Source organism: Benincasa hispida, chromosome 9, assembly GCF_027475165.1.
Source record: "Benincasa hispida cultivar pf3 chromosome 9, pf3_genome.v1.1, whole genome shotgun sequence".
Classification (NCBI taxonomy): Eukaryota; Viridiplantae; Streptophyta; class Magnoliopsida; order Cucurbitales; family Cucurbitaceae; genus Benincasa; species Benincasa hispida.
In genome coordinates this window covers 99,049,903-99,121,991 of record NC_143486.1, presented here as the reverse complement: position 1 = coordinate 99,121,991, position 72,089 = coordinate 99,049,903, and the positions used below count along the sequence as shown (strand labels likewise).

Genomic DNA, 72,089 nt, shown 5'->3' with positions numbered 1-72,089 from the left:
TGCAAATTTGTCATCCCGTGACGGTCCTTTGTAGTATCAGTTCGTTATTTGCATTAGGGACTACCATCATCCCTTCTTTCTTCGGCATACATTGCACGGGGCTAACCCATGTGCTGTCAGCTATTGGATAGATGATGCCCGTGTCTAATGATAACGGGCAGAAATGCACATTATTACAGTGCTAAGTTATTAAACAATGAAGATTTACATTGATAAAATATGTTAAATTGCATCCAAAAAGCATTAAGTTCATAACATTGTGGTCGCATGCGTCCATCCCATAAGTTAACTTGTGTATTTTTGTGCAAAATATGCGTCGACGCAAGGCGAAAAGTGCGATCACTAGAAATCAATGGTCCAGCGCAGCGTTACCGCAAGACTTTGCGGTGATTTATGCTCGCAAACATCTGCTCAAAAAGGATTGTCGCATAGAGCTGACGCAACTTGGTAGGCACATCTGGGTGAAAAGTATAATTTATCACGATGGGTCAGAAAGCTGATGACGATCGAATCCAAATTAAGTTGACAAGCCGCTAATGATAACAAGTACACTCAGCTTTTCGGTGACAAATATTCGACACATCAGTCAGAGAATTAAAGTCATCCCATCTATGCAATCATAAGAGAGAAGCCACCTTTCACCCCGAAGCTCTATAAATACCGAAGGCAACCTTCAGAAAAGGGGTTCAGCGAGTTCAGATAGTTCAGATTCTTAGATAATTTTCTCTATAGTTAGAATAGCTTTGTTCTTAGATTTTCTTTTATTATAAGGCGGAAGCGGAAGAAGCGAGATTTTGCCGATATATCGTTCTAGTGAATTTGGGAGAGTGTCGGAAGCGTCAAGATCGGAGAGAGGGCCAACTTCTGCGGAAGCAGGAATATCTTTTGAACAGAATAGAGTTGGCAGTGTAAAGGTCTTGAGAAGCAAGAGATTGCTAATAGGCTCTCTATCCTTATCTTTCATTGTCATTTTGTACTCAAACTTATCTATAGAAATGGAATTTACTTCTTTATATCTGTTCACTCTCTGTTTATTACGTATGAGTAGCTAAATCTGTTGAATGGGTTGAGAAGCACTTAGCTAGCATAACTGAGGATCTTTATTCTATGCGATTGTCTTGTATTATGTATGCTTCATTCGTCTATTAAAGATACTCGGGAGAGTAGTCTAAGGACAGGATCTAGGCTTGGAAAAGTCAGGTTAAATTCTAGGTTCAGGAGAGTTAGGTTAGAACGCATAATCAAGAGATAGGAGCTTAGGAATAAGCACTATTTGCTATTAACGCATCACATACATCCTAGAGATAGGATATGATTGTGTGTAGTCACCTTGTCTTTGTGTGCTTCTTGCATCATCGCATAGGAAAATAGTAGAGACTTAGGAATAAGCTCTATGGACATTGTTGCATTCAACACATGCGTCATAGAACTAGGAACACTGCATTTGCATTGGAAAATGATATGCTGTCGCATGAGTGTAGCATGATCGCATAGTTTGATGCATTATCGGGAAACGCTAGTGAAAGACCTTCTCAACCCGTTCCCTCACATACTCAGTGTATATATCGCATAATCGAACCTTTCTCAAATCCGCCGCCTACATTTACTTTTACACCGCAACCAACAACACAAACAACTATTTGATTTAGTTGGTCACCGCAAGGTCTTCTTAGAAATTATCACCGCATACTGTTTTTCCTAGTCTCTGAGTTCGACCTTGGACTTACCAGGAAACTCAGTGGGATTTATACTTGGATTCCACAGAGAAAACTTGTTGCTCAATGCATTTCCATCACCGCATCTCATTCCATAATTTCACTTCATAAAATAATGATCATCTAACCACATTATTATCTCCTTTTTTACAACCTCCTTCATCACAGGGTTGAGTCTGTGTTGATATTCGATCGATCCTTTGTGATTCTCTTCGAGACGAATCCTATGCATGCAATATGCAGGGCTGATTCCTCTAATATATGTGAGCGTCTAGCCAATTGCTTTTACAAACTTTCTTAGAATGCTCAGCAGTGCATTTTCTTGGTCTTCATTAAGTGTAGAGGAAATGATTACAGGTAGCTTTTCATTCTGCTCCAGGAACACATACTTCAGGTGGTTAGGAAGGGTCTTCAGCCCTATTGTTGATGGTTGTTCCAAGGATGGTTTTGTTGTTTTTCTTTCTTCATTCACTACCGGCTTATCATCTTGGGATGTGATCATCTCATCTTCTTTAATTGTTTTTTCTGTGATCGCATTGTACAATGGATGCGATCGCATCCTCATCTTCATTTTCATCTTCAGGCTTCTCTTCTTCATTCAAACTTTGTTCATCGTCGGATTCATTGAGGTCTTCTTCATTAAGATATTTCATGGCTTGGATAATCTCAAACCTGAGCTTCTGTCTATTCACGCTCAGTGTGATCTCTCCTTTGTACACATTAATCTGGGCGCGACCGGTAGATAAAAATGGTCGTCCCAGGATGATGGGCACATCCTTGTCTGCTTCGTAGTCCAGGATGATGAAGTCTGCTGGTAATATAAATTTGTTGATTGTAACAAGAACATCCTTCACCTTTCCCTCTGGATGCACAAGAGATATATCTGCTAATTGAAAAGTCACTATCGTAGGCGCAAGCTACCTCACATTCAACTGCTTGAAAATTGACAAGGGCATCAAGTTGATGTTGGCCCTAAGGTCGCATAACGCTTGACCGATGTATAATCCTCCAATAAAGCAAGGTATAGTGAAACTTCCAGGGTCGCGTATTTTCGGTGGGATTATAGATTTTGAACTCTGCGTCAAAGCCACCGTTGCGAACTTTCCAGTACCTCTCTTTTTTGTCACCATATCCTTTAGAAACTTCGCATATGCGAGCATCTTCTCAATTGCTTCAGTGAACATAATATTAATATGCAACTGTTTAACATATTCATGAAGCGTTGATACTGTACCTCATCATTTTTCTTCTATTTGAGTCTTTGAGGGAATGGTAGCAGCTATATTCTCACGGTCTCTTGTTTTTTGGCTCTGAGGTGGACGCAATCTTTGGTTCCATTGCCTCTTTTTCTTCTGTTTCTCCTGAGTTAATCCAATCTCTGGTTTCAATGCAATTGGAGCAGTCCGGCTAAGCTCTTTCTTCTCCCCTACCATAGTCTTTCCGCTCCGCAACGTCACAAGTTGACATTGCTCTTTTTTCGTACCCTCTGGGTTGCGTGGGAGTTTTGTTGAACTCGGCAGGACCCCTTGCGGTCTATTCTTGAGTTCGCCCACAATCTAGCCTATCTGAATTTCTAGGTTACGGATAGACATCGCTTGGTTTTGAAGCACTATTTCATTCTTTTCAATGTATTGCTTTAACTAACTATCCAAAGTGGAAGATTGCGGCGCCTGCGAACTGCTAACTTGATTATGCGTTTGACCGTTGGTTCGCGGGAAAAATCCGAGTGGCCCTTTTTTTTACGCCACTGATTGAAAATTTTGCTATTGATTTTTCTACGCGAAGTTGGGGTTGTTTCTCCACCCAGGGTTGTACGTGTTAGAGAATGGATTATTCTTCACAAAATAGACTAACTGTGGGTTTCTCGGGCATTCCTCTATTTGATGTCCTTCACCGCAAGTAGCACAACTTGTGATCACCTGGTTGATTGCGTTCACTTGCCTACTATGCATTGTTGGGCTATTGATTGTGATTTCTTGTATCAAGTTCATCATCACAGTCATCTGACTCTGAAGGGATGCGATGGCCCCATTATTCACGTCACTGTCCTTGATTCTCAATCTTTGATCGTTTTCTCTCCAATCTTCATGACTTTTAGAAATATGATCAAGGATATTCTTGGCCTCATCATAAGTTTTATCCAGCAGACCTCTAGTTGCTGTCGCATCGGCAGTCGTCTGTGATGCAGGGTTTAATCCATGGTAGAAAATCTCCATCTGTAAGCAGTCTGGTAAGCCGTTATGCGGGCAATCTCTTACCAGTCTTTTAAACCTCGCCCAACCATCGTTGAGCAATTCGTCAGTATCTTGTTCAAAATTTGTGATCAACTTCCTGCTTCTGGCGTTCTCCATTGGAGGGAAGTACTTCTTCATAAACTTCTCAATTACTTGCTCCTATGATATAATCTCCCTTGATTCGAGAGAATAAGCCCATTTTCGTGCCTGGTCACACAACGAAAATGGAAACAAAGTTAGTCGAACCTCCTCAGTGGAGATGTTAGGGAACACAAACGTGTTATAGATCTCAATGAAACTCCGGAGGTGGGTGTGCGGATCCTCGCCACGCCTACCACCAATCTGTCCGAAAATTTAGATCATCTGCAGTATCACCGGTTTCATTTTGAATCTTGATCCGTCAAGAGCGGGTCTCATGATTCCTAGGGAGAAAGCATAAAGGTTGGGCGATGCATAGTCCCGGATGGGCATATTGCGGTTGTTCGCCAATAGGATGGGATTCGCCATGACATTATTTTCGTTTGGTGCTCCATTTCCAGGTTGTTCTGCCATGTTATCTTTCTCTTATTGTTGTTGTTGGAAATTGTGTCTCAATCTTCGTCGGAACATTCTTTCAATCTTTGGGTTGTAATTTTCCAGAGATTGAAAGCTGTAAAGAAAATCAAAAAATTACCGTTAGCACAATGTATTGCTGAAGTCCTTAGTAACGGTGCCAAAAACTTGATGCGTGGAGTTATGTGATGAAATAATGGAGTCGAATGCAATGGTGGAGAATGCATTGTACATGCAAGTTTTCTTAGTAAAACCCAAGTATAAATCCTACTGAGTTGCCTGGTAAGCAGGGACTAAGGAAAACAGTATGCGATGGAAAATTTTAGATCACTTTGCGATAATAATTAAATCAATGGTTTGGTTGGTTTGTTGTTTAAGGTATAAAAAATATGCAGTGGATTTGAGAAAAGAGTAATTATGCGACAAATACACTGAGTATGTGGAGGAACGGGTTGAGAAGGTCTTTAGCTAGCGTTTCCCGAGAATTCATTCAAGCTATGAGATCATATTACACTCATGCGACAGCAAATAATTTTCCAATGCAAATGCGATAACTCCTAATTTTAGGACGCATGCGATGAATGCGATAATGTCTATAGAACTTATTCCTAAGTCTCTACTTCTTGCCTATGCGATGACGATGCATACAAGGACAAGGTGACTGCATACAATCACATCCTATCTCTAGGGTGCATGTGATGCGTTAATAGAAAACAGAGCTTATTTCTAAGCTTCTATCTATTGATTATGCGGTTCTAATCTGACTCACCCGAGCCTAGATTCTAATTTAACTTTTCCAAGCCTAGATTCTATCCTTGGACTACCCTCCCGAGTATCTCTAATGGAGGAATGACGCATACATAATACAAGCATAGAATGAAGATCTCGGGTTATGTTAGCTAAGTGCTTCTCAACCCATTTGACAAATTTAGCTACTCATGCGTAATGTACAGAGAGTGGACAGATATAAAGATGCAATTTCCATTTTTATAAATAAGTTCAGAGTACAAAATGACAATAGAAAATAAGGGTAGAGAGCCTGGTAGCAATATCTTGCTTCCCAAGGCTTTTACACTGTTATCTCTATTCTGTCCAAAAGATGTTCTTGCTTCCGCAAGAGTTGGCCCTCTCTCTGATTTCGACGCTCCGACACTCTTCCGAGTTCATCGAGACGATCTCTCGGTGTAATCTCCCTTCACTCGCTTCCGTCTTCTAAGTAAAAGAAAAACTATGAACAAGGCTAACTTGTAGCTATATGGTGAATTTTGTAAATTGAGCGAACTTCTTCACTGAAGATGGCCTTCGGTATTTATAAAGCTTCAAGGTGAAGAGCTTTTTCTCTCTTATGATTGCACTGATGGCATGACATTAATTCTCTATCTGATGCGCTGAATATTTGTCACCGAAAAGTTGAGTGTACTTGCTACAGTAGGTCGTTAATGGCTTGTCAACTTAATTTGAAATCGACCGTCATCAGCTTTCTGGCCCATCATGATTTATTAAGCTTTCACCCAGATGTGCCCACCTTGATGCGTCGGCTTTATGTGGCCACCTCTTTGAGCAGATTTTTGCGAGCGCAAACGATCGCATAGCCTTGCGGTCGCAATCTCTTAATGCGCTCGGACGTTAATTTCTTTGGATCGCATTTCAACCTTGCGTCAACGCATTTTCCTGCATAAAATACATAAGTTAGCTGTTTTAATGCAATGGACGCATGTGTTCGCAATGTTGTGAACTTCATGCTTTTGGATGCAATGTTGTCTATTTTTACCATCACAATCCTGCATTGTTTTATAACTTTAAGCTATAATAATGTGCATTTCTGCCCGTTATCAATCATTCATATGGAAATATGCGAGTGGAGCCATTCTATGCAATGAGTTTGTATAAGACTAGACCAAGAAATAAGTCATTCTTACTTTATAACGTTGTTTAGTATTTAAGACCGACTGTTTCAAAATGATGACTTAGGTAACTCGATCTTAATCTTGAGTTAATTATGAGCTTCTGTTTATTCGAGATCATCCTTAGATTTTCATAGGTGAGGATTGGCTCAACAGTGCTGGCTCAATCAGCCTTCCATTTCAGGGGTAAGATCGGGTAGATAGTTGTGGACATAGGGTGCAAGAAGGAATTTACTCCTACCCACTTTTAGGGATAGTAAAGAAGTTGTTCTCTTAAAGTATTGATTCTAGGTCTTGAACAAAGGGTTCCACCCTCTCACTGGCCCAAGAGGGATTCAGTTTGGTCATTGGATTAGAAACCAATTGTTCATTAAAGGATCAGTGAAACTTAAGGAGCAAGATGTAATCTCAACGGTGAAACGACATTTTGATCCAGCTATTATTACGAACAACCTGTGAAGGGTCGACTTACTGATTACGGTTAAATCAAGTGGACAAAAATATCAAATATATCTACAGTGAGGGAAGTGCAATTGCTGGGCTTTAGTTGAGTGACCCAGTAGTTAACGAATGGTGATTAATTCGGTTTAAAGGTTTAGCCAATTAATCTTGGATCATTGGAGCCCATGATCTGTAGGTCCATTAGGTCCCCTACTAGCTCATAAATGGACTAAACCTTAGAATAGAGTGATGAGTAAATTTGAAACGTTCAAATTTGAATTAAAGGAATCAGTAATTATATACGATATAATTACATGTTTAATTGATGAATTAAACGAAATTTGAGAATTGGATAATGTTTAAATTTGATTTAAATTTCAATTACATGAATAGAGATTCATGTTTATAGAACTGGTGTTTTAATAATTTAATATTGGATATTAAATTATTTTAATTAATTAAATTATTTAATTAGATAAATAAACTTTAATTACAATTTGAAATTTTGATTTTTATGAAAAATTAAATAATAAAATCAATTTTTTTTTTAATTTAAGATTTAGAAAATTAAATTAAAATGTGAAATTTGATTTTTAATGAGAAATTAGTTTTGAATTAAATTGGTTTTTAATTGATTTCACTTAGGGGGTTTGTTTCACTTTCAATACCAAAAATTCCACTCAAAATTGCAAGGAGGTGGTGTCAATCTATAATGTAATCTAATTGCATGAGAAAAGTGAACAAAAACAACTCATTTCAGCTGAGATTGAGGGCCATGCATCTGGAATTTCGAAGCTGAAGTGGTGGAAGAAAAGTTCTTCATCCTTTAGCTGTTATACCAGAAAAATTCTCCAAAATTCCCAAAGATCCAACTCATTTTGAATTCCATAATTCAATCTAAGGTTCAAGAGAATAGTAGGGAATATCAACCGGTGGTCTACAACTATTTGGAGTGGAGATTAAAGCTAATATTGTGCATTGAAGAGGTTCTTCAAAGGTATGTTTAGAAACCCTCTTTTTACCTTATAAGCATGCTTACTTAGATGCTAAAAAATTGATGAATTAGAGTGCTTAATGATCCTGATTTCTTTCGCTAATTGCATGCTAATTCTAACACTTATTGTCACACCCCGCCCCGAGCCTGCACTTCTGAGCTCGAGGAGAGGCGTGAGGGACCGCAGATACCACCCTTTTGTGATACCTACTGTCCATCTGAACCTCTTTACTCTTAGTAAACTTTAAGTCAAGGAGATAACAACAACTGATTAAGTAGGCCCACGCCCATTTTTTTTTACAATAATGTAGTATTTAACAACTCTAAGACTTAACTACAAAGTTTACATCAATAACTTTTAAAACCCTCCGGAAGTATGACTGTGGCTTATGGCAGACCTTGACCTTAACAGCACCCTGGAACTCCTCAACTTTCGCTACCTAGGAAGAAAAACATTTGAAAACGAGGTGAGCTTGCTACCCTGGTGAGTGACAAGAAAACCGATTCTTATGTAAAAGAAGTATCGTCATGCCTTAGGTACTTTTACTCAGATACCTTCTCAAAATGTCCTTCAGTATCAAGCTGCTCGGATACATTCTCAAATGTCCTTCGGTATCAAGTTTCAAGTAAAACTAGTCATACAATGACTTTCTTTAAAAAAAACATAGAAAACATGTAAAGTTGTTTTTATCATAAAACATTAAAACTGTTCCTTAGTTGAGAATAACCCTACTGTGGTTAAATCCCAATGTCAACTGCTAGTCAAGAGAGAACCCTTTTGCTCAATCTTTGACTTTAACTACCTATGTGCACGTAGCCATAACTAAGTACCGTCATACCTGAAAAAAAATGAATAACCTTTTATAAGACTTTGCAAAACCCACATTTTAATTAGCCAATTAATTTTTAGCAAAACAGATTCCAAGTACCCTAAGTGAAAAGACTTCTATTTTGCAATGATGCCCCAGTAAGGCAGGACAAACATCACCGGTGGGGTGATCGGATGACCTTTCACTGGGATGAGACATTCTCAACCATTAGGCAGAACCAACTCTTGGAACTAAACCTAATAGCCACCATTTGTTCGGTCCAGAATAGTTAACCCTTAACAATTCTACGTTAGTAACCCCTCGTTTCCGGCCCTAGAGTCCCGCCCTAATACACTCACCGTAGGGAAAAAGACAGATTAGGACAAGAGACTAAGTAACCTTATCCTCTTACAGGAGATCAAATAAAGAAACGAACAAAACAACCATCCTACAGGAGGACACACCCAGGGTGCCATGAGGCGATGCGCAGAAACTTTATTCAATCTAACGAGGGAGACCGAGGGATATGTTGTCGCACTTCCCACTCCCACTTACTATGAACACTCTTTCCATCCCCCTTAATATTGACCTACCCAAACACCATCCATTGGGGGGACACGCCAAAGTTGCCTCTAGGCCGAGGGTAGATCTCACGGTGTGGACTATGAGGGAGAAACACAAAAGGTAAAAATGAGGCATCAAATGCCCTAAGAACCTCCCACTGAATGTTCTACCTAGGGGTTTATTAACCTAGACAATCCGGCTACTGATTATGATCTAAGTCATTTATAAAGTTTGTTAAAAAACAACTTTTGTCTTTGAAATAAATTAAAAAAAAACAAAAACAAAAAAAAAAACAAATACAAGTAGTCACATTAAACTCTTTAATGGACTGGCCTTAGTTTGCATGCATGCATCAAATCTATCTAAATTACCTTTCCAGGTAGGTTTCCAAATAGGTTTCCAAATAGGGGTGTTCCGTTGCCATCATCTTAAATACCCCAGCCTAGACAGAACCCGCCTTCAACAAAAGGTCTACTATAGATAGACTTGCTACATATTAATCTTTTACTAATTATTTTAGTTCTAATTTCATTTTATAACCATTTATAAAATAAACAACTAAAACACTCATCTCACATAACGAAGTATTTATAACGCTTATAAATATAACATTAAAAAAAAATAAAGCATACATAAATATAACCCTTATATTATATGATGCATAAGCATGCATTTATGTAAATTAAAACATGCTTCTCTCAATTATAACACTTATAATAAAGAGAATATGCATGACCTAAGGTGGGATTTATCTATATATGCATACCATATGACATATTAAAAACATACATTGCATATAATAAATAAAAGAGTAATGGATCGGGATGAGCCTTTACAAAACCGGAATGAAATAACTCTATCTATTACATTTTTCATCGAGCAAATGGGTTCACAAGCGAACCGGGTCTTGAACCGCTAGGAGGACTCCATCGTGTAGTAAATGTCGTAGGTAGACAGTCGTCCAGCGCAAACTAGACGATAGAAGAAAAATTAAACGATCGCCTAGACGACAACGAGGCAACGAAGCCTGATCGTCTAGTCAGTTACTAAGCGATGAAGCTTGCTAATCAAAACGATCGTCTATGTGATCACTTAACGCGGCAACAGGCAAACGATTTACCTTGCGTTACTAAGCGATCGTTTAGTCAGTTACTAAGCGATGAAGCTTGCTGACCAAAACGATCGTCTATGCGATCATTTAACGCGGCATCAGGTAAACGATTTACCTTACATTACTAAGCGATCGTTTAGTCAGTTACTAAGCGATGAAGCTTGCTGCCCTAAACGATCGTCCAGTGCATGCGCGCGTTAAGCGATACGCGAGCATCACATCGTCTACACGACCCGATACTCAGTGATCGCGTAACCGATCTTCAACACGATGCGATCAACCGTTGATCACTTACCTGATTGTCTACACAATGCGATCATCAGCGATTGCGTTCCCTTTCGACTGCACGATGTGTTGGGTTCTATGTCCTAAAACTCGTCGTATGTAAACAATGGAGCTTATTTTGAAAATTCAATAAAGGTGTTATTGAATAGATCTATTGCTTGAATAGAAATCCAATAAACTAAAAGTCCCTTGACTATTGGATTAGTACTTGAACTTTATGTGGAGACATAAAGGTGGATCAGGTTCGAGTAAATAGTCAAAATGATCTATAGTACATGGATAAGGTTGGTTACCTTATTCTGGTAACACTATTGGATAGGCCTGCTCTGTAGTTGTTACAAGGAGCCGTAAAGTGCTACAAACAAAGTGATCCTAATTCGTTCATGTTAGACATGAGAAGTGGGGGTGTCCTTGTGCAAAAGAGTTTATACAAGATTGGACCACAAAATGAGTCACTCTTACTTTATAATATGGTTTACTGTTTAAGACTGACTATTTCAAAGCGATGACCTAGGTAACTTGACCTTAATCTTAAGCTAACTATGAACTTCTATTTATCTTGGATTGCTCTTAGATTTGCATAGGTAAGGGTTGGCTCAACAGCGCCGGCTCAATATGACTGCCATTTCAGGGGTAAGACCGTATAGATAGCTGGGGACATAGGGTGCAAGAGGGAATTCACTCCTACCCGCTTTAGGGATAGTAGAGAGGTTGTTCCCTTAAGTGTTGATTCTGAGGCTTGAACAAGGGATCCCGCCCTCTCATTTGGTATGAGAGGAACTCGGTTTTGTGATTGAATCACAAAACAATTGTTCATTAGGGAATCAATGGGGACTTAAGAATAAGAGGTAATTTCGGGGGCAAAACAGAGATTTGACCCAGTCATTATTGCGAACAACCTGTGAAGGGTTAACTTGCTAATCATGGTTATATCGAGTGGACATAATATATCTACAGGGGAGTTTAACTATGGGCTTTAATGGAGTGACCCATTAGTTAACGAATGAGGGTTAGATCAGTCTAATGAGTTTAGCTGATTGATCTCGGATCGTTGGAGTCCATGATCTGTAGGTCTATGAGGTCCCCCTACTAGCTTGAAAATGGATTAGCTCTAGATTAGTGTGATAAGTTAATTTGAAACGTTCAAATTATAATCAAACAGAATTGGAGAATATATATTTAAATCATATTTAAATATATGAAGATGAATTTGTGTAAAAATTAATTTAATATTGGATATTAAATTAATTAGAATTATTTAAATTGTTTAAATAATTATTTATTAATTTTATTAGAAAATTAATTTATGAAATTATTTTGTAAAATTAAATTTTGAATTTAGAAATAAAACATGAATTTAAAATCAAAAATAGATTTTGGAAATTGAAAAATTACACAAAATTGAAAATGGGTTTTTCATGTTCATCTTCAACTAGCTTACAAGGAACCCACCACCTCTTCCTTTGGTTTACTCCAAGCATGAGCTGCAACCCATGCAGCACATCTCTTTGCATGATAGTTTGCAATATATTGAAGAGATTGGAGTGAAGAAATGAAGGATGAACCGATTGAATTTTTGCTAAAAAATTCGGATGAAGAAAATGTTCTTCAATGGGTTGGTTCAGTCATTTTTCCTTTGATTTCAGCTTATTTTGAGTCCCACAACTCAATCTAGAACACCAAGAGGATAGTAGGGAAGATCTTGTGGTGGTCTACACAAGGATTTGGAGGATTTAGCAGCTAGAAATGGAGATTTCAATGGTTCGGCCATGGTATGTTCATGAAACCCATTATACTCTGTTTTAGCATGTTTCTTTTCAACAAAAATTAATGAATTAGAATGCTTATGGATCCCGTTCCCTTCTATTGCGTGCTGGTCTTGATCCAACACGATGCGATCAACACTTGATCACATACCCCATCATTTAACCGGCGCTATCAATAGCGATTGCGTACTCCATCGATTGCACGATGCGATCAACCCTTAATCGTCTCCTTCCTAGAAGAGCCACAATGCTTACTCCGATCTTTTTCACGAACAACTCAAAACTCAAACAGACTTTGAATACAGACTCGATAACAATTATTAATGCCCAAAAAATGCAGGGTCCTTTACAAACAACCGCAAATGTAAAAGCATTAAATTAAACTGAGGCTAACATCCATAAATCCACACATCCACAACAATTTAATGATTAAACAATGTAGAAATGCACCCACCAGGAACGTATTTGTAATTCTTATGCAACAATGAATTGGAATATCAGAAAACTGAGTGCTCTGATACCAATTGAATGAACTCTTATTCAAGAGTACTTACAAGCAGAAGCTAATCTTTCCAATTCATTGTGACAGAATTACCGCATATACATTCAAACATACTTTCATAATGCTAAAGGGATCAAGAAATCATACCAAATGAAGATTTCTTCTTCACAACGAGTCTGAAGCCCAACCGTCTACCTCAAACAATCACCACTCGGACAGAAGGAAACGGAGAAGACAATACCACTCAGAGCCCTCAGTATTCTTGGAGGGAGAATATAAAGTGTGGGCTTTGTTCGAATTTGGTAGAGGGAAGGAGGAAGAGAGATCGTACACAACGATCAAGCAAGTGGGAGATGTGGTTGTCTATCGCATAGACAGTATGCTTGATCATTTAGGTAAAGTATACAATCATGTAGTAAAAGTAAGTGATCATCTAAACGATCGTCTAAACGATCATGTAGGAAAAGGGTGAGCAATCGTCCAAACGATCGCGTAGGAAAAACTAAGTGATCGTCTATACGATCGTTTATTAAATATCATGAGCTAAATGATCGCTTAGGAAAAAGGTAAACGATCATTTAGATAATAGCGCGTGACGGTGTAAACGGTATGCGATCGCTTAGCAATATCGTATATGTAAGCGATCGTGCAGTCACTATCGTATGGCACTGATTTTCTAAACGATGACACTATCTTTTTCACAATATTCACGCACTCCGAGATCAACATACCGTCTGCTATTTATAATGCACTAATCTGTAATTTAGAATGAAGAGGCGCATTCCCATTTCCTTTTTAACCGTCCATTGAATGTGATCTTATCACATTCATAACTTATAAATTAATATCATATATTAATTCTAATATTTTTTCTCTACTAGATATAAATCAAATTTATATCTAATTTCCTCTAAATAATGTATCTCATACATAAAGTTAACTATATAATATTTAATTAACTCGTTCAATTATATCATATATAATCGAACTCCCTCTTCTCAATTTGAACATTTCAAATTGACCAAAAAACTGACTCTCAACTTGTATCCAAGCTACCAAGGGGACCTTATGGACCTATGGTTCGAAGCTCCAATGGTACATGAATAGCTGACTAAACTCTTTAGGAATGATATCCATCATCCGTTAACTGCCAGGCCTTCCACTAAAGACCGACAGTCAAACTCTTCTTGCCATAGATATATTTCTATGTCCATTGGATATAACCAATCATCAGTACGATGACCCTTCACAGATGCTCGTAATTATAGCGGGCCAATTTACCATTTTGTCCCTGTAATTACATCTTCCTCTTTAAGTACCACTGATCCCTCTAATGAACAATACAACATAGTCCTACTATGTGTGAACACTTCTTGGGCCATGAGAAGGTGCGTGGCGCCACATCGTTCAAGCCTTGGAATCAGCCCTTAAGGGAGCTATCTATCTACTTACCCCTACCTCAAAGAAGGAGTGAATTTCATCTTATGTAGCTGAATTCCCAGCTCTCAAATAAGACGAATCCCCAAAATGGTAGGTTTGAATCGGTGTTCTGGCCACTCGCACCCGTGCAAATCAAAGGACCGCCCTCAATGGCAGGAGTTCTCAACTCACTCGGGATTGAGGTCATGTTACCTATGGTCATCCTAGTGAAGTGAAGTCTTAGTCATGAACGGTGTTATATGACAAGACATTAACACTTCGAGGTCAGGTCTTATACAAACTCTTTGTATAGGATGCCCCCGCTCGCATGTCCCCTACACGAATGATCAGGATCAGACCATCTGTGACAAGTCACAACACTTGTGACCATTCCAAAAGTGGGTCGCATCCGTAACGTTACCAAGATAAGGTTTCCCTCCTATATCCATATACTACAGACCATTTTGGTTATCACTCAAGACATGATCCACTTGTATGTCACCACATACATGCTTAAGTTACATACAGATAACTAGGGATATTAAGTTTATTGATTTGTGGTAAAATGAAAAACATCTAAATGTGCAAAGTCAAGTAGTGAAGTAAATATCATTTATATTATATATCACAAGTGTTCGTACAAAGTTGTTTACAAACTACTGGACATGAGACTTTAGGGCACAAACCCCAACAATACCTTAGGTACCTTTGCTCAGATACCTTCTCAAAACTTGTCCTTCAGTATCGAGCTGCTCGGATACCTTCTCAAATGTCCTTTGGTATCGACTTTCAAGTAAAATTAGTCATACAATGACTTTCTTTTTAAAGCATGTAAAGTATAACACATAGAAAACATGTCTTTAAAAATACTAACGCATGCTTGGTGTATTTAAACACACATAAATAGTTTTTCAATAAACATTCATACATGGCATACATTTAAAACATAACTCATGGTTTGCTTGAAAATTACTTTGTAAAACTAGCTAGTATGAGAATAATCTTTCTTTAAAACATTGTAAAGATTTGATCAAATATTTAGTCACTCACCTTGGTCGTTTAGGAACCTTTCTCTCTAGAAGTTCCTTGACCACCTCGAGCTCCCTTTTGAACCCTAAGATCCAGATTCAATTTAAAGCTCAGATTACTCATAGTTTTAAGCCTTATCTCGAGATACTTTCTTCTAAAAATATGCTCTAAAATGTCTCAGAAAACTTACCTCAAAATCTTAGCTCATAACTTCTCGTGGTTTGGCTAAAATCTTCAAAACATTAAGACTGGCTCAAGCTTACCCGACAGCTCGACCCTTCTATATTTTCCTCACTCTCCAGCCTGATTCCTTTGAGCTTCTTCTTCGGCAGCCCTACTCTAAAAACTAGACTCTCAGAGCTTTTAGATGGTAATAAAATCACTCCAAATGCACGAGTATTCTGGGAGAAATTTTCGTCCCAAGTTGATGCTACTTCCAGACTTCCCTGTCCATCAGCATCACCTCCTCTTGGAACTTCATGACCAACGCATGATCTTACTCCTAATGCATGGTCTCTTTCAGATCCACTTTCTAACACCCTTCTTTAAATTCTTTGAAGAGGATTTAGCTTATAAATGGAAGAGACATCTTGTGGTGGTATTTATAGGCCAAAGGAAATGATCCTTATCATCTTTACCAAGCCTCCAATGCAAGACACCTCCTACTCTTGAAATGTTTGCACCATGTTTTGCCACCACCTACTTCCTTGACATTTACCTACTCTCATGCCACTGCCACACACCTATTTGTGTTGTCCTTCTCATGCATAAGTCTTCCTTTGCATGAAACTTAATTCGTCCAGCTCCTACTAACTCAAGTCTAACCATCTCTCAGTATAGACATTTGTCCGGATGAGTTCATCAATCTTGCGTAACGCAAGCCTCAGCACCACCCCATCGCTTAGTTCCTGCATCTATCGCTTAGCTTCAGCGGCCCATCATGTAGCTCAATCGTTTAGTAAAAGATCTCGCTCTCAACGATCTCACGCATAGCCTATCGTTTAGTTATCACACCCATCATTTACCTCCACCGTTTAGCATTGACGCCGTATTGCCTATCGCTTAACGTCATCGCCTATCGTTTAACACTCGTGCATCGCTTAACGCTTAACGTTATCGTATAGCACTATCGTCTAGCTTCCACGCTTATCATCTAGCGGTTACACTGATCGTGTAGTACGTTGCCTATCGTATAGCCGATCGTCTAGCGCGTCACTTCTCATCGCTTAACGTCACGCGCATCTACACAATCGTCTAGCGCATCGCTTAGCTCCACGCATCTGCAATACGATCGCCTACCTCATCATTTAGCTCCCCATATTGCTACACAATCATCCAGCGCCCGCCTACACGATCGTCTACTTCATCGCGCCGTTCACTTACTATACGATCTTCTACCTCATCATGTAGCGCCACTTACTGCTACACAATTGTCTGCCCAGCGCCTTGCACTCAACATCTCGCTCTCTCCGCTCTTGTTCATGCATTCTCAACGTATGAGCAACTCTTGCCAACGCCTCTTGCCAACGCTTCGGCCAATATGCGTCCAACCCTATAAATGCATGGTTGCCTTTCTTCTCATCTTATGCGTTAATGTCTCCTAACGCATGGTTCTTTTTTTACTTTACACTTAGCCAAATTTCATTAATTAAGGCGTAACTCAAAATTACTCAAGGAAAATCTATTCAACACTTAGAAATTTCCTTCATTTCAACATTGGATTTAACTTTCACTTAGTTAATTCCTTTTATCACCTGCTTAAGTAGAAAAAATGGAAATCCGGGTTTCACACTTATGCTTATCAGAAATCAAGCAAATACCATCTCGTTGGGTAACATATTCACGCAATGCCCACAAAAATTATGACCAACTAGACGAGTTTTCACCTTTAACAATAGCAAAAGCAAGGGAAAATATATGCTCGTACGCATTAATAGATAATGCGGTCAATAATTTCCCCCTATACTTTCCACAGAGATGAGTTCCATTAATCTGAATTAATGGTCTATAATATTTGAACTCTTCTCTTGCGGGACTGAAGGACCAGAAAACTCGACAAAAAATAGTTGTATCTGACACATCAAATGGAAGGAAATACCAATCTGATCGTGTTCCTGGATTGTAATGAACAAAAGTACTCGACCAATATGGAAGTTCTGAATATGATTTCTCTCAATCACCAAACATAGCAATCAATGCTTTTCTCTTGCTTGTCACACCCGCCTATAATTGACATTATACCCATATTGTTTTTTAATTACTTCTTGGAGTAGGGCCATAATGTTGGGATTGGTGTCCTAATTCTCTCGGAGTCTCGTTGTTTTGTAAAGATGCACATTGTTAAATGAATAAAATAAGTGTTATTTAATTCTGGCATTTACTCATATCCAATAAACAAAGCTCCTTGGTCATAGTAGGACTATGACTTATGTTCATTAGGGGAATAAGTGGTACTTAAGGAGACAGATGTAACTATAGGGGTATAACGGTTTATTGGCCCAGTTGTACTTACGAATGATCTGTGAAGGGTTTTCGCACTACTCATTAGTTAAGATGGACAGATAATATATCTATAGTGAGGAGAGTTCAGTTGTCGGCCTTTAGTGAAGTCCCTGGCAGTTAACGGATGGTGGATCCCGTGACTAAAGAGTTTAGTCAGTTATTCACGTACCGTTGGAGCTTCGGATCTACAGGTCCATGAGGTCCCTTGGTAGCTTGGGTTCATGTTGAAGGATCAGTTCTTGGTGTTGATTTGAAATGTTCAAATTGACAAGAGGTATTTTGATTATATGTGATATAATCGGTATGATGTATGAAATACATCTAGTGGAGGATTGATGTAAATGAGATTTACATTAAATACCATGGAATAGAAAAAGAACTATGGTTTATATGTTTCATGAGATGAAATATTAAAACTATAGGTTATAAATATAGTATGATAAGTTGGTTATCATTTATATTTATAATAATATTGATTATTAGATAATTAATACTTTTTCTTTTAAATAACCAAATGTAGTGAGTGGTTATTGATCATGGTAACCGTGAGGTTTTAAAAGGAAATCAGTTTCCTATTTTTTTTATAAAAAAAAAAAAGAGGTTTTGGAAATTTTGAAAAGTTTTGAGTTTTCTCTCCGGCGAAAAGAAACTCACGAAAGTCGTTAAGTAAATATAGATTTACTAAACGACGGCTGGGCTAGGTAAACAATCGTGCAGCTGCTAGCTAAACGATCGTGCAGTGTTTACTAAACAATTGCATAGCTTTGCTAAACGATCGCTGGCCTAAAGTAAACGATCGTGTAGAATCAGCCAAGCTAAACGATATAGCTAAACGATCGCATAGCTTTTGCTAGACAATCACATAGCTTTATCTAAATGATTGGGCATCGACCTACACGATAGGTCTCCGAATTTTCCCACTTACCCAGTCGTGTACACGATCTGTCTTTCCTCCGTTCGTCTGTCTCACACCAAGTCCGAACAAAGCCCACCCTCTGGATTCTCACACCGAGAATACCAAGGTCGCCTTGTTGGTGGTGTCAGACTCAACTCGACACCCTCGAGGTTTTTCGGAGGTCGTTTGTGGTGCTGTGGAGGCCGTTCGCTGTTGCGAAGGAGTTCGTGACCAAGGAGTTTGTTAAGGACGAACGCGAAGAGTTTGTGCTGTGTTCGTGCGGTGTTGTGATCGTGTAGATCGAGCGCTTGTGATTACAGTTGTTTGATCAGAGTCGCACATCGGAGTGTGGAGACGCGTCCTCTTATGTGCGTTCAGTTTGCTCTCTGTTCTTTATGTTGTTTCATGCTGTAATTTCTCTATATATTTGCATAACCACTTGTATTGAAGTCGACTGTAAATGTATTATTGATTCATGATTGTAATTTGGAATAGTCTTGCTTCCGCTACTCACAGAAATCATTGTCCCGATTTCCTTCACATAGGTATCCCAGGATCAACTCTAACCATATTTTGGATTTCGATACTCATAAAATTTGAATCAAGTTGTGAATGATCTTGTGACAATTATGAGTACAAACATGAGTGGTCCCCTTCAAATCCGATGATTTCAAACATCCAATGGGTTTTACGCCGACATGCCCATAACCTCCAATCACAACCATCCTATGTTTGCATCTCACATACCAAGTATCTTGATTTGATTCTACAACGACAATCTCATAGTGTTCTGTCATGCGGTATTTTTTTACAGCCAACTATAAATCTTCTTTAATGTCAAATAACATTCCTTTTTGTATTAAACTAGAATTATCTACACATCTACTCCTTTCCTCCAATGTTGACATTCGTTCACAAGTTTAATTTGTAATTTTTCAATCTATTTGTGTGACCGACGAAACCAACTCAATATCATGTTCCCCATTTCTATCGTTCCCAAATAATTCATCAAGTTTGACATCAATATCACTGTCTCCATCATTTTCAGGTTCAAGAATGACTAAATATTTAGGAAGCATCAACATATTTACTCAAATTTTTACCATTGTTATAGTCAACCAAAAATATGTTAATACGACAAAAACTTTGTTTCTTCTTTTAAGCCGTCCAAATAAATATATGTTCCAAATAGTCCAAATATTTTTATTTTTTTTACCAGTCTAAACAATCCAAATATTTTCCTAAGTCAGCCCAAATTCAAATGGAAAAAAAATCGAATATGCATCAATCAAATGTAACATTTCAACTGTCACTTTAAATTAAAAAAAAAAAATCGACAATCCAAGTTATGATATTCAACTAACAAAAAAAAAAGTAATCAGTCCAATATGAGATCTATGGAGTATACACTTAAATCAACCCAAATGAAAATAAATTAAAAAAGAAATACCTACGGCGGAAGGTAGATCAACGGGAAGAAAGATGGCGAACGGTAGATCGGTGAACAGCGACAGCAACTAGATCGATAGACAGTGGCGGCAGTTGGATCGACGGTTTTAAGAGAGAGGAAAAAAGTTGGAAAGTTTCAGATAGGAAGAAAGGGAAGGAGAAGGTCGTGGGGTGTAGGGACCACTAAATCGTGTACTTGGCACACAAGTTAGGGTAATCTTGGACCCCGTCCACGATTACCTGGTTAACGTTGCATGACTACCCATTTGGCAGTCTGCGCGTGCCAGGTCACTACCAGGTGTGGCAGATTTACGTGCTCTGAAGGAAGTCGTGTACCGGATACACGATGTAAAGGTAATCGTGTATCGAGTCCACGATTACACAACTCTATTTTTGCCAATAGTTTCAATCCAACCCTATTTTTGTTAATATTTATTAAAATAATATTATTTAAAAAAATCCATTGCAATGTATCGACTTAGATCTCTTTACAACAACCCGGTTTTGATATTATCGCATAAAAAATGATTCAAGGGTTTCGGAAATACGTCTAACTCTCTTTTCAAATGTGATTTTTGCAGAAAAGTAGATTAGGTGTAGTTATCTTATCCTTCCCCTTTTTCTTACAAAACAAAATATAAATAGTTTCAATTTTTTAAAAAGAAAAAAAAAATTATCATACAGTAGATTTTTATTAGGTATTGTTTAGGCTGCTTAAATGATATCTACAATTAAGACTACATTCAAGTTTTTTTTTTTTTTTTTTTGCTACAAAATCAATGTTATGGCCACCATTTTGGCGACTCAGTTACCACAAAATATACCTATCACAAAATCAAATATAGATTGACATAGACTCGATCGTATAAACACTCCAATGTGATTAATTTCAAATCGTCATTAGATCCAAAGCTTGTACTATTTTAAAGGCATGTGTGAGTAATATGTAGCTTACTATTATTATTTTGTTTTGCAACAAATGAAGATCAAGGTGGGGGATTTTTCAAACTGAGCTATACTTAGACTAGACTGATGTAGTGCTAGTTATTTACAAGTTTTTACATACATATATTTTGTTCATTTTCTTAGGAATAATTATACAGATAACCCAAGAATTAAACCCAAAATACAAACCTAAATTTTTTTAAAAAAATGTCAAATAAACTTCTGTTGATGACATAAACAAGTAAAGCCACGGTATTTTTCTTCCTTTATTTGTTTTTCTTTTTCTTTCTTCTTCTCTAGACCACCGACAGGTCTGGTTTTTTTTCTTCTTTTTCACATTTTCTTCTTCTTCAATTGGGTTTTTTCTTCTTCTTTTTCACATCTTCATCTCCGCGAGAAGTCTTCTTCTCCTATTGGTTTTTTCCCTTCTTCACATCTTCTTCATCTCCACGAGTCTTCTTCTTCTACGGCACTGCACCTTCTCCGGCGAACGAGAGCAAGAGCAAGATTTCCAACTTCTTCTCCGGCACAACAAATCCAAATGAACAGCTCTGATACAACCAACTTCAGTGAACAAGAGCAAGAGAGATGAGTGATTTTGTGAGGAAAGGAAGAGAGAGATCGAGAGAAACCAAGACCGAGAGAGTGAGAGTGACCAAGACCGAGGGAGCAAGAGACATAGAGAGAGTAGTGATTTGTGAGTGAGAAAAAGAGAGAGCAAAAGCAATACTGAGAGAGAGCGAAAGCGAGAACGAAATGCTTTTCCGTGTGTGCGTGACTATATTTTGATAATTTCATCCGAATTTGACGTGAGCAAAGAATCATTCAGCATTTTTTTTTTTTTCAAAAACTAGATTCTTTGACATTTTTTTTGTCTAATTTTTGGATTATTTGTACAAATTCTCCATTTTAGATTGTAATGATCGTCTCCAAAGTCGTAATTAAGTAGCCTTTTCATGAGGCTGAGGGGGAGTGGAGAAATTACCCTTCAAAGTAATTCAATTGTTAGATTTGAGTTTTTATACTTTTGTGTTTGTGCAAATGTCATCATTCTACCCACAAAAATTTCAGCTCAATAGGTAAAAGAGCGGGAAAAAGATATTTTTAAAAAACGTTATTTTTATTTAATTTTTTTTAATAAAAATTGTTTAAAATATACTTTAAAAAAAAGTATTCCAAAAGTTATTTTTGAATCATCGCCAAATATTTTAACTTTTTTAAATAACTTATTTTCAAAATTAAACCAAATACTATGTTATCCCAATAGTTCCTACTGTCAACCAAAAATAAATAAAATAATAAAATGAAAATGAAAATAAAGCAATGGCCTTGTTGATTATATTTATTTATTCATTTCACACTATTGTCACATATATTCAAATATGGAAAAATCTAGGCCAACATACATGCATTCAAATTTTCATACTACTACATTTATAAAAAGAATATATATATAACTATTAATAGGCATCCTTCCCTTTCAAATTCACTCGAAAATTATTAATCAATCTATTTAAACAGCAAACAAAAATAAAAAGAATCTTTCCATGAAAAAAGAAAGTTAATAAATTTAAAGGAAAGAAAAGTAAATGACAAATTCCAGGGTTAAGAAAAACATTGAATAATCCTGAGAGTCTTGGGGAGGTTGGATTGGAAGAAAATTTCATACATCACAACAAATAAACAGAAGAAAAAGGTATAATTCCTCTAATATTGCTCAGTTACAAGAATAAATATACATTGCTGAGCAAGAATGGTAAGAACAAACAATCAATTTTTTAAAATATCCACCAACTCATCTCTCTACAATTCATCCTTTCTAACTTCATATTTATATAGTTTTAAAACAGATTCTTTATCTTATTAAACTTATAGATTAAGTTTTTTCAGTTACAACTTACAGCACAGTTCTTCACATTTCGCCAGTGCCTTCTTTTCGGCCCCGAAGAAAGTGAAATATCGCCTGTGACCATTGCATAGCCAGTTTGAAGTGATCGTTCTGTATTGACAAAAAACGAAAAAATATTTACGATATGTAGAAAAAGTAAGTTTTAAAACTTGATTGATCTAAATCTATAATGACTTACTTAATCCACGAAGAAAAAAAATAATGAAAACTGAGACCTTCAATAAATTAATGACTGACTAGAGAATACTGCTGAAGCTTTCAATGGGATCGGATTCTTCAAGCATGGCGGCCGCCTGGAAGCAGTCTATAGCATCAGCCATTCGTCCTTCGTCCCGATGAATGACCCCTAAGTAAAACCAAGCCTTACGGTTGGTAGGATCTAATCTCAATGCGTCTGAAAGTAAGCTTCTCGCTATAGGCAATGCATCCGGGCCCGCTTTCGACCAAAGAGCACCAATCAAAACCTTGCAAGGAACATAAGACGGTTCGAGTAGGAGAGCATTAATATAAGCTGCTAGAGCTTCTTGTATTTTCTCACGTCCTTCACACATTAGACCTGATGGAATAACAGATATGATGAACATTCAGCTGCGAACAAGTCATTTATGTCAAAGCATGCAGAGAGACAGGACATCAACAAATTTGTACACCACATTAAATACCAATATTTTATTGTGGAAACGGGAAGAAGATGGAAGAATCTAATCATGGACATAATTACTTGCATCGGAATCTCGTAGCCATTATGAGAAATTAATTATTCTTTGCTCAATTGAGAGCTCTAAGTCTTTGTTTGTAAACCATTCTTCTCTCACTTCTGTTTTTCTGTCACTGCCACCCTTTGTCTTCATGAAATCCTTGACAATGGTGAAAATAGGAATAAAAGTAATTTAATTATCACAGTGACATTCTGAATCACCAAATTGGAGAATTCCCTACTTGTGATTGGTCGCCACCTAAATCTACCAATGGTTATATATATATGTAACATACTAATTATCATCGAGAAACATGTATAAGAGAGGGGAAATTTACTGTCATTGACGTAAAATTTATAAATATTAGATGTTGCTAACGTAGGCCTCACTCCAAAAATTAAACTAACAAAAATTCCTAACGAGTATTATGGTAAGCAACGTGCACAAAGTCATGACTCATATTACTTCGAAGTGGCAAAGAAACCTAAAGAAGAAAATGAATTCTGCACAGCAACAAAAAAGTACCGATTTTGTCAAGAGGAATTAAGTTTTCATCAGACTGACTGAATGGGAGATCATATAGAACTCATCGAGACAATACACTCAATGAGAAAAATCCTACTTCTTACACTATTATGGCCCATCGACTCCGTCCCACTGTAGGATAAATGGAAGCTAGTAGTAGCAAACTTCAGCTACTACAAAGTTGAACACATGTTGGCAACATGAAGTTGGACCAAGTTTGAAAGAACCAAGTCCAGCAACTATTTCAGAGAGCTTGTAGTAAATAGTAATTAACTATTTTCCAGATCAAGATCCAGACAGAATGGTTGACGAATAAACTTGAAGGACAGACAATGAAAGAGATCCATTTCTTATGAATTTTCTTTTTCTTTTTCTTTTAATAATAATTTAAGTTGTAAGTCGTAACTAATCGTTCAGTAGCAGGCAAGCAGTGTAAGGTGTACTAATTTGATTTAGAACAGTTAAGAAAATACTATATGCCGTTATTCATGTAGAAAATAAAATATCCAGATCTTGCCTTCACTATGTAGTACTTCTGGGGAGAACTCTTTCAGCTCTCTTGCTTTTCCTAGACATATCTCTGCATCTTTCCAATGTGAAAGGCTGGAGTATAAATTGGCTAGACCATTCCACACTTCAAATTCATTCACTTTATCATCTTCAACCTATTATAAAGGCAGAAATTGGATCACATATGCATACAAAATAAATTGCATCAGTAAGTTATATTCTAATTAAACTGAGAAAAAAGAAAAGATCAGATAAAAAGGTACTAAAAAGGTACAATTAGGTGAATAGGAGTCCAATGACAACTTTACTGTTGCAGATTTTTTGTTATTATATTATACAACTTCTATAAGTTTTTTTTTTTTTTAAATGAATATATACAACTTCTATACGTAAAACTCGGTAGAATTTGACCAGTTAAATTTTCCATCACCAAGGTGGGGCATTCATTATAGAGTCATAGAGTGATAGAGGCTCCAGCTCCATGTCCAAATCACGGTGTCCAAAAATAAGTCTTCACGTGAATGGTAAGGCAGGACAACTTTTTTAAATTCAAACAGAACAATTTAGAAATACCAGATGTTTATAAGCTAGCAACTCATATTCGACAGTTAAAACCAGCAACAAGTGACTGAAAATTTTCTATTTTAGAATAAAGTGTAACTGAACTAAATATCTTCTTCTGCTGGAAAAAAAAAAAGGAACTGGAGAACTATATCTGTGTGTGTGTGTTTTTTTTTCTAAATTTTTTAATTTAATTTTAAAAAAAGGGAGGGGGGACTGTGCAAGTTATAACCTGAGGGATAATTCGGAGAGGTCCAAATGATTTCTTTTGCGCTTGAACTAATGCAAGGAGATAACGGTAAGTTTCGATAGCATCCATATGTAATGATTGAGAAACTTTCAGCTTTGCCTTGAGTCTGAGAAGTGGACCTTGTTCCCATTTTGTTGTCTCATCCATTGCAGCATCAGTGACCACTTCAGCCTCTGAGAATCTCTTTTGGGCAGACAAAACAAGAGCAAGCAACTGCCAGCCTTTTAAGACAGAGCCACCGGTTTCATCAATAAACTTCTTTGCATATTGCAGAGCAGCATTCAAATTTCGATATTCTGAATATTGTACTCCTAACTCAAGCATCAAATCTAAATTATTGCTCTCCAGACCACTTGCTGCCTCAAGAGATTTCAATGCCTCTGACTGAAGACGGGACCTCTCAAAGTCAGAGGAAGACATTTTGGCTTGTTTTCCCAGACAAAGACCTAACAAGCGAAGACCTACACCCTTTAAATGCTCTTCATTTTCTATAGAATTATTCATTACCCGCTGGGCATAACCAACTCCTTCAGCAGCAAGATAAGGATCCTCACTACAGATCTTGGCAGCCAATAATAAAGCTGCCACATCATCTGGTTTCTCATGTTTATGTAGAGACTTTCTCAGAAGATTTAAGGCAACTTTATTCTGTCCTGCTGCACAATAACAAAAAGCTAAATACTTCCAACGATCTACACGGTGATATACTCCAGGCATGACCTCTTCAAGCTGTTTTGCTAAAACAGACGTCTGACTGCACAAGGATAGAGCATATATTAGGTGCTCCATCACCGATGGATCCCATTTTATTTTACCAAGGTAATATTTCTTCACAAGGACCATCAAAAGTAGAATTGCTTCTTCCAAATTATTTTTTGGTACATAAGAACCTTCAAGTTGAACAGCTAAACTAGGAGGACCAGCCTCTACTCCACTGTAAAGCAAAAAAACAGCAAATCCTTTCTGGATCCTAGCACAGCTTTCATTATTGAGGTTCCATTGGCTTAGGAGGGCACGTCTATAAGCAGATATTGCTTCCTGGAAACAGCCAGCCTGCTTCCATAGCTCAGGGAGGAGTTCTACAGCCTGACTGACAGTATCTTGCAATCTGCTATCCACTTGCCCATCAGGAATTCCTTGCTGGAATATCTTCTCTACAGCATCAAGTACACTAGTACACTCATCAGCAGCCTCTGAAAAGTCCCATATGATTGGTTAGAGTTTGAGAGACACATTTAAAGAGATTAAGAAAAATAGTAAATCCATATCCCATTAACACTTACCAGTTACTCTCCCTAGCTTCTGAAGAGACTTCACTTTTAAATATATGGCTTCAAGAACCAGGTTTGCAGCATGCTGCGAAACTGCATGTTGAGATTCAGTGCGCGAGCGTCCCTTTTTTGGAGGTGTCTTCTCAGAAACACTAGGCTGTAATCGTTGAATAGCTGCTTGGAGATCAATACCATCAAACACGCGTAGAGCACCTTCGACATTACCTCTCTGATATTCCAACTTCCCAAGAAGGGCTCTGGCTTCCTGCAATCATTTTTAATGTGGGAAAAACATCAAATTTAATGTTTATAAGCTGCAATCTTTAATAGAATGATTCTCCTAAAAAAATAGTATCATGGAAGTAGGATGCATTATAACGATCACTTCAGTCAATTCTTTGTCCATTCATTGGTAGACTTCCCATATTTGAAGGGGTTAGTAACTAGAGCACTCATGTAATCAAATTATTCTAAGTCGTGGTTTTGGATTTTTCTTCAAGCAAATTTCTGAAGTTTTTGCCTAATGATTATGAGGAAAATGGAAAGGCCATCTTAGGAATTGAAGTCACTGTTTCTACCAACTAATTATTCAAGTGAATGATATACTATTTGAAAACTGAAAATTGCAACAGACACAGAGGATAATAATACTGGCTGGCATCATGGTAGTTGTTTCTTTTAAACACGCTTTGCCTCTATAATTATAGACATAAATAAAATGTATTCAGACTTCTAATAAAATAATTTACGTTGATTAGCTTAAATGAAAATTGAAATTCCTACAGTTAACATCTAAGAAATAAAAGATTGTGTCTCACAAGAACTTCTACTTCATTTGTGTCTCTTTTTGAAAGCTTTTCTTCTCTTCATTTTTTCCTTTTGGTTGTCCTCATGTTTGTAGGCCCATTTTTTTTCCATGTGACCTTTTTGCTTTCATTTATCTTATTCTAATTGGCTCATGTAGAATAGAATTTTACAATCATAGAATCCTAGGTAAGCTTTGGGTTTTTAGTTACATAACAAAAACACTCCAACAATTTGTGGGTGAAGGATAATATACACAAGCAGAAACCAGCGGGTACTTGTTTGATCACAGGTGGAACTAAAAGAAGAGAGCAGCAAAGATTTCCTTACCCCGGATGCAGCATAAGCATATAGATGGTCGATGCATTACTGACTGAACATTATACTCGGGAACTTATATTTTTATATAAATTTAAAAAATGGAGGCCATAAGTGCTCAATTGTGGTTGAGGGTCGGATCAATTCAGTAAATGTTCAAACATGTGGTGATATAAAAGGAAAGTTTAAATCTCCAATTCTTTTTTCATTTTTCCTTCTTGGTCAAAACAGCCTTCAATTACATACTATACTATGTTTGTAACAGTCTGAAGCATGAGAAAAGAATTGAAGTTCATTTCAACCTAATTCTTCGTACTGGTAAAGAAACAAACCTCAAAATTGAGAGATAACCCTTCCCGTAATGAAGATTCTGCCTCTTGGATATTTCCCTCATCGAGCTTTGCTTCTACTTCTGTTGTTTTTATGCAGATCCCATTTGCACAGACTTCTCGGACAACTATTCCTTCATCAGATTCGCCAGACTCCATGGCTGGCTCCCTATCATCTTCATCAACAGTTGACGTCATAAGTTTTACTTTCTTCAATTCCCTTCATGAATTTGCTTCTTCCAACTGCCATAAAAATTCGTGATATATATCTCAAAACCATATAAATCTTGGCATTGGAATGATGGAATCAATCTTGAAAAGATGAAAATATGAAACTTATTAATAGAAAAATAAATGTGAATTGATCATCTTTTACGCGGGAACAGCCTTCATTCATGACCTTTCTTTTTCTTTTTCTTTTTCTTTTTCTCTATTGCGCACGCTTGGCTGGGAAAGGGAAATCAATATCCGGAGATAAAACTACAAAACCATAGATTCTTACTTTCTGTAGTAGAACAAGAAACAAAAAATGCGGTTCTAAATAAAGTTCTTGTTCCCTGATGACGCCAATCAACAAAGGACATAGCGGGACGTCTGGGTCTTTACTTCTTTCCCTTTTCGGTATATTTTCAGCAATGAAACAGTGCATTCAAATGCATATTAGCATCATACCATTGGCACATAAACAGAAATACCTGGATCTAAAACTATTGATAAATAGAATATATGGAAATGCACGTTCCTTTTATCGTTTGGATGCCAAAAAAATTAAGGAAAAAGATTCAACGGAAGGATCGATCATAACAGCAGGATCAAAAATTTTCATCTACTCTTTTGGGCTCAATTTCCGGGTCAAAACTTTTATTTTCTGCATTGAATTTCCAAGACCAGCCGAATACATACAATAATCGAATCTTACCGGAGAAATTGAGGAGCTGACATCAATGGATGCTTGCTTGAAAGGGATCATTGACGACAAACAATAAGCTGAAAACTAGGCAAATGAGGCCGACAATTTGGCCGGAAGCCGACGAGTACGGTGGCGGATCAATTACAATTTACAAACAGCTTGGAGGAAATTGAGGCTCGCAGCATTTGTCTCTCAGAAACAGAGCGAGCAAACGAGATCTATATTTTGTTTTGTAATTTAATTTTTGGCGTCGAACTATTTTTTCTTTTTCTTTTTCTTTTTTTCGAAAAAGGGAAAAAAGCATTTAATTTAAATCTAACGTTGAAAACACATGGATCGTCTTCTACGATTCCAAGGCCCATGTACGTTAATTGGACTTCTTAATGGGCCTTCCAAATTAAGCCCAACAAAGTAAATTTGAAGGTTAACGTTACGGAAAAAATCATAAACAAAATAATAAAAAGTTGGAGGTGTCGATGGCAAAATTAAGGTAAGGATACTTACTTGACCTTCATCTGTTACTCATGTAAAATTCATAATTTGAAAAAAAATCACCTGCAAAACAATTAAATAACATACCAGTGCTTGCTATCTGATGCTTGAGTCAAATTTTGGCAAATGATCAGAGCAAACTTTTGGCAAGAAAAAAAAATACCTTGTGTGAAGTTTATATGAGTAAACATAGAATTTTTCCTAATCCGACAGATTGAACTCATAAAAATGAAATCGGACTAAGCAAAGAAGAGAGAAGAATCAATGGCCTACAAGAAGTAGGCCTCGTGGAAGCATGAGTTGGCCTTAGCTTGCTAACGGAGATCCGCTTGTCTTGTGTCTATGCCTCGGCTTCGGAATGGAAGGCTAAGGCATAGGACCACCTCAGTCAAGGAGAGCATTTGGGTCTACTGACCCAATTGCCTTTAATCGGACTTCTTTTGTCCTATTTTGACCTCTTCAACCTATTTCATGTGTTTCGAGTTTGGATAGATTTTGACTATACTTATTTTGATTTTAGTCGTGTTATTTCTTTTGTTTTTTTAATTTTTTGTTTTTTTTTCTTTGCTTTCTTTTTAGATCTAAAATTACCCATAAAAAGAGGCATGATATTGAAAGGACATATAAGACACATGTATTGGTCAGGGTTCCCCGAGGCAAGGTTCAAGCTCAAAATCATTTCAAAGCTTGTATAAGGTTTGTGTATCTCAAAAGTAAAAAGTCAAAACCTCGAGTCTCTAGTCGACCGATTGAACTCATTCCATCTCATCAGAAGGAAAATAATCAAGTTGCGCTCGACACTGGCACTCTACAACCTCAAGGACCACATCTACTTTAATACTACTCATATTGCACACATCCCAAGTGAGAGTAAGAGAATGAATCTTATAAATAATCTCAAACCACTAACTTCAAACAGTAAAATATTCTCTATGTTACACTTCATTTTTTAAAGCATCTCAACACCACACCGATACGAGTGATCTCCATGTACGTTACAACGGCATGTTCTAACTGGAGGAGAAGGCTAACGAGAGTGCAAAGGACCCGCACGAGACGTCAACATATGTGATTCACAAATGTTATGTCTTTTTGTTTTTGTTTTTTTTTCCATATGTGTGTTTAGATTTGTACACACAAATAGGGGTGTTCATGGGTTAGGTTGGGTTGAAAGACTTTTTAAATCCAACCCAATTGTTCGGGTTGTAAATTTTTTCAACCCAAATAATTATTATTAAAAAATGAACCCAACCCAACCCAACCCAACCATTAAATATTTGGGTTGGGTTGGTTCGGGTTAATCGGGTTATTTATTTAAAATTATGTTCTAAAAAGAAGCAAAATGTAAATATGTGAAAATCTAATTTAATTATTTCTATATATTAAATTAAGATTAACAACTCAATTTAAATTTATATAGTGAAAAATTTCTTTCTAAAATGCAAAAAAAAAAAAAAAAAAAAAAAAAAAAAAAAAATACTTTTAAGAGTTATTGAATAATAAATTATTCAAAAAAATATTGAAATTAAATAAAATTAAAATCAATATATGTATAAATAATTGTGTTATAAGTTATAAAAAATATATTTTGTAAAGTTAATAATAAATTTAGGTTGGTTCGGGTTGGTTGGGTTGATTTGAGTTATATTAGGTGAACCCATGAACTAACCCAACCCATAAAATTTCTATTTATTTGAACCCAACCCAATCTAAATAAATTAGAACTCAACCCAAACCGCATGAATTGGATTAAATTGATAGATTTTTTTCAAATCTATCGGATTTTTTTGAACATCCATACACACAATTAAACACAACTTTGTTCTTTAGCTGTGAATTTACCCTTTGGAAGAAAAAAAAACCCTACAAAATGATCTTGAAATACACTTCTTATCATTGGTTAAAAAACAGTAATAATATAAATGGATAAGATATAAAACCGATCGTCTGCATGAACTGGAAAATATCAAGCGCCGAGAGGACGAGGACAGAGCTTCGCTCGTATCAGAGCCATTTTTGCTGAAAATAGAGCTTTCTCAGATGCCTCAAACTCTAATTCTGAAGCCTGTTGTTTCAGCTCCTCTACCCAATTGGAGGTTTTGCTTACTTTTTCTTCTTCCCTTAAACCCCTTCCCGTAAACCCCTTCAATCCTCATTCATTTTTCGTATTTATTCCCATTTGTTTTCTCGCCAACTAATTGCAATTCCATGGAATTCATCTATTCTCTATGTTCAATGGGTTTCTATCTTAATTCAAGTAGCTAACTCGAAAATTCCAGGCACTTTTTGGTTTTGTTGCTCCTTAATTAATGATTTGTGGTCGGTCTCGTACTATCTCTTTGAAGAACTGATTGTTGTTATTAGACTGTTTCATTTACGGAATTCGAAAGTAGTGTGTTTCTTAATTGTCCAAGTTTTTCTTGATTTCTAAGGGGGTTTTAGTACTTTGAGGGAAATGTGGATTTTCTAGGTTCTTTAGGGTTCAATCGGCGCTGGCATATAGTACTTGCCATTGGTTATCTTTGCAAAGTTCTAAGTCATTACCTAAAAATGAAAGTGGGGGAAAAAGGACAACTATGCATTTTTTTTTCTTTGTTGTTGTCTCTGTGCAGATGTTTATACGAATGTGCTTTGTTGTTCTTATTTCAGTAAATCGCAAGCACACACACATTTTATTAGTTCAAACATTAATGTACGTGGAAGATTGGAGGTTACCTGTATGGGTATGTTGACACCCAGAAAGTTCTTACAGAAAAGGAAGAAGTTGGAAGTATTTAAGGATGCAGCTGATGAGGCAGAGCAGAAGAATTGGAGGAGACTGATGAATGAAATAGAGGAGACAGGCTCTGCTGTTTCTGTGCTCCGAAGTGAAAGAATTAAAAATGAGGCTATTCCGAAGGACTTGGTGTTGGGGACCTTGGTTAGATTTAAACAGCTGAAGAAATGGAACCTAGTCAGTGAGGTACAGAGCATAGTCATTTGTATGATTTGATATTTTCCTGTGTTCCGGCAATTTTTGTTCTCTATAGGAGGCAAATAAGAAATTTATTGGACCGATTTCCTGAAAGTAGACTTGAAGGGGTATAAAAAAGCAGTCCAGTGTAAGAAAAAGCAATGCACCATTTAATCTATTTTCTGTCCCTAATGTGTGTGAAACAATTCAAACGCTGTTCCCCAAATCATTAATTTCTTCTTGTTGGAATCAGAAAGTCTACTTAAACACTATGTTCGTGTAAAAATTGTTCATCACAATCTGTGTTCAAACAACTTCCACATGAATACCAAATATTTTCAGTTAAAGAACGTGTTTCTCTTGCTTGCATGGCTATCATAATGTCAAAAAAGTATCATCTACATAAGGATGATACATTGGCAATGTGTAGTTACCTGTATGAAATTGAACTCTTAGGTGTGTTAGTAAGAACTTTCTAGCCACACCATTTGGTCAGTTGGATTTATTTATTCAGTGAGTAACGGTCTTAATCTCTTCCCATCAGTCCTTTACCTTGCGATTTCCAAGCTTCAGATGTGCTGATTGTCCAAAATAATGCCTTTCAACTGTCTTATAGATTCTTGAATGGCTCCGGACCCAGAGCTGGTGGAACTTTAGTGAAATGGATTTCGTGATGCTTATTACAGCTTATGGCAAGCTAGGGGACTTCAATCGTGCAGAAAAAGTTCTAAACTTGATGAATAAGAAGGGTTATCCCCCCAATGTGGTCTCTCATACTGCTCTTATGGAAGCGTATGGAAGAGGTGGCAGGTATAGTAATGCCGAAGCAATCTTTAGAAGGATGCAATCTGGTGGTCCTGAACCTTCTGCATTGACATATCAAATAATGCTAAAAACTTTTGTTGAGGTACTAAGTTCAAACTTATTCTAATTTAAAGCCTTCCCAAGATATTCTTTTGTTTATCAGCCTAATCCTTCAGTTTGACCCTCTTGAAAATCAATAATGTTCTTAATTATTATGAACTTTCGATGCCAAATTTGTGGCATTTATAACTGTATGTGTTTTTGGATGTTATGTTCTAGTGCAGAGTAATTATGCTGGAACTTGAAATACAAACTCTCCCTGTCAAAATATTGACCCAAAACTAAAACTAATCCCAATCTGGAGATTTTACTCTGTTTCTTTCTTCTATTTTTTCTAACTGGTTTTCTTCTTTCAATCCTATGTGATCTTCAAACGTGTGCTGTTCTTGGTTTGTGTTGTTATGGTTCACAAAATGATGAGGCATTACTGTAGGGATCTAAATTCAAGGAAGCTGAAGAACTCTTCAACTCCCTCTTGAACAAGGAAAAGCCAGTGTTGAAGCCAGACCAAAAGATGTTCCACATGATAATTTACATGTTCAAGAAGGCTGGGAATTATGAAAAGGCTCGAAAAGTATTTGCTGAAATGGCAGCACGAGGAGTTCCTCAGACTACAGTTACTTATAATAGTTTGATGTCTTTTGAAACTAACTACAAGGAGGTCTCAAAGATTTATGATCAGGTAAGCCTGTGTGGTTGAACATTGCTATGCATGCTACTTGCTGGTGTAGGAAATTGTATGGGAAAGTTGTCCTGTAGGTTTGTTAGGCAAGTCATTGAATAGTTTTCTTCCCTTAGGAATGGAGCTGTTTAGGTTTCCGATTGAGCAGCACTCTTTCTGAGCCACTGATTTTAAGAGTATATAATGACTTCTCTCTAATTTATGGGATCTTAATTCTATGGCTGCCAAAGTCTTTTTAAGAGTCGTTTCTTTTTAGTCTTAATCTTTTGAGGCAATAGCGAAGTGGATTCAGTCGGCAAGTGTGTAACTGTAACATTTTCTGGGTTGTGTGAACTGATAACAGATCGAATGATGTAGTAATATTGGTAAAATCCAGATTATTAAGGACATGGAATCTCAAATATTTGCTCACTTCCATTGCATCACAAGAATGTTAGCGACTGTGTTGTAGTTAAAATTTTTTAGACTATGCTTTTGCTTCAGTGACCAATGGTGTTGACCAATATTCTATCGAGATGCATCAGATTTTTTTAATTCAAATGCTCGAACTGTAGATGCAAAGAGCTGGACTTCAACCAGATGTTGTCAGCTATGCTTTACTCATAAGTGCTTATGGTAAAGCTAGAAGAGAGGAAGAAGCACTAGCAGTTTTTGAGGAAATGCTTGATGCTGGTATCAGGTTCTTCCCCTCAACACTTCCTTCTTTTAACGCATACGATATCTGGTTGGAAATATATATAAATATATAAAAATAAAATAGGCTGTGAGAGATATTCGCTTGTGAACATTGTAGCTACTTGATGGTTTTATCATATTTAGCCAAGTTTAAAGTTTATTTAAGTTTAGTGTATTCCAAGCTGTGAGTATTTATTTGTGTTGGTATCTTTTGTTAGATTTTATATATGGGTTTCATGTTGCTATTTTGGTTCAAATTCATTTGACAGCACCAGGCATGGCTGAACCAAGTGATGAATAGTAAACCAAAATAGTCATGCACTGATAACTTTTATGCCTGTCATTTTTCAGACCAACTCACAAAGCTTACAATATTTTGCTTGATGCATTTGCAATCTCTGGAATGATCGAGCAAGCTAAGATCGTGTTCAAGAGTATGAGAAGGGACAGGTATTATTATCTGCTTTAATGGTTGCATTAGGTGATTCGGTATCCTGTAGAAGTTTATGTTGTTATAGCTGATGGTTCCTGCACAGAAGTTATTTTGCAATTTCTTTTCGGCTGTGCATTTAGTTCTTTTTGCATGTATTTTCGGTAACAGATTACCACCATCATTTGTTTAATGCAGGTGTAGTCCAGATATTTGCTCTTATACAACCATGCTATCAGCTTACATTAATGCGTCTGACATGAAGGGAGCTGAAAATTTTTTTAGACGACTGAAACAAGATGGTTTTAGACCCAACGTTGTTACATATGGTACATTGATCAAAGGATATGCTAAAATAAATAATCTTGAAAAGATGATTAAAAAATATGAAGAAATGAAGGTCAATGGTATACGAGTGAATCAGACGATTTTAACGACGATCATGGATGCATATGGAAAGAACAAGGATTTTGGTAGTGCTGTTATTTGGTTCAAGGAAATTGAATCTTGTGGCCTTCGGCCTGATCAAAAAGCAAAAAATATCCTGTTATCTTTGGCAAAAACAGCAGAAGAGCTCGATGAAGCGAATCAACTCGTGGGATATTCAAGTCAGAGTAGCAATCCTCAAAGAGCTGGTAAGTTTTTCAGCTCTGTTGTTGAGGATGAGGAAGAAGATGATGATGAATTAGATTATGCAGATGATGTAATTCCTCATACTAATCAAAGAGATGAGAAAATTATTTTAAATGGCATTCATCAACAAAACTTGGAGCAAAATCTGGAGGGGTTATGTGCTAAGATTTGCTAATGTTATATATTAGTGCAGTTTTCTGTTTATTTACTCTCTATGTTGGTATATTGTAATACAAAATCACTTGGCTGGAGAAATTGAAGCTGCAAAAATCACTTAGCCTCTATGTTGGTACACACGACAGTGGAACTTTGATGGCCAGTTTTGTTGTAATATATCCATTCGTTTTTCTCACATATTTTACTCTCTGTTCTTGTCTGGTTAGTCTAAATTTCATTTTATTAGAACTATTGTTATTGCCTATCTATCATATTAAAGATTTTAGGGAAAAGTAGTGTTTTCTCATTAGATTTTTTGTCTAGTTTTTATTTGGTTTCGAGGTTTTAAAATGTTATATTTTTTAGTTCTTAAATTTTGAGTTTGGTTTCAATTTAGTCCTTGACAAAATGTTACAATTTTACTCTTGAGATTTAGTTTTGTTTCAATTTGACCCCAAGTTTCAAGATTTGTACTTTTACCCTGGATTTTTTTTATATACTTACTTTTAGTCTTTGGTGTTAATGTATATGATAGACTTCAAATGCCTCAAGTGACAAAAGTGTATGAGTGACGGAAGCGTACCAAAGAGAGGATAAATAATGAGAATGATAGGAATAATTAAACAATGAAATATGAAGTGGGCCCTAGGAATATTATTAGTTATGGAGGGCCCATGGGGAAGGGAGTGAGTGTATGTAAGGTTGTTAAGACCATGGGAGGGTATCTGAATCATGTTGGTTGTTAATATCTCTTATGAGATTTAGGGAGAGATAAGGGAGCTCTTGAATTCTCTTTACTATTGATAAATAAAATTGATTAAGGCTAAGGCCTATCATTTTGGTATCAGAGCAGTAATTTGGGCATGGTAGGAAAAATGAAAAACAGAATAATTGTTGTAGAAGAAAAGCAGGCAGAAATCGAAGAGAAGATGATTTTGCAATTTAGTGAGGTCAAGGAAAAGATGGATAACATGACTGCACAGATGTCACTGGTCTTATCTCAATTAGAGACGATGAGTAATAATGACAAATGTTCGCCATCATCAGAAAGGACGGTGATGGATAAATGGAAGCAAGTTATAGAGGAAGCATTCGCGCGACCCGGGAACCAAGAACAGACTAAAGATACAATGGAAGGAATACACACACCTTGGAATAAGGAAGCGTCGTTGTTCGACATGAGACTGAGAAAATTAAAGGTACCGATCTTCAAAGATGAAGACGAAGAAAATCCAGATGGATGGTTGCACCACGTGGAACGTTATTTTGTGGTGAATCGATTATTGGAGAAGGACAAGCTAGATGTTGTCGTGTTGTACCTAGAGGGTGAAGCCTTGAACTGGTATCAATGGGAGGACGATTGGTCTCTAGTGGGAAGTTGGGCGCGCTTTCGGGAGTTGTTCCTAACACGTTTTCGACCGGTGAGTGAAGTGGATCGTTACGCGAGGGTGATGAGGTTTCAGCAGGAGACGACGGTGAGGGATTATTGGAGGAAATTTGAATGCTACTCAGCTGGCCTAAAAGAATTGGGTGACAAAGCCTTCGAAAATAAGTTCGTTTGTGGACTAAAAAAGGAGATCCAAAGTGAGATGCTCAAGTTAAAGCCCGAGGGCCTTAAGGCCAAAACGCAAATGGCCCAACTCATTGAAGAGGACCAGCTGCTTCAGCAAAGGATCTAGATCAGCGAATAACCTGAGCACTAAGGACGAATCAAGTACTAGTCGAAGTGCAACAAGCTCCTCGACAACAATTACTCCTCGGAAAGAAGTGAGGGTGAAAGGTAGCAGCAACAACATGTATCGACGTCTGATGGACGTGGAAATGAAGGAGAAAAAAGACAAGGGGCTACACTTTCGATGTAATGAGAAGTTTAACTTTGGATACCGTTGCAAGAAACATGAATTACAGTTTATGTTCGTGCAAGAAAAGGAAGATTTGGCATACGAAAGGGACGAGCTGGATATCGTCGATTGGATGAGCACAAAGATGATGAAAAGAAATTGCGAACCTCTCGCTTAATTCGATGGTTGGGCTTAGTTCCCCAAAAACAATCAAGGTTCGTGGGATTATTGGTGGCTGTGAGGTGGTTGTTTTGATTGTAGGGGTTCCATGCATAACTTCATCATGACAAAATTGGTATCAGAGTTGCAATTGTTGATTTCTCCATCAGAAGGTTATGATGTGGTTCTAGGTTTAGGAAGGTCAGTCCAAGCAACTGGTGTTTGTAAATGTGTGTTTCTTACTATTTCAGATTTCTCTATAATACTTCTCCCTTTACCCTTGAGCAATGCTGATGTAATTTTGGGAGTGTTATGGTTCGAGACCTTGGGGCAGATTTCTTTTGATTACCGCTTATCCACAATGGAGTTTACGATTGGGAATGGTTGATTTGGTTGCACGATGAATGTAGTTTGGTGAAGTCCTAAATATCTCTTAAGTCAATGGTGAAAACAATGAGGGAAGGGGATCAAAAGGTGTTCATTGAACTAAATGCGGTGGATGCAACATAGCGTACAGTGGCTGAGAATAACGATAATATTTAAGATGAGCTTTCTAATGTTCCAGAAGAGATTCGACAGATACTCAGAGACTTTGTATCGGATTTCTTAACACCAACAGAGCTGCCACCAGCTCAGGTTCATGGCCATTCCATTGAATTAAAGCCATGAGCTAGACCAATTAATGTGAGGCTGTATAGATATCCCCATTCCAAAAGGACGATATTGAAAGATTGGTGAAAGAAATGTTGATGGCTGGGATAATTCAACCAAGTAGGAGTGCCTTCTCGAGCCTGGTTCTGTTGGTCAAAAAGAAAGATGGGAGTTGGCATTTTGGCCTTGAATAACGTTACTATTCCAAATAATTACCTTATACCCATAGTTAATGAATTTCTTGATGAATTGTTTGGCACCGTTGTATTTTCAAAAATTGATTTGAAGTCAGGCTACCATCAAATTCGAGTACAACCAGAGAATGTCCATAAAACAGCATTTCAGATGCATGAAGGCCATTATAAATTTTTGGTGATGTCATTTGGATTGTGAAACGCTCCTCAACTTTCCAGACAATCATGAATGACATATTGAAACTGCACCTCCGTCAATTTGTCTTGTTTTCTTCGACGACATCCTTGTTTAAATGGAAGAACATGTTGGTCACCTTTCAACTATTCTGGACATTCTAGTTCATAATTAATTGGTGGCAAATTTAAGAAATGCCATTTTGGAGCAACTAGTATTGAGTACCTGGGCCATATTATTTCAGCAAATGGAGTTTCAATTGATCCGGCCAAACTAGAAGCGATTAAGGCGTGGCCCACACCCTGAAATGTTTAAGAACTACGGGGGTTTCTCGGTTTAACAGGTTATTATCGAAATTTTTTTGCCAACTGTGGTTCAATTGCGCTGCCTCTGACTGAGTTATTAAAAAAGGGGAACTTCATATGGAATGACGAAACTAAGATGGCCTTCCAACAATTAAGTCAGCTATGATGTTCGTACCAGCTTTGGGGTGCCTAACTTTAACGAATCGTTTGTCGTGGAAACAGATGCTTCAATAGTGGGTGTTGGTGTTGTTTTAATGCAAAATAAGAGACATTTAGCCTATTTTAGCCAAGCTTTACCCCTATTCACCATTTTAAGATCGTTTACGAATGCGAACTAATGGCTATCATGTTTGCAATTCAAAAATGGCGTCTATACTTGTTGGGACGAAACTTCATTGTTCACATGGATCAGAAAAGTCTTAAATTCTTATTGGAACAATAGGTGATTGTAAGGGAATATCAATGTTGGATCGCTAAGTTATTGGGACACGATTTCAGTATTGAATATAATATGGGAATTGAGAATTCGACTGCAGATGTGCTCTTGCGTTTGGCTACGGTATGCGAGCTTGGACTACTAAGTATAGTGAATGGGTTAAATACCTCTATCTTCGTTAATCACGTATGTAATGACAGTGAATTACATGCTATCCGCCAAACACTGTTGAATGGCCAACAAGCTCCTTTGGGGTATAGTCTTTGGGGGGAACGACTCTGCTACCAAGGTCGTATTGCCTTACTGACCACATCTCCCACAATTCCCCTATTGTTACGCGAATTCCATAACAACCCTATTGGGGGACATCAAGGGCCCTTAAGACCTATCAGCAATTGGCCAAGGAAGTCTATTGGAGAGAGATGAAGCAGAACGTACAAAAGTTCATGGCATAATGCGAAATGTGCCAACAGGAAAAATATTTGACATTGTCTCCCGTACAAGTCTTACAGGCAAAGTTCATTGCCTTCTACAAGTCTTACCCATTCCGGATCAAGTGTGGGCAAATATTGAAGGATCTCTTATCGAAGAGTTCCATGAGCGTATTCGGATCGCTCCGATCTCACTTTGACCGAAATACATATTATACATTCAATACATACAGTTATGCAAACAACACTAATTATCGGCATGCTATGAACAACAAAATAACAAGGGATTGAGTGCCATACCAGTTGAAGACAATCTTCACACTTTGGAACTCAACGCAGCGGAACCCTCCAAGCGATCTACTAATGCCCAGCAGCAGCATCAACAACAGCAGCACGAACAACCACGCACACGAACGTCGTGGGGACGACACCACCACTAAAAAGCCCCGGGTATTCTCAGAGTGAGAACCCAAAGCGTGGTATTTGGTGAATTTGGTAGAGGAAGGAGAAAACACAAATCGTGTAGGCGATAAGCAAATGGAAGGGAAAAAGACGCTATCGTATAGCAGAAATGCTTATCGTTTAGGAGGAGCTACACGATCGTGTAGGATTTACTGAACGATTGTTTAGAAAAAGGTATACGATCGTTTAGTAAAATCGACACACTATACGATCGTTTAGAGAAGCTATCCGATCGTATAGGAAACAGTGTGCGATCGTTTAGGCGGAGAGTGCTATCGTATAGGCTCTTGATTTTCTTTAAGTAATCATTTTCTGTTTTCAACAACGCACTCTCTCGAATTCTTTGGGCGATTGACCAAAATGAAAACTATTTTCATTTTAATTCATCGGTTACAATAACCGACGTTGCCCCACTAACCCACGTCCGAACGTGAAATTTGAATTAATTATCATATAATTAATCAACTAATTAATTAATAAATATAATCATATTATATTTTTAACCTATAATTTGATATCACATATCTACTATAGTATTTTCTCCTCTACATGATATAAATCATATTTATATCTAATTTCCTCCAAAATAATGTATCTCATACATTTAGCCAATTATATCATCTATAATTAACCAGTCAAATTATATCATATATAATCGAACTTCCTCTTGTCAATTTGAACATTTCAAATTAACCCAAACACTAGTTTTCGACTTTATCCAAGCTACCCAAGGGACGTAATGGACCTGTGGCTTGAAGCTCCAATGGTCCGTGAATAGCTGACTAAACTCTTTAGCCATGAGAACCACCATCCGTCAACTGTCAAGCATTTCACTAAAGACCAACAGCTGAACTCTTCTTACCACAGATATATTTCTATGTCCATCGGATATAACCAATCATGAGTACGATGACCCTTCGCAGATGCTCGTAAGTACAGTTGGACCAAATTACCGTTATGCCCCTGTAGTTACATCTCACTCCTTAAGTACCATTGATTCCTTTAATGAACAATACAACATAGTTCAACTATGTGTGAACACCTCTCGGGCCAAGAGAAGATGTGTGGCGCCACATCGTTCAAGCCCTGGAATCAACCCTTAAGGAAGTTATCTATCTAGTTATCCTTACCTCGGTGAAGGAGTGAATTCCATCTTGTGTAGCTGAGTTCCCAGCTCCCAAATCAGACGAATCCCCAAAATGGTAGGTTTGAATCGGCGACCTGGCCACTCGCACCCATACAAATCAAATAACCGCCCTCAATGGTAGGAGTTCCCAACTCACTCAGGATTGAGGTCATGTTACCTATGGTCATCCTAGTGAAGTGAAGTCTCTGTCATGAACGATGTTATATAACAAGACATTAACACTTCGTGGTCAGGTCTTATACAAACTCTTTGTATAGGACGTCCCCGCTCGCATGTCCCCAACAAGAATGATAAGGATCAGACCATCTGTGACAAGTCACAACACTTGTGACCATTCCACAAAGCGGGCCGCATCCGTAGTGTTACCAGGATAAGGTTTCCCTCCTATATTCATATACTATAGACCATTTTGGTTATCACTCAAGACATGATCCACTTGTATGTCACCACATACATGTTTGAGTCACATTCAGATAACCAGGGATTTTATTGGTTTGTGATAAAGCAAATAAAACAAGTAACCAAGCAAAAATACAAGATGTGAAGTAAATATCATATATTATACAACACAAGCGTTCGTACAAAATGTTTACAAACTACAGGACACGAGATTTTAGGGCATCAACCCCAACAGATATTTCTATGGATTTTATTGAAGGGTTACCCAAGCCTGAAGGGTATGATACCATTATAGTTGTTGTTGATCATCTGTCCAAATATGCCCATTTTATCGCTCTTAAGCATCCTTTTTCTGCTCATTCTATGATTGGGATATTTGTAAAGGAAATCATTCACTTACATGGGTATCCTCGTAGTATTGTATTTGACCGCGACAAAATCTTACCAGCTTGTTTTGGGAAAAGCTATTCCATATGTTAGGGATTCAATTGTGTCGTTGTATAGCCTACCACCCACAGACGGATGGGCAGACGGAGGGTATAAAAACGTATCTTCACTGTTTCACAATGGGCACTCCTAAACAGTGGGCAAAATGGGTTCCATCTTCCATGGCCTGAATTTAGCTATAACACTTATTTCCATGCATCTGCCCAAGTCACCCCATTTGAAGTATTTTATGGATATCCTCATCCCTAATGTTGGGTTATGTGAATGGCACTAGCATGGTAAGTGAGGTTGATATGCAATTGAGAGATCGTGGTACCATGTTGTTAAAACTAAAGGCCTCATTGCTCAAGGCCCTAACAACATATGGTCAAGGCGAGAAATGAGAACTAACGAGATGTTGAATTCAATATAGGTGATTGGGTATACCTTAAGTTAAAGCCTTACAGACAGTCATCGTTGGCAAAACACAGTCACTCCAAGTTGGTACCCAGGTTTGTAGGGTTGTTTTAGGTTACCGACCGAATTGGAAAAATGGCTTATCGAATTTTCTTACCACTACAGTTGGGTATTCACCCAGTCTTTCACGTTTCGGTGTTGCACAAAGCCATGGGTTGTAATCTGCCAATGGTGCCAATCCCACCTTCTATGGCTACTGATTTGTGCTATGTTATACAATCGACTGAAGTATTGGGGTTGCGTATGTCCCCAACCAGTGTACAACAGTTAGAGGTTTTCATTCGTTGGGAGAATGGTTCAACATATTGATGCAACGTGGGAGCTGTTGGATATCATTAATGAACAATTTCCTAACTTCCACCTTGAGGACAAGGTAGCTCTTTGGGGGGCAGGTAATGATAGACCTCAAATGAAGTGACAAAAGTGTATCAGCGATAGAAGTGTACCAAAGAAAGGATAAATAATGAGAAGGATAGAAATAATTAAGCAATGAAATAGGAAGTGGGCCATAGGAATATTGTTAGTTATGGAGGGCCCATGGGGAAGGGAGAGTGTATGTAAGGCCGTTGAGGCCGTGGGAAGGGGCATCCGAATCATTTTGGTTGTTAATATCTCTTGTGAGATTTAGGGAGATATAAGGGGCTCTCGAATTCTCCCTCTACTGTTGATAAATAGAATTGATTAAGGCTAAGGTCTATCAATATATTAATTAATTTAAAATAATTTTAAAGTAGAATTTTAAATTTAATTTTATTAGTAATGAAATATAGTAAAACATAATTAATTATAATTCGTTTAAATTAACTCATAAACATTACCATTAAAATAGAAATGTGTGTATTTAGTAAAAATTGATGTTAAATTTGTGGATTTTGAAAGTTAAAGACCAAATTGAAATAAAACTCAAATTTCAATGGTGAAATTGTAACATTTTGAAGTCTAGGGACTAAATTGAAATAAAAAAAAAAAAACTAAAACGGTAACATTTTAAAACTTATGAACAAAATAGAAACTAGACAGAAACCTAAAGACCAAAAATATATTATTCTCAAGATTTTATGAAATCATCTTTCAAAATATTTTTGAATAACAATAGATGTGCCTATCCACTTCATAATGTTCGATTAGACGGACTAGTGATGCTTGAATTAGCTAGTTGGTCGATATTGGAAGATGATTCTAGTTAGATGTGGAATAAATTTTATAAGATTAAAATACTATTTCAATTCTTGTACCTTTGATTTTATTATATTCTAATTTAATTTACTTTCAATAAATCTTAAAATTAGTTTTACAAGTAGTTTGTTGTAGTTTTTTTTCTAAGAAAAGTCCCTCTATTAACATTTTCTTTATAAATTGTGAAAATATACACATGCCATTTTTTCCTGTATGAAAATTGTTTAGAGTAAAATTTGACAATTAAGATATAAAGACTAAAATGAAATTCCAAATGATATTTTAACCATTTCTTAATTAACTTATTTTGTAAGTAACTTTTGAAATATATAATGTTAGACCAAAGGAGAAATCCAATATTATTATTATTATTTCTTTGCAAAAGGAAAAAAAATAATATTGTTCTACCAAAAAAAATTCCTTTTAATACTTAGTTGATTGTCACATTAGCATTTTTTAAGAATGATGTGAAGCCCAACGATATTAAACAATTATTTTTCTTATTTATGAAAAGAACCCACCGGTATGCATAAATAGGGTACGTTTCATGAGTCAAAATGAGCATAATTTAACTAACATCAAATATGAACTATCAACTTCGAGTTCAAAGGTTCAATCCTTCCATCCTTCATATGTTAAAAAAAATATATTTTATTGAAATGTTGATATAACATTAAATTTACTACCTTAAACTTTTGGATCAATCAAAACATGATATCGGAAGAACTTGTTCAGGAAGTCGTGTATTCAAAATTCTGCAACGTTATTCTCTCCCATTAATATTGGATTTCCACGTATTGGGTGAATTCACAATGTACAGTTTATAAATAAACATTTCAACTTTTATCACAATGTTTTTGACTTATGAAATCCAAAAAGGCTTGCATTCAATTGGATTTTCCCTCCATATAAAGTTTACAACAGACATGTAATTAGATTGCTGCAATCCACAAAGCTGACCATAACATAAATAGTACTACATGGCAATAAAAGCACAATGCGTGCTTCATACTCTAAACAAAAAAATATATTACCTTAACATGAAGGAGATAAAACAATGATGAAAATCAACAAAGACCTTGCGACTTGATGTTAGGTACTTAAGCACCTTGGAGAACCACATCCCAAAAGCTAACAACTATTAGGGTGGGAGAGTCAAGCCTCTTAAGAAACACATTGGTCATCTCATTCTAACCAATGTGGGACAAAGGCATCCCATACTACCTTGGTTCCTAACAATATCCCATCCCTGAAAAGCTGACGTCTCAACGGTTACTCCGACGGTACTTCACTCAACCATACCCGGTCAGAACCCTCCGCCGGTTCCACTCCGGAATATCGACAACCGACTCTAATACCGTTGTTAGGTACTTAAGCACCTTGGAGAACCACATCCCAAAAGTTAGCTATTGGGGTGAGAGAGCCAAGTCACTTAAGTACCACATCGGTCATCCCCATTCTAACCAATGTGGGACAAAGGCATCCCATACTACCTGGGTTCCTAACACATTAATACAAGCCAAGACTGCTTCAAGTTTCTACCTTATCTTTCCAACATTGCTAATTAAGTTTGGTCTGACAATGAAACTGTACAGTTCATGTTCATCAGTTTTTTCTCATCAAGCTAATGAACACCTTCTATATTCCTTCCTGTTGATAATCCTTACTCAAAAAATTCCAGGCCAGCAACGCTGCACCAAGCGCGGGCTCCACCTGCAACGAAAAATGAGGATTTTGAACAGTAGGAAAATAGGGATCGCTTTTGCTTTATGATTCTCATTCTAGGTAAATTGATGAAGGATAACTATACCATCTGCCATCACATAGTTGGAGTCCCCTTCTTGTAGAGAGAGCTCCCTTTTTTGTAGGTTTGTATTTTATTTGTTCGTGTATTCTTTCATTTTTGGAGAATGAAGGTTGTTTTCATATCGAGGAAAAAAAGAAAAACTATACCATCTGCCGTAGTTCATAATTTAACTTGAATTTAGGCATCAGTTGCTCCTCTTCAATTGTGAGTTCAAGAAAACTAGGGTATCTAGAAGATTGTTCTCATTTTCTTAATTTGTTATTAGTACCAGTAGTCTACTATTAATGGGTAAATGAATTCACCATAACTGGAAAAGTAATATGAAACAAAAACCACAGTTGCAAGAAGATACAGAAAAGAGTGTAAAATGGGCTTACCTTAGGCCAAACAGGAAGAACCCCAGGATATTCTTTGGATATAGAATTTATGACTTCTTTTGCTATATCCCACCTCCTTTTGGCTTCAAGTACACCACCAACCATAACAAGAGGAAACGCTTCGTGTCCATCTGCACAAGGGATTGTAACTCAAACAGATGAAGAAGATCGCAAATCAAGAGATTAAATTATTGAAAGCAATAATAGGAAGAGATCTTAAGGGGAAAAAGAGTGCTGATTAGTATGCCTGCCACTACAGAATTTTGATGAAGCATATTCAAGATGTTGAATGAGAAATAAACTTTACATGACTTGCATCTATGGGTAGATATAATCAGAAGACGTTATGAAACAGACTCTCGACCCATAAAGACTGAGGAGAAATACCTAATTCCCGTAAATATTTGTTAAGCATTCGGCAAATGATCCAAAATAACAAGACCCCATCCACAATCTACCTGAAGGTTTGCCCTAGCTCAAAAATAATTGGCACTAACGGTGTTTTTAAATGTATAAGACACACCTAAGCGTAGTCTTCTGGAGCTTTAAGTGTGAGTGGAAAAGAAAGGCAAACGGCCTTTTTTTCTTCTTCTTCTTCTTCTTCTTCTTCTTTTTTATTTATTTATTTTTATGGTGAGGTGTAATAAAAAATTTACATATGAAAAATAAATACATATGTAGAATAATAAGATAATGATATTCCCTAAAAAAATAATAAGATAACAAAACCAAAAAAATTAAAAATTAAAAGTGGTTTAGGCAATAAGGCATGCACCACTAGTGCTAGGCGCTTCATTATAATCGAGACGCCTAGTAGGGCTTTTCTGGGAGCTCGCTTCTCAAAACACTAGATAGTAGAAGGATGAATTTCACAATTTTGGTAGAGCACGGAAGACAATCTAGAGCAATGCATGATCATCAAGAAATTCACACAATGGGCTTCACCAAACTTTGAATCTCACTGTGGAGAAAATATTTACTTGCCAGTTGCAACTTGCAAGCGATCATTAGACAAAAAATTTAGGTTAGGAGCATTTTAGATTTTACAGACATTTCACAAGAAGAAGCCTGGAGTACTTGTAGAAAAGTACAGGGGGTGATTGCCTGTTGATCACAAAATACAACACCATCATAAGTGAATTGAAATGTAACTTCCTCCTATACAAGCAGTCACATTATAACGCATATAAATTATAATAAGTGGATCAAATGGACAAAAATAAAGCGTAAAAGTTAATACATATATAAATGCAGTGCATGAGAGGAAAAATAGATCTCAATAAATAATGGACGACGATTCCATACCTTCACCAGCTAGGCCGAGTCTTTGAATTACAGCTTTCACACTCAAAGCCAGCTCTTCAACTGAATCGAGGAGGATGTTGTTAGCAACCTCATCACCTGCCTCAGCACATGCTACAACAACTGGAACAAGAGAAGCAATTCGAGCCCAGGATGGATCCGCATATGTCCACCTGATATTAATATTGTTAAATATTTGCTAGTTGCTATTGCAAAATCATATTACAGTACTATAACTCACGACATAAGAACTGACCAGATCCTCGTATACTTATTTTCTAACAAGAAAGCTCTGTAGTTAGAGCTGAAAAAAAAAATCACAGCTAACGGCCTAAAATATTTTTTTTATTTTATTTTATTAAGAAAACATAATACAAGGAAAGATCAACTGAAAATTTACATCGCACCTCCATAAAAATGAAAAATATATAATCCACTTTCTCGAAGCAAGTTCTCTTCTTTTCCATTTGCATGACTAACTAAATGGGTGTAAATGAGGGAAGAACCGTTTGCAAAAGGTTTTGCAATGAAAAATATAAACTTGTTTCCCTGCTGAATTATAATCCTTCCAGGGGATCACATATACAACATCATTATTGAATAAATCTCATTCAAAGTCCCCACCTCCAAGTGGGTATATATGGAAACAAAACATGCTTATTTGCACAAGAAGTGGAATCGTAACAAGGTCCATTCAGTTTTTCACCATGTAAAACAATGACCAGATAAACAGGAGACTTATACTACAACTGCAATCTTAGTATTTTAAATGCATACCCTATTAGTTCATCTGGAGAAGAAAGATCAAGTGTCTTCAAAATGCTATAAGTGAGTTTTGTCTGAGGACCACGTCCATCATTAGCCCTAATTATTGCAGTTAATGCCTGTGCAGCTATCCCATATCCACTGGAAGAACATAAACATTAGTTTAGAAATAACAATCAAACGTAGGTGCAAAAGTTTCACAATTAAAAATTAAAATATATTGAGTTTGTTCATCCCACCTCTACTCTTCTTTATAAAAAAAGAAAACATTGAATTAAATTAATAATAAAATTAAGCACCAGAAACAAATTGTTCCCAGTATCGACCTTTAGTCAGATGCTAGAGTAAGGGATAAGGGCAATGTGGGCATGTTTAAACTCCTCAGACTCTTAGTACCAAAGGCTCAACAGAAAATCTAGAAGATGCAGAAGGGTCTCCTATATCACACTCAATCATTATGCCTAAGTTTTGTTTACATCGACCTAAACCCAGACTCTTAACAATTTGTGTGTATGTGAGAGACAGTATTGGAGAATAAAATGGAAAATCCACCTTCCCCAATCACCTAAGATTGGTCCAGCACCAGCAGCTCGAGCATCTCGGCCATCTTCTGTGAATCCATAAGCAATTGTTCCAGTTCCAGCAATTAAAACACATCCATGAAGCTTTCCCATAGTGCCACTTGCAAGAGCCGCCACAGCATCATTTTGAACATATAGGTTTACGTGGCAGGGAAAGATATCCCTGTTCATCATAAATTAGTACAAACAAATTGTCGATCTTAGTAAACAGAGGAATTTGCAAGCCCTAGTCTTGTGTGCCTCAAAACTCTCAAAACAAATCACGAGAAAACTGTATTTATTCTGAACCAAGGTTTCACCAATTAGTAAAAGAAAATCTTCAGCAACCCAGGTAAATTCTAAGCAAGCATCTTATGCCGTTTTCCAGGTGTGCATGCGTCCAAGTCATGATACCATCGTCAAGGAAGCATTATGGCAGGAGGTCAATTAGCTTCATAGTAAGCAAGACATCAATTGCAGTTCGTGATATCAAGTCTTGTAGAGCTCATGTGCATTTTTAGTCTATTCCAACATATTATCTACTCCCATCGGAGGGGCTACTGAGAGCAATACTCACTCACTCTTCTACTGTTGAGGTATAAATAGACAGGCAAACCAACGACAAACGGAAAGCAAAATGAATTTTAAATTACGGATTTACTAGAAGTAAGAATACCTGAGCCAATCCAAAATTCTTTGTTCATCCGTTGGATGGTTGACCCCAGAAATAGCTAGGCAGACAGCTCGAACTGAAGATCGAATTGAACCAGACTTTGAAAGTGCCTCCGCCATAACTTGCTCCAGTGTTTCCCTCGCAGCAGTTTCTAGAGATGAGTGCGGGTTATCATATTGTTACCATTCAAATTCATGATAAAGGAATCAGGCATGCTTACAACAGAACCCAACACGGACACCAAACACCTAAATTTGATACTTCCATGAAGGAATCGTTATTTGTACCCACTATAAACTACATGCAACAAAAGAACATGGAAATACAATACAATGAAGGTGCAGACAAACAATTAAAGAAGGTAATAAAATCTGGAATTTGATGGGAAAAATTCCAAACTCTTGCAATGAATCGTCTATAAGGGAAAAAAATTGGCGGAAAGGAAATGCCCAGATAACTAACAAAACCCGATCAGGGATTGTAATGAAATCTTCAATCGTCTTGAATGTTTACTTGTTTGTGTTATTTGGGACGAGAATCATATAAGTGATAGTATTTTAAAGAAGTAAAGTCAACTCATGGTCCAAATTGACGCTGCAAAAGCGGAAAACATAGCCATAAGCCTATAACAGAGAGAAATGACAAAGATAGTAAAGTACCGCCAACACTATTATGATTTGAGCAGCCACCAACAACACGAGCGAGCATAGGACAAGACATTGAAGGAGAAACAACTCGACGATCAGAGAGAGCAATACAAACGCAAACGGTAGAAGTGGTACCGCCATCGATTCCAAGTATAATATCATCTCCGCCAAGAATCTCGTGCTCAAAATCCCACAGTTCGCCATTTCTGCACCTCTTCATTTCTGCTCCAGACTCCAGCCGCCTAGATCAAGAGCAAAACAGTGACAAATTGGATCAAAAGTTAAAAAATACAAGAAAACTTGGCTCTCGCAGTCAAAACACCAGAACTTCATGGTCATATATACAGAAAATTTACAATAAACTACAGTAAGAGATAGCGAGAGCAAGGGATGGCGACGAACACGAAGCGACAAGAAGGAGAAGACAGAATTCGAAGTAGAATTGAAACTGTTCATAATTTTTCTTCTTGAATTTGTTTGCTAAAGAAGTCGATGATGATTGCGGACAAGATTTTGTTAGACTGTGATTCGGGCGGCAAATGAGCCATCTGCTAAATTTTTTTGAGGACAGACATTTGGTTCGAGTAGTAATAAATAATAAACCGATTTTGAGGGGAAATTTTGTAATATTCATGTTGGCATTTTGTCGATTTTGCATTAAACTTGGTCCTTTTATGCAATTTTTAATCTTAAAACAACTTAAAAGTTGTTTTTTATTGTTTAATTTATTTGTAGTTAAGTATCATTGTTCTTTGTACGCATTGTTAAGTTATTTTGTTATTAAATTGTTTTCATCCTGTTACAATAAAATCCCTTTGGATTAGCAACTTAGTTATTTAGATTTATTTTTCTGTTTTGCTTGTTGATTCTTTTGTATTGGCTATATAAGCCTCATTTTACTCTTCAATAAAAGCCCCCATTACAGTCAAAGATTAAAAATTACAGTTTTTTTTTAGTGATTTATAGTGAAGATGGGTGAGGATAAGCATTTTATGCAACCAGCTATTCCAATTTTCGATGGTCACTATGACCATTGGAGCATGCTTATGGAAAACCTACTGAAATTCGAAGGGTATCGACACTTAATTGAAAATGGTTACAAAGAACCAGGAAAGGGAGAGATATTGTCAAGGTGCAATAAAAGGAATACGAAGATTTGATGTTGAAGGATCTCAAAGCTAAGAATTATCTATTCCAAGCTATAGATACAACCACTCTGGAGCAAATTTTGGAGTAACACACAGCAAAATAAATATAGGATTCCATGAAGAAAAAATATGAAGGAAATGCAAAGGTTAAACACTCAATTCTCCAAGCATTCAAACGTGATTTTGAGATCCTAGAAATGAAATCAAGTGAAACTATCACAAAATATTTTGCTCGTGTTATGAGTATTGCAAACAAAATGAAGACCAATGGAGAACAAGTAAATGACATCGTGGTTGTTGAAAAAATTCTTAGAACTTTAACTGATAAATTCAACTATGTGGTAATCTCAATTGAAAAATCTAAAAATATTGATACACTTTCAAATGATTTGTACATGAGCAAAAGTTTTGCATAAACAAAGTTGAGGAGCAAGCTCTTAAAGTGACGATTGATGATCAAAATGAAAATGAAGGTCGAGGTCGAGGATGAGGACGAAGAGGATATAGAGGCAAACGTTGAGGACGGAAACCTTTCAAGAAGGCAACAATTGAATGTTACAAATGTCATAAGCTTGGTCATTTTCAGTATGATGCCTAACACTAGAAGAAACTAACTGTGTTGAATTGAATGAAGAATAGATGTGAATCATGCTTCACAAAAGACATGTGGTTTCTTGAATCATATGAGTGGTAAGGGAAGTGACATGAGGATTTCCATGAGCAGGGGAATGATCGTTCCAAAATTCAATTGTATTTGAACATACACAATTACAATGAAGAAACGAAAACATACAGGCTATACACAAAACAAAATTACATAATGCTTTAGAAAATAGATCAAAGGATAAATTACACATACCTTTGAAGACTCATCTTCAATCTCTCTTGATCACAAACGCTCATTCAAACAGCAAGACAACAATCATGAATACTCGAACACTTCGACCGCAACACAGCACGATCACAACGACCACGAACACAATGATCTCCAAGATCATGAACACAACGAATGACCTCCAAATACCTCGAACTATGTCGAGTTGAGTACGACACCACCACAATGGCTACCTTGGTATTCTCAGTGTGAGAATCCAGAAGTGTGGGCTCTAGTGGACTTGATTAAAGGAAGAGACCGGAGGAATAACAATCGTGTAAACGATTGAGCAAGTGGGAGATGACAAGGTCTATCGTATAGCAATGCCCAATCATTTAGAAGAAGATTTGCGATCGTTTAGCTATCGGCCAGCTGAGGGAACTGTCATGTAATATCACTCCACGATCGTATAGTCTCTCTTTAGTATCGTTTAGTGAATCTAATCCACTCGACAACATTTGCGTGAGATCTTTCCGAGAATGCTTAATTCTCGCAACCACTCCTAAATTTAGGAAAACATTTTTTCTTTTATCTTACGGTTACCATGAAACCATCAATAACCTCCCACTCAATTGGTAATTAGAGAAAAATATATAATTATCCAATAATTAATATTATTATAAATATATATGATAACCAACTTACTATATTTATAACTTATAGTTTTAATATTTCATCTCATGAAACATATATTAACCATAGTTATTTTTCTATTTCATGGTCTTTAATGTAAATCTCATTTACATTAATCCTCCACTTGATGTATCTCATACATCATATCGATCATATCATATATAATAGAATTACCTCTTGTCAATTTGAACATTTCAAATAAACACCAAGAACTGATCCTCAACTTGAATTTATCGAGCTACCAAGGGGATCTAATGGACCTATAACTTGAAGCTCTAACGGTACGTGAATAACTGACTAAACTCTTTAGTCATAGGATCCATCATCCGTTAACTGTCGGACACTCTACTAAAGATCGACAGTTGAACTCTCCTTACCACAAATATATTATGTGTCCATATCAACTAATCAATAGTGCGATAACCCTTCACATATCGCTCGTAAGTACGGTTGGGTCAATAACTATTATGCCCCTATAGATACATCTAACTCCTTAAGTACCATTGATCCCTCTAATGAACATAAGTCATAGTTCTACTATGACTGAGTCATCTCTTCCAAATAAAAATTATGGCACTATGTTCAAGCTTTGGAATCAGCCCTTAAGGGAGTAATCTATCTACTTATCCTGCTTCGGAGAATGAGTGAATTCCATTTTGTGTAACTGAGTTCCCAGATCCCAAATCAGACAAATCCCCAAAAAGGTAGACATGTTGAGTTGGCAATCTGGCTACTCTCCCCCATACTAATCAAGGACCGCCCTCAAAGGCAGAAGTTCCTAAAACAATCAGAATCAAGGTCACTATGGTCGTTTAGGTGAGATGTAAGTCTCCAGTATCAACGGTGTTATATATAGAGACTAGTCATCTCGTGGTCCGGTCTTATACAAACTCTTTGTATAAGACACCCCCACTCACATGTCTCCACATGAATGGTCAGGATCTACCATCTGTAGTAGTTCACAACACTTGCAAATTTCTACAAAGCGGGTCGTATTCGTAGTGTCACTAGGATCAGGTATCCCTCCTTAGTTCTTATACTATATAATTTTTTAGGTTATCACTTAAGGCATGATCCACTTGTATATATTATATACATGCTTAAGTTTACATACAATAACCATGGAGCTTTGTTTATTGGATATGAGTAAATGTCAGATAAAATAACTTTTATTTTATTCATAACAATATGTATAGTTTACAAACTACGAGACTCTGGGAGAATTAGGACACCAATCCCAACATATGTTACTAGAGAGGGACTTTCAGATGAAGACAACATTGAAGCTCACATGGCTCAGACTGATGCGAATCCAGTTAGCTTTGAGGAAGTATTAAGATGTCCTAGATGGAAGTTGGCAATGGACATTGAGATGGTCGTAATTGAGAAAAACGACACGTGAAAGCGGACTGAATTGCCGTTAGGTGCAAGGAAAATTGGGGTAAAACGGATTTACAAAACAAAATTCAATGGACGTGGAGAGGTGAATAAATACAAAACAAGGTTAGTGGCTAAGAGTTATTCACATCAACAACGAGTGGATTATTCTGAAGTTTATGCACCAGTTTCAAGAATGGATACAATTCGTATGGTACTATCTCTGGCAGCACAGAAAAGGTGGAAGATTTTTCAACTTGATGTAAAATATGCTCTTTTTTTTTTTATGGAAAATTAAATGAAGATGTCTATATAGAGCAACAATGGATTATGTGCATAGAAGAAATGAGCATAAAGTATATAAACTGAAAAATATATTATTTGGCCTAAAACAAGCTCCTAGAGCTTGGTTTAGTAGATTAGAAGCATATTTTGAAGGAGAAGGTTTTCTGAGATGCTACAGTGAACAAACCTTGTTCATTAAAAATGGCTACAAAGGTAAGATTCTTATTGTGAGTATTTATATAGATGTTTTAATATATACGAGTGATGATGAAGATTTGATGAAGAAATTTAAAGAATCCATGTTAAGTCCATTTAATATGTCAGATTTAGGGAGCATGAGATTTTTCTTGGGCATTGAAGTTTTGCATGATAGAGATGGTATATATATTGTCAAAGAAAATATGCCCAAAATGTTTTAAAAAGATTTGGAACGGAAAATAGCAATGTCGTGTGCAGTCTCATTGTACCAGGTTTTAGGTCACATAGCGATGAAGGAGGAGATCTAATTGATGAACATATTTTGAGCAAATAGTTGGAAGTCTCATGTATCTAACTACCACTAGGCCAAACATCATGTCCATTGTCAGGTTTATCAGTTTTTTTATGTCGAAGCCTACAGAATTACACTTACAAGCAGCTAAAAAAGCAGTTCGGTACTTGAAAGGGATCATTAATTTTGAGATATTTTATGTATAAGATAAAGGTGAGGAACTTCTCGCTTTCACTGATTCCGATTATGTTGGAGACATTGAAGATAAAAAAAAAAAAAAAAAAAAAAAAAAAAAAAAAATCTTGATATGTATTCTTAATGAGCTCAGGAGCCGTCTCATAGTTTTCTAAAAAGCAAACATTGATTACTTTATTAACCACTAAGGCTGAATTTATAATTGCAACAACATGTACCTGCCAAGCTATGTGGATGAAAATAATATTGGAAAAACCAGGATTTAAGCAAGACAGAGGTACAACAATTATGTTTGACAACAACTCTACAATTAAACTCTCCAAAAATCTAGTCATGTATAGGAGAAGCAAACATATAGATATACGATTTCATTTTCTTCGAGATTTAGTTAAAGATGGTGTGATCAAATTGGAATTTTTCAGGACTAATGACCAAGTTATTGATGTGATGACTAAGTCCCTGAAATTATAAGTATTTCAGAAACTTCGAAATTTATTGGGAGTAAGTGAAATACCAGACGAACTCCACACTTGACAATGTCTAGTTTCAGGGAGAGATTGTTAAGTTATTTTGTTATCAAGTTTTTTTTTTTAAAAAAAAAAATTCTATTAGAATAAAATCTCTTTGGATTAGCAACTTAGTTATTTAGATTTATTTTTCTGTTTTGTATCACTTCTTTTGGTGGGTTAGTATCTTTTTGTTAGTTTGATTCTTTTGTATTGGCTATATAAGCCTCATTTTACTCTTTGATAAAACACAGAGCATTTATCCAATTTCTTCAGAATTTTGCATTTATATTCTGCATGCGAATGACCCAAAAATTGAGTAAAAAAAGGTCAAATGAACCAAATTAAAAAAAAATGTTGAATGACCCTTTGTCGATGTCCATTTCGGATGAAATTACCAAAATATACTTGCACGCAAACAGAAAAGTATCTCATTCTCGTTCTCTCTTTTATATCTCTTGCTCTTTCTCTTCTCTCTCGCTCCCTCTATATATCTCTCACTTTTTTCCTCCCTCTATATCTTCCGCTCTCAACACCCATCATCCCTAATTTTCTTCAGGTTTTCCAAATCATTCGAAGTACAAAATTAAGCTTCAAAGAGTAGAGCCGAGATTCGGCCGCATTGGTCGAAGATGCGTCGGTATCATTGGTCAAAGCTGCATCAGAAAATAACAAAATCCTGTCAGAGAAGGAGAAGGAGAACGAAATCGTGTTGGAGGAGAGGAAGAAAATCGTCTGAAGGAAGGAGGGAAAAAGAAAGGGCATGTCTCCAACTTCACTTTTCCATGACATCGGCAAAAGGTCATTTGACATTTTTTTTTCAAAAACTAGGTCATTCACCATTTTCGACCTTAAAGAAGGGTTAACTGTGCAATTAGCTCATCTATTATGTTCGTTATTGTTGCCATCTAGATGCGATGAAATGCCTTATGTCGTGCTCTTCAATATGTATATCTCTTAATCTAGCTATAATGTTTTCTCTAATTAAATCCAAGTATAGTCTAACTAGAATGTGCCTCGGTGCGATCTGAGAGTCGAACTTAGGGACATGTGCTTAAAATGTGCAGTAAGGTTTTTGTTCGATCTTGACATGGTGTTTTAATTATAAAGTAGACGATGGAAATGTGTATCTAAATATCCTATTTAATCTAGGCGATGGGATGAAGGAAATAGATACGATAATAATTGCAATTCAAAATAAAGTAATACATGACAAGAATGGATAAAATAACAACAGATGAATAGGGTTGAGAAAGATTCACCAATATTTTTTAAGCAATGCATAAGTTATGCATTCATGCCATAAAATCATAATTAACGAAAATATAGAGAAACAAAAGGTGCAGGAAATAAAAGAAAAATGAAGAAATCAAGTGGTAGGTGACAATCTCTTGCTCCCTGAAGCTCTTAGTGGTGATTGCTTTATACTGACTGCAGTGATCTGGAGGAACTCCCTCTTCTTTCTGGGATAATTACCTAGTTCTCACTCAAAATTCTCACAAGAAAAGCTTGGAGGAACAATGGTTATGGAGGGTTAGGATAGATTTTTTACAAAACTTTTCTCTCTCGGTGGATGAAATTGTTTTCAACTTATTGGATGAGCTATTTATGGGCGTCAAAAAGTGAAGGTCATACCTCTTTCTAATGATGGTTTGATGCCTCGCATTAAATTCCATGCCCTCTATGTCATTTGCTACGCGCATCAGAGGTCCAAATTGTGCAATAAACCTATCACATTGGCCACCAACTTGCTTTGTTAACTTGATTTCTACCGCCTACGCATTTGTCGTTTTCTATTTGACGTGTTTTGCTTCATTGCGTGGTACTATGTGTTGCAAAGTTGGTGTTGAACTGATGTATTTTTTGTTGCAACTTGTTTTGCCTATTTTTCATTCATCCTGCATCCAAAAGTGACATATTTCATATTTTTTCAAGGATTGTTAGTTTTGTAATCTCATGATTGCAAAATATTATTATTCGTGTGGATTATTTATCAAGCTGACACATTTTCCTTTGATTTTTCTTAATTGTTCTTAATAAAAAAAAATAATAACTTGTATTTCTACAAGTTATCACACACAAAAAGTGATTCAACGGGCATGATGTTTGTATAATCAACTTCAAGATCAGATATTCAATTTTTTCATTCACCCACCCGCACATACGTACGTATGTACATACATACTTATACTTTTAAAATTTCTGATTTTTCACTTTTGAGCTTTACAATTTGTTCTAAATAATGCCAGTTGAAGGTTGTTTTCAATTAAAATAAGATAGAAATTAAAGTGGTAGTTCTTCTACGTATGTACATACATACTTATACTTTTAAAATTTCTGATTTTTCACTTTTGAGCTTTACAATTTGTTCTAAATAATGCCAGTTGAAGGTTGGTTTCAATTAAAATAAGATAGAAATTAAAGTGGTAGTTCTTCTATATATTGGGATGCATATGTAGTATTATTTACTACATCATTTATGTAAATTAATATGGTAGCTTAAAAGTAGATTGTGCATATGATTTTAATGATATAGTTTGAGATTACATAGATAGTAACGAAAAACTTTTTTTTCTTCAATTCAATGACTATACAGTTAGAGGATTAACCAATCGACTTTTGAAATGATAATTAGTATCTTATTTATTGGATTTTATGAGTTGAAAAATGGTAACAACTATTTTAATTGGTATTTGTATACATTTGTATACAACTATTTTAATACATTTGTATAGAAGATTTATAATAATTAAAATATTTGTGTCGTTAAATAATTATGTTTATAACTTTCCTTGATTTGAAATAGGTATTAAACCTCATATAAAAATAGTTAATGGTCGAGATATGCTCATACTCACAACTAGTTTTATAATAGTTTAGAATTTAAACTTGAAAAAAGTATGTGTTGAATACTCTGGACTTTTCAAGCGTGTTTTAATATTCTTCTATTTAATCTGTGCGACTCATTCTCTTTCCTATATTTATTTTGTTAAAGCAGATTTTGTTTCCCTTTATGAGTACTTATCCCTTACGGGTTTGAAACTTGCAGGAGAAGGGTTCACCATTCGGGGATTAAGTGGAATATTAGCCCGAAAATGCAACTCAATTTATGCGCTGACTGAACTTGCTTCATAGACAAGGCTCGTTCCTATTTTTTAGCTCAACTATGCACATGTGTTGATGGTGATTTAAATTTTCGACCTCTCAATCGGTCAAAAGTACATTATTTGTGTTAGTTAAGTTATTTTTATATTGACTTTTTAATCTCGTATTTCAATACGTACAATTTAAAATGTACAAAAAATAAAATAAATCGACCATGAGACGTCTTTATTTGTATACTCAAGTTTTTTTTCTTTTTTGACAATATGCAAGGACGAGAGATTCAACCTCATACAATATTAGTACGTTAAAGTCAAATTGCTATATTTATTTAATTAGATGTAATCTTGTTTGGTTAAGTGATGTATCGAATATTGTCCTATTTTTGGGCATTTGTTAAAAAATAGTGACTTAATCATACATTTTATATTAGGAAATGAAACATCAAGATCATATTATTGTTTATCTTTTTATATATACAAATTATTGGGTTTTTTCAATAAATAACAAAAAGAAGGTTATTGATTTTTTTAATATTATATACACAAACTTTTGAAACATCCAACTATAAATAGTGTTTGAGTACGTCCAAATTATTATAATATAATAATAATAATAATAGATGGTAGTGTCACGTTTAGTGTCCAATGTCAAGTGTCATTTTTTTATTAGCATGTGTGTTGGTCATGTGTCATTCAACCACCTATGCATGGTGTCCAAGTGTGTCACTTCCTACATGCCAAAATTCCTTATAAATAAGTGGTCATTTGTGAATTTTGTAGATACACATACATTGGTTGAAATTCCATAAATGTTGGAGAAAGTGGAGATTTTTGGAGGAAATTTCTATCTTTTTAAATATAATTTTTCTTATTTATTCCAAATTTAGTTATTTAGTTATTTTATTTTATTTATTTATATATTATTTTAATATTACATTTTCTCGATATCTGTGTTTCCATTGTGTCTCGTTTTTCTCCTCAAATTCACAACACGTCATTAGCACGAGCTCCTGTCGTTTTTCCCACTAAAGGTAGGTCATAAAGGTATGTCGTTTTTTTTCCTCTTCGTTGTAATTAATAAATTTAATGTTATTTTGCATATTTAATATCTATTAAATTTCTAATATAAATATAATATTTCATGATAGTATTGCAATGAAAAATCTCACAAAATTAGAATTTTTCGTTCTTGATGTTAACGACAATAATTATTTGTCTTGGGTGCTTGATTCCAAAATCCACCTAGATGTTGTGATTCTGTATTCCACCTGGATGTTGTGAATCTTGGAGAGACTATTAAAGAAAGAACAATAATTGTCCTTCATCGTCATCTCCACGAGTATTGTATGTTGTGAATCTTGCCGAATTATGACTTTCCTTCATCATCATCTCCATGAGGGATTGAAAATGGAGTATCTTATAATAAAATATCCTCGTATCTTGTGAAAATTTTTGAAAGAGAGGTATGATCATAAAAAAAAAAAAAAACAATTATTATTCATAAAGCTTGCTATGAGTAGATACACTTGAGGCTACGAGATTTCAAATCGGTAAGTGACTACAACTCCGCATTATTTAAAATCAATTCGAAATTGTTGTTATGTAGAGAAAAAATTATTGATGTTGATATGTTAGATAAGACATTTTCTACATTTCATGTCTTGAATATGCTTGTGCAACAACAATATCGATGAAGGGTTTTAAACAATATTTTAAACTAATTTCATGTCTTCTCGTGGCTGAACAAAATAACGAGTTATTGATGAAAAATCATAAATCTCGACCAACCGAAATGACAACATTCTCTTAAGTGAATGCTGTGAATTTTAATACTAATTGTGGTCGAGGTCGTGGTCGAGATTGTGACCGTGGCAGAGGAAGAAATAATTATTATTTTCGTGTTGGTCATTCTAATCATTCAAATTTCAAAATAACCACACAAAATTATGATCATAAAGGAAAAACTTCACAATATAAGAGTTCAAAAAGTGTTGAAAATAGATGCTTATGATGTTGGGTGACTAAAAAATGAGCAAAGAATATCTATGTCCGACAGACACTGCAATTACACATACAATACTTGCAAGTAGAAAATATTATTCCAAATCGACAATACTGGAAGCAAAAGTCAATACGATATTGGGTTTTGTAAACTTGATTGAAGGCTTTGGAAAAACAAGTATTATTTTGCGTAGAAGAACAAAATTACAATTAACCATATATTGTTCTCTAGTCAATCAAATAGAAATCTACTTAGTTTTAAATATATATGTTGCAATTGTTATCATATTGAGACTGATTGTAAGAATAATGTGGAATATCTATATATCATATCTACTGTCTCAAACGAAAAATGTATACTGGAAGTCTGCTTTATCTTCTGAATTATATTATACTCATATACGACTAATTGAAGCATATGCAAGAATGAACCTATAGTTCATGAATCCAGACATATTTACATCTTGGCATGACCGATTTGATCATCCAGGATCTATAATGATGAAGAGAAATATTGAGAACTCAAATGGACATCCATTGAAGAGCAAAAGATTTTTCAATCTAATGAATTATCATGTGATGTTTGCTCTCAAAGAAAAATTATAATTAGACCATCACCAGCTAAAGTGAGGATTGAATCACCTACATTTTTAAAACGAATTCATGGTGATTTATGTAGATCTATTGACCCATCAAGTTGACCGTTTAGATACTTTATGGTATTAATAAACGCATCCAGCAGATGGTCACAATGTGCTTATTATCAAGTCGAAATCTTGCATTTGTAAGATTACTTGCTCAAATAATTAAGTTAAGAGCATAATTTCCTGATTATACAATTAAGACTATTCGTCTAGATAATGCTGGTGAATTTACATCCCAAGCTTTTGATAATTATTGTATGTCAATTGTGATAAGTGTGAACATCATGTAACTCATGTTTATACAAAAAATGGTTTAGTAGAATCATTCATAAAACGTTTGTAGTTAATTGCTAGACCATTGCTTATGAGAGTTAAGCTTCCTACATTTGTATGGAGACATGCTATTTTGCATGCAACGTCACTTGTACCCATTAAGCCAATATCTTATCATAAGTATTTGCCATTACAAATAACTTATGGTCACGAGCCAAATATTTTCCATTTGAGAATTTTTGGATGTGCAATATTTATTTCAATTGCTCTACCACAACGTACTAAGATATGTCCTCAAATGAGGTTAGAAATATATTGGATATGATTCCCGTCAATTATTAAATATCTTGAACCCCTGACTGATGATGTATTTACTGCACGATTTGTTGGTTTTCATTTTAATGAGACAAATTTTCCAACATTAGGGAGAGAAATTAAGTGTTGGAGTTTATGTCCTAAATCTCATATATCTTGTGGTCTATAAAGACAAATTACATATCTAATAAAACAATAAGTATTTTATTGATATTTAGACTACATTATTTCAATCTACTAAACTAAGATCAAAGGTTATCTCATGAAACTTAAACATGTTTGTGGAGATATACAAATGGATCATGTTTAAGTGATAACTTAAATAGTTTGTAGTATATAGATAAGACTAGGTATCTTATCCTGGTGACACTACAAATACAGCTCGCTTTGTACATATTACAATTGTTGTAAAATGCTACAAATTATCTTATCCTGATCATTCATGTGGAGATATGCGAGCGAGTGTATTCTATACAAAAAGTTTGTTTAGACTAGCCCACGAAATGAATAGACTCTCTATATAACACTGCTGATAGAAGAGACTTACATTTCACTAAGATGACCATAGATGACTTGACCTTAATCCTGAGTGAGTTATGGACTCCTATTTATGAGGGCATTCTTTTGTTTTGTATGGGTGAGAACAACCATATTTGCCGACTCAATGAGTCTACCATTTTATAGATATGTTCGAGCAGGGAGTTGGGAACATAGATACATAAGATGAAATTCACTCATTCCCGTCTTTAGGGGAGTAGATAAATTGCTCCCTTGATAGCTGATTCCAGGTCTTGAACATTGAGACTTCAACCTCTCATTGGCCTGAGAAGTGTTAGTTTATAGTTGGATTATAATTGTCTGTTCATTAGAGGTATCGGTGGTAGTTAAGGAGTTAGATTTAATTATAGGGGTAAAACGGTAATTTGGTTCAGTTGTAGTTATAAGCATTTGTGAAGGGTTAACTCGTTGTTGATTGGTTATATCTTTGGACATATAAATGTATCTACAATGCGAAAAATGTAGCTACCGGTATTTAGTGGGATGCCTGATAGTTAAATGAATATTGATTTATTCAATTTAAGAGTAATTAATTTCATATCATTGAATCTTCTAATTTGTAGGTCCATAAAGTCCTCTTGTTAGCCCAATAAATGAAAGAGATGAATGATTTGATTGTTCAAACCAATTGATGGAATAACATATTAATGAGATTAATATGATATGGTTAACTATAGATCTGGTCTATAATCAAGAGAAAAATGTTTGAATAGGGTTTAATTTATTAAATTCTTATAAATTTGATTCATAAAGAATGAATTAATTAATTTTGAGAGGTAGAGACAAATAAACATATGATGTTTATTAATTAATTAAATATATATTAAATTGGATTTAATATGGTTATTTAATTAATTGGCTAATTAATTAAATGATGGTTATTTAGTTAAATTAACTCCAAGGGTAATTTTGGAAATTTATTGAGAAAATCTCCATATAAATTCAACATTTTGCCCAAATTAGGAAAAAATGGTGATTTTCGTTTGATGAAACCCTAGCCTCCATTTCATTTTCCTCTCAAAATTTATCTTATCCATATTTTATATTCTTCTTCCTCAACTAAGGTGTGAGAGACCACTTTTCTCCTCTTGGTTCTTAGAGAATAACGAGGTCTTGCTTACGATGGTGTCTATTGTTCGTTGGAGAATCGTTTCGAAGAAAACGACGAGGAAATCGTGAAGAGTTCAGAAACCGACAAAGGTATGTGATATTCTTCTTCCCATATTCTCTTCTCTCTTCCAAGCATGCTAATCTAGTTTATCCTCTGTTTTGTTATGTTTTTATGTTGATTTTTTTACATTTAAACCGATAGAATGAAATGCAAGGTGTTCACATGCTTCCACTCGGGATTCTATCCCTTCATTTAAGTTGGAAAAAAATTTACATGGAATGCATCGTTATTGTTTCATTTAGATCCCCGTACAGATCAATATGAACTTGAAGTTCAGAAAATAATTTATTTGCAAGATATAGCAAATCAGTTACCAGATGCATTTATAGATGTAAAGAAAGTAACAAAGCCACATTTACTAGATGCAAATGTTCCATCGAAAATTGATATCTCAACACAGCAAGTTGTCACTAATGAGTCTGGAACACTCCAAAAGCATGGTAGATCAGTTGGTTTCAAAAATAAAAATCCTCGAAAAATAAAAATAATTAATAGTTAAGAATACTTGGTTGAGGATGTAAATATCCATGAAGAAATCATCGACATGACTATTGATGAAGGTGAAATACCTAAAGATAATAATAAGATCTCAATAAACTATGTCATAACAGGAAAAAGTTGCAACCAAACTAATATAGTTATTGACTTGTATATTATTGCTCTTGATATTATATCTGAAAATGAAGATTCTGAACCAAAACTTGTTGAAGAATGTCAACAAAGAAAAGATTGACATCAGTAGAAAGAAGCAATCAAGACAAAATCAAACTCACTTTCAAAATGTCAGGTTTTGGACTAGTGGTCCGAATACCATAAGGTATCAGACTAGTGGGATACAAATGTGTTTTTGTGAGGAAAATAAATGAAAATAATGAGGTCACAATGTATAAAGCAAGACTAATTGCACAAGATTTTTTTCACATATGTCTGGTATTGATTATGAGAAGACGTATTCTTCGGTGGTGGATGCAATTACATCAAGATATTTAAATGGTCTGACTGTATATGAAAATAAGGACACACATCTTATGGATGTAGTTACAACATATTTATATGGATCCATTGATAATGATATTTATATGAGAATCCCATAAGGATTTAAGGTACCTGAAACATATAAATCAAATTCCCGATAATTTTATTCAATAAAGTTACAAAGTTCGCTATATGATTGAAACAATCAGAACGAATGTGGTACAATCGCCTAAGTGGATATTTATTGAAAGAAGGATATCAAAACAATCTAATACGTCCATGAAGAGAAACTAGTGACAGTTCCGCAACGGAAGCGGGGATCGATCCCATTTTTTTATTTTACATAATTTCAGAAACTCCTAATTTTGAAAATCAACTTTAGCAACTTGGGTATCGGTGATGACAGGACTTTCGAATCAAATGCGCTCACCCAGCGAGAAAGGTTTTATCGGCTTGACCTCTTTTCGTCAGTAAATAAGGTCTCGACGAGCCAATCAAAGATAGCGGGAATGACCAACACATAACATGAATAAATATGCATTAATAAATTTAGATTTACAGCATGAATTTCATGGGAAATTGAGAAGGAGAATTATTACATTTGAATAACACATCTTCACGAATTCCCTCGAACGGACCCCGATCTCTTATTTGATCAGGTATAGTCATTTCCTTACTTACAATGTATAGGAACTACGACTATAGTCGAACCTTCTGGATTCTCTAAGGTTGAGAATTGACAGGAGTTGTGGGCTCTGCCCAACATTGAAAGAGGGAAAGAAAAGGATGAGAGGGAGAGAAGAAGATTTTCTTCCCTGTGGTTTTCTTGGGAGAGACCTAGAGAGAATTTTTCAGGTCCAAACAAAAATGGAAGAAAACAAATGAACTCTCAACCACTCACTACACGTAACATTATGAGAGAATAAGGGGGAATTAGTTTGTGTGTGTTCGAATCATATTCAACTATTTAATTCATCTAAATCATTTATGGTATTTAATATAAATCATATTTATATTAAATTTAATTATATGAATCTCATTCATATAATAAGTATTTGAATCATATTCAAATTCCTCTCAAAATATTGTATATTATAATGTACGAAATATATTATATTAATTATTTCACACATATAACTAATTTAATTAATTATATCATATATAATTAATTCCCTCAATTAATTTGAACACTTCAAATTAATCGAAACAAAATTCTCAATTAAATCCTCGCTGAGCTACAAAGGGGGCCTTATGGACCTGTAGATTAAAGCTTCGATGGTGCTTGGATAATTAATTAAACTCTTTAGTTAAATTACCCAATTTCCATTAACTATCGGTCATTCCACTAAAGACCAATAGCTGCAGCTTCGCACTACAAATATATTTTTGTTTCTATTGGATATAACCAATCAACAGTGCAATGACCCTTCACGAATTACTCGTAAGTATAGCTAGGTCAAAATTACTGTTTTGCCCCAATAGTTACATCAACTTCTTAAGTCCTACTGATTCCTCTAATGAACAATAAGTCATGGTTCAACTATGATCAAGTCCCTCGGCCAAGAGAGGGTGTGACCACATTGTTCAAGCCCCGTAATCGGCCATTAAGGGAGCAATTTATCTACTTACCCTGACATCATGGAAGAAGTGAATTTTGTCTTGTGTAGCTGTGTTCCCAACTCCCCAATCAGATAAATCCCCAAAATGGTAGGCTTATTGAGTTGGCAATCTGGCCACTCTCACCCATATAAATCAAATGACTTCTTTCATTAGTAGGAGTTCATAACTCACTCAAGATTTAGGTCATGTCACTTATGGTCTTCCTGTTGAAATGTAAGTCTCTATTATTAACGGTATTATATAACGAGGCTAACCATTTCGTGGTCCGCTCTTATACAAACTCCTTGTATAGGACACCCTCGCTCACATGTCTTCACATGAATGATCAAGATCATATCATTTGTAGCATTTTACAATACTTGTAACATCTACAAAGTGGGTCATATCTGTAGTGTCACTAGGATAAGGTACCCAACCTTATCCATCTACTGTAAACCGTTTAGGTTATTATTTAAATAAGATCTACCTGTATGTCTCTGTATGCTTGTTTAAATTATATAAAATAACTTAAGATTTTAGTTTATTGGATTGAGTGTATGCTCATAAAATAACAATTATTTTATTAATAACAATTTGTTTATACAATGTTTACAAACTAAGAAAATACAAGAGATTTAGGACACCAATCCTAACAGTCCATGTGTTTTTATAAAGAAACCACTGTTAGGATTTGCTATTATAACTGTGTATGTTGATGATTTAAATATAATTAGAACTCCTGAAAAGTTTTAAAAGGCAATAAAATATCTTAAGAAAGAATTTGAGATGAATGATCTCAGAAAAACAAAATTTTTCCTTGGCTTGCAAATTGAGCATTTAGAATATGAGATATTTGTTCATCATGAGATGTTTTGAAAAGATTTTATATGGATAAAATACATCAATTGAAGATTCCAATAGAAGTTTGTTCATTAGATGTGAATAAATATATATTTCGACCTCGAGATAATAATGAAGAACTTATTGGTCCTTAAATACCATATCTTAGTGCAATTAGTGTGCTTATGTATTTTGCTAATAATACAGGACCAAATATTTCATTTTCAGTAAATTTATTAGCAAGATATAGTTATTCTCCAACTAAAAGACATTGGAACAAAATTAAGCTACTTCGTTATCTCCGAGGAACAATTGATATGGGTTTGTTTTATTCAAATAAATCAAATTTTGATCTAGTTAGTTATGTAGATTATGGATATTTATCTGATCCACACAAAGCTATATCTCAATCAGGTTATCTGTTCACATGTAATGGAATTGCTATATCATGGCGATCGGTGAAACAGACCATAATAGCTACTTCCTCAAAGTATGTTGAAATTATTGCAATTCACGAGGTTAGCCGAGAATGTGTATGACTAAGATCAATGACTCAGCATATTCGTGAAACAATGGTTTGTCTTCTAGTAAAAATCTTCCAACGATATCATACGAAAATAACATAGTATACATATCACAAATCAAATGAGGATATATTAAAGGAGATTGACAAAACATATTCATCGAAGCTTTTTTACACTCGTGATCTTAAAGAAAATGACAACATTACTGCACAGCAAATTTGTTCGAAAGATAAACTGACAGACTTATTTACAAAAGTATTACCTACCATAACCTTTGAAAAATTGGTGCACAACATTGGAATGTGGCGATCAGAGATCTTAAGTGATGCTTTCATGGGGGGAGCAAATATATTCTTTTAAAAGTATAAATTATATTAAATATGTATTATTTTTCCTTCACTAGGATTTTTTTCATGAGGTTTTTTCCTAGTAAGGTTTTAATGAGGTATATTTCATATATATAATGGGCATCTAAGGAGGAGTATTATACATATTACAACAATAATAATAGACGCACATTAGTGTCATGCTTAGTGTCCAATGCCAAATATCATCTTTTCATTAGCACATGTGTTGGTCATGTGTCATTCAACCACCCATGCATAGTGTCCAAGTGTACCACTTTCTACTTGTCAAGATTCTCTATAAATAAGTGGTCATTTGTGGATTTTGTAGATATACATACAATAGTTGAAATTCTATGAATTTTAGTGAAAGTGGAGCTTTTTGGAGGATTTTTCTATTTTCTATAATTTTTCTTATTTATTCTAAATTTAGTTATTTAGTTATTTTATTTTATTTATATATTATTTTAATATTATATTTTTTCCGATATTTATATTTCGGCCGTGCCTCGTTTTTCTTCTCAAATTCGTACCAAAAATCATATTATTGTTTTTTCATGGTAGTCCCAACTCCCCACCATTTAATAGTGTTTTGGAATAACTCGGGAACAAAATCAAAATTTTCTATATATACTCATGGAAATTTAAATATAAAAGCTAATAACTTGAAAACAGATTAATCTGAAAACTATTAGCAAAACAAATTTATTAATCAAAAGCTAATAATTATATTAGTAAAAAAACTAAAAAAAAAGAGAGAACGAATTAGCTCATCTAATTTATTTATTTTTATTACATTCATTTTTTTTTCTCAAAGTAATTCATTGGCTTTAGAAGTGGGACAAAAAAAAAAAAGAAAAAAAAGAAAAATTAAACCAATCCAAATTCATCCAATAGTTTGATTTGATTTCTAGTATAAAATTGGACATTGGTTTGTATTTGGAGAAAACAAAAAAGTATTGGTTTGGGTCGATTTTATTATCATCTGTCAAATTACATTAGACGTTGTGTTTAACCAACAATGTTGATGATAAAGATATTTTTTTCCCAATGTGAATATAGTTCAACAACAGTTAGCATGTATATGCACTTTTTCGCTCGAAATTTGGTGTTAAAATTTTCAAACTTCACATTTATTATACTATTTTGATTTTAGACATTTGATAAATCTTTATGAATTAAAATTTTTAACCAATGAAGTCATTAAAAAAAAAAAAAACATATATCAACAAGATATGAGTTAAAAAATATTCTCATGATAGGAACATATATTAGCTATCAACTTCTTACATCGATTAATAACTGACGGATTAAATTTCCTATTTAATTTAGTTGGGTTGATTTCTTAAAGTAAAATAATAAAACAATAAAATTTGAGAACTAAAGTTATAATTATTTCATTGAAGAAAATTAAATTTAAATATTTAACGATTTTGGCCTAAACTTAAAAGTACTTTAATTTTGAGTCATACCATGGAACCTCTCTTGGAGGTGCGATCTCTAATTGAAAAAATTGGGACTATGTTATTGTCTTTTGATAATGTCTGCTTCTACTTTGTGCAAAGAGATTGGACTATGTCATCATCTTTAAAGCTATTTAAAATAAATAAATAAAATAAAATAAAATAAAATAAAAGTCGAGCTTTGTAAGTTTTTGTGCTTGCTTAATGGTCGATTTGGTACAAAATGAGTTTTTATAGTTTTGTTTTTAACATTATTATTTCTTAAAATTAATTTGATAATTATAGAAATATCAATAGAGGGTGAAATAAAAAAAAAAGAAGAAGAAGACAAATATGAGAAGATGAAAAATATCTAATAAAAGACTATTGCGATATATTTGATTTTTGTAGTAATCATCGCATCTAAAACAGTCTTCTAAACAAAGTGAAAGTTATGCATTAATAATTTGGGAACAACATTTTAGAGAGTCTATAATAATTCAGGTAAAAATTAAAAGTTTAAATTGATATAATTATCAAGTCAACACGAGTTTTTGCTCAATTATGTAGTTCTTATCCCATTGATTGTATTAAAAAAATATATAATCATTATCTTTTTAATTGATATGATATTTGTTGAATACAATATTTGGGACAAAGATTCAAATCTCATACTTGATCTGCGTCCATAAAAAATAATACCAAAATTTAAAATGTCGACGTGGCAAAAAAAAAAAAAAAACGTTGGTCTATATTTTATTAAAAACATTGATAGAAAATCTAAAAAAGTATCATTGTTATTTTAATAAATAAACATCGGTAAATTAGTTAAAAGTTTCATTATTATATTATATAGTTTTTTTTAATACAAAAAGTACAATTGCATTTAGGGGGAGATGTTATATTAATGACCACTAAACTAAGATCACTTTAGTACATTGTTACTCATCTTGAATATTTCATATTTGTAAATTTTTGTTTGGAATATAATGAAGATGGTTTATTTTAGATGACCATATTAAAACCTTCAAAATATATAAATGTTGATAAAAATGTGACGTCTCGAACGAAATTTAAGTATATATATAATTTAATGATAAATTGAACTAGTTCAACTGATATAGTTGTGAAGCCATTAATTTTAAATGCCCAATTTATCTTATAAAAAAATGTGACAACAAAATCTATAGAGGTCGGTTGTTGCCCTAATTCGCTCTTCGAATTTTCTTAAACCCTAGCCAACCCCATCAGCCATCAGCCATCTTCATTTCATTCACAATTTCTCTTGGAGCAGCTCTGTGTTAGTTGATTCGTGCTTAAGGACGATGATGAGTGCAATTCTTCTACGGAGATCCGCTGCCTTAGCGGCCTCCAGAGGTAGAATCAATTCCACTTTGTTTGCCCCAATCGCGAACTTCTTAGCGTCTCCAGTGGTTATTAATGGCGGCGTTGTACCTGCTGCTGAGTTTGGACATTTATCTAGTATTGGGGTGACGGAGAGGCCTCTGGGTTTTGGTTTTCAATCGAAGGGATTTCATGCGACGTCTGGGCCGTTGAATTTCAAGGCGTCGTTGGTTTCCCAGGCGGAGTTTGCGGTGGAGGAGTATGATGACGGTAGCAGTAGTAGAAGTGGTGATGAAGGACTCGAGATTGCAAAGCTTGGGATTGCGCGGGAGATTGTCTCTGCTTTGGAGAAAAAGGGTATAACGAAGCTCTTCCCGATTCAGGTACCGTGTTTCTCATTTCTTACATTTTTTCCCTAGCTTCTGCTGCTGGATGAGATCAGAGACATGGATAGAATCGTAGAGAAGAAGTTTCGACGAATTTGATCACTTCTTCGAACAACAATTTTTTTTTTTTTTTTTTTTTTAATCCACTCTCTCTAACCCCAGCTTGGATATTGAACTACCGCAATGAAATTATGCTTTTATTTCTTATGGATGAGTCGTATTTGTTATGAGAGCTATAGGCCATGTTCCTTACTTCGAGACATTTTGGCTGTACGTGATATCTGTATTTCGGGATATGCTTATCGTCCTATTCTTCAGTCGAATAATGCAATTTACACGTTTCCATTCAGGCTGATATTAGTTCCGTTTGGTTATGTTTCGAAACTCGTTTTTCATTTGCATCGGAGTCTGAAAATGTGTCGTTTAGCCTCTACAATCTTTTTTCAGAGGGCCGTGCTAGAACCAGCAATGCAAGGGCGTGATATGATTGGTCGTGCTAGAACTGGAACAGGAAAAACGCTTGCTTTTGGAATTCCCATCTTGGATAAAATCATTCAGTTCAATG

The 72,089-nt window shown here is 35.5% G+C and overlaps 4 protein-coding genes and 1 non-coding gene across 9 annotated transcripts in view; 3 read left to right on the top strand and 2 right to left on the bottom strand.

The window, feature by feature from the left end:
* Positions 1-3,947: 3,947 nt before the first annotated feature.
* Positions 3,948-4,054, top strand: LOC120087369 (small nucleolar RNA R71). The gene has a single exon (XR_005484507.2). It is a non-coding gene; the product is annotated as a small nucleolar RNA R71 (small nucleolar RNA).
* An 18,707-nt stretch (positions 4,055-22,761) lies between these two features.
* Positions 22,762-29,514, bottom strand: NPG1 (tetratricopeptide repeat (TPR)-containing protein). 2 transcript variants are annotated; one of them, XR_005484186.2, is made up of 7 exons: positions 29,211-29,486; positions 28,295-28,534; positions 26,853-27,105; positions 25,552-26,762; positions 24,766-24,913; positions 23,204-23,581; positions 22,762-23,115 (listed from the first exon to the last, which is right to left on the bottom strand). XR_005484186.2 is itself a non-coding variant. In XM_039042956.2 (7 exons), the coding sequence occupies exons 2-6, from the start codon at positions 28,487-28,489 to the stop codon at positions 23,262-23,264; spliced, it is 2,127 nt and encodes a 708-aa protein (XP_038898884.1). In that variant the 5' UTR covers positions 28,490-28,534; positions 29,211-29,514; the 3' UTR covers positions 22,762-23,115; positions 23,241-23,261. The 2 variants fall into 2 exon arrangements, 1 of the variants encoding a protein (XP_038898884.1); XM_039042956.2 differs by having other exon boundaries at positions 23,241-23,581; positions 29,211-29,514.
* Positions 29,515-31,588: 2,074 nt separating this feature from the next.
* Positions 31,589-36,284, top strand: LOC120086787 (Tetratricopeptide repeat (TPR)-like superfamily protein). 2 transcript variants are annotated; one of them, XM_039043580.2, is made up of 7 exons: positions 31,589-31,789; positions 32,343-32,655; positions 33,263-33,553; positions 33,944-34,192; positions 34,747-34,871; positions 35,219-35,317; positions 35,496-36,284. In XM_039043580.2, the coding sequence occupies exons 1-7, from the start codon at positions 31,734-31,736 to the stop codon at positions 36,103-36,105; spliced, it is 1,743 nt and encodes a 580-aa protein (XP_038899508.1). In that variant the 5' UTR covers positions 31,589-31,733; the 3' UTR covers positions 36,106-36,284. The 2 variants fall into 2 exon arrangements, with proteins under 2 accessions (XP_038899508.1, XP_090174111.1); XM_090317985.1 differs by having other exon boundaries at positions 31,639-31,789; positions 32,446-32,655.
* Positions 36,285-45,219: 8,935 nt separating this feature from the next.
* Positions 45,220-51,082, bottom strand: LOC120087254 (uncharacterized). 3 transcript variants are annotated; one of them, XR_016532393.1, is made up of 8 exons: positions 50,899-51,082; positions 50,509-50,738; positions 49,853-50,000; positions 49,169-49,360; positions 48,629-48,757; positions 47,855-48,024; positions 46,550-47,653; positions 45,220-46,078 (listed from the first exon to the last, which is right to left on the bottom strand). XR_016532393.1 is itself a non-coding variant. In XM_039044190.2 (8 exons), exons 2-8 carry the CDS (start codon positions 50,714-50,716, stop codon positions 46,004-46,006), a joined length of 1,053 nt encoding a protein of 350 aa, XP_038900118.1. In that variant the 5' UTR covers positions 50,717-50,738; positions 50,899-51,082; the 3' UTR covers positions 45,220-46,003. The 3 variants fall into 3 exon arrangements, 2 of the variants coding, with proteins under 2 accessions (XP_038900118.1, XP_038900119.1); XM_039044190.2 differs by having other exon boundaries at positions 46,550-46,680; XM_039044191.2 differs by having other exon boundaries at positions 46,550-46,680; positions 50,853-51,020.
* Positions 51,083-70,941: 19,859 nt separating this feature from the next.
* Positions 70,942-72,089, top strand: part of LOC120086234 (DEAD-box ATP-dependent RNA helicase 53, mitochondrial-like) — a 4,625-nt gene continuing 3,477 nt past the window's right edge. Inside the window, 2 exon segments of the mRNA XM_039042780.2 lie at positions 70,942-71,521; positions 71,972-72,089. The exon segment at positions 71,972-72,089 is cut by the window's right edge and continues 10 nt beyond it. Coding sequence (XP_038898708.2) covers positions 71,120-71,521; positions 71,972-72,089 — 520 coding nt within the window. The 5' untranslated portion in view covers positions 70,942-71,119.

Bases quoted from the DNA above. Each gene is read 5' to 3' on its own strand.
- NPG1 (XM_039042956.2), bottom strand. From the start codon at position 28,489: ATGACGTCAACTGTTGATGAAGATGATAGGGAGCCAGCCATGGAGTCT. The intron at 24,914-25,551 runs GTTATAACTTGC...CCTTTATAATAG, and splicing joins CTCTCCGAATTATCCCTCAG to GTTGAAGATGATAAAGTGAA. The intron at 23,582-24,765 runs GCAAGATCTGGA...TTATTCCATCAG, and splicing joins AGAAGTACTACATAGTGAAG to GTCTAATGTGTGAAGGACGT.
- LOC120086787 (XM_039043580.2), top strand. From the start codon at position 31,734: ATGCCTCAAACTCTAATTCTGAAGCCTGTTGTTTCAGCTCCTCTACCC. The intron at 31,790-32,342 runs GTTTTGCTTACT...TTCTTATTTCAG, and splicing joins GCTCCTCTACCCAATTGGAG to TAAATCGCAAGCACACACAC. The intron at 35,318-35,495 runs GTATTATTATCT...TGTTTAATGCAG, and splicing joins AAGAGTATGAGAAGGGACAG to GTGTAGTCCAGATATTTGCT.
- LOC120087254 (XM_039044190.2), bottom strand. From the start codon at position 50,716: ATGAAGAGGTGCAGAAATGGCGAACTGTGGGATTTTGAGCACGAGATT. The intron at 50,001-50,508 runs GTACTTTACTAT...ACTCATCTCTAG, and splicing joins AAATCATAATAGTGTTGGCG to AAACTGCTGCGAGGGAAACA. The intron at 49,361-49,852 runs GTATTCTTACTT...TATGATGAACAG, and splicing joins AGAATTTTGGATTGGCTCAG to GGATATCTTTCCCTGCCACG.